At 44.7% G+C, this 72,089-nt stretch overlaps 1 protein-coding gene and 1 pseudogene across 1 annotated transcript; one reads left to right on the top strand and one right to left on the bottom strand.

Annotated features, from left to right (window-relative positions):
- Window positions 1-33,097: 33,097 nt before the first annotated feature.
- On the bottom strand, window positions 33,098-39,547 carry LOC123087831 (uncharacterized; annotated as a pseudogene).
- Window positions 39,548-40,918: 1,371 nt separating this feature from the next.
- Window positions 40,919-42,766, top strand: LOC123082826 (uncharacterized). Its single transcript, XM_044505063.1, has one exon. The coding sequence runs from the start codon at window positions 40,938-40,940 to the stop codon at window positions 42,072-42,074; it is 1,137 nt and encodes a 378-aa protein (XP_044360998.1). The 5' UTR covers window positions 40,919-40,937; the 3' UTR covers window positions 42,075-42,766.
- The last annotated feature ends 29,323 nt before the right edge of the window (window positions 42,767-72,089 follow it).

Raw genomic sequence — 72,089 nt, 5'->3', positions numbered from 1 at the left:
CACACCACCAAACAAACATTTCTAGAAAACTGAGGTCTCCCGATTAGCAAAGCAAACAAGCAGAACACATGGACGCTGAGAGTACCCTTGTTGCACCTTGACGGCCATGTGCGCTTGGCAAGCAAACCAGATCGGTGTATATATATGTAACCTATGCACCGATGGCTCCAAGAGGAGCGCGATAGACGCAAACAATGAGAAAATATGTACAGAACTGCTGAATAACCGTCACTGTACTCATGCACCCGGACCGGAAGGAATAGAATGTTACACTCATAAAGCAAAATTTTCATCCTTTTGATGCTGATGATATATGTAGGATCTCAATGCCGAGGTCGGATGCGAGAGACTGCATTGCTTGGCACCCTGAAAAGAACGGGATATTCACAGTTAGGAGTGCTTATAATTTGGCGATGGCTATCAAGAATAGTCGGCTCTGGAACCCTCTAGCTCGACGAACAACCCAGATAATCGCAGCATATGGGACCTCATTTGGAAGGCTGACGTCCCACCGAAGGTGAGAATATTTGGATGGAGGGTAGCGACAAACACTCTGGCTATGAACAGAGGCGGAATCAGAATTTCTCAAAGTCTAGGGCTAAAATTAACTGACTAATTATAATGTCTAATACTACGCACATCAATGTGCGTTATAAGTATGACACAAAATCACATTCAAGACGAAATAAAAATTCATTCTTATCACGAGAGGAAAATCCATAAAAGAAATAGTTTAACAAAGTGTATCATTGCAAACATGGTTTGGTACCAATTCTTATCACGAATGACAGACCACAGCAGAGTTCCATTTGCTATTTTAAGCTTCCCGGGCTGCTTTCCTCCAAAGCGGAATGAATAAAATCGAAAATACAACGAAGCATATTATTATTCTCACCAAAAGCAATTAAGTTCCTCCGTCTCGTTTTTTTCATGACCAGACCAAGAAGAGCGTCGTTGTTTCACTAAAATCACAGGTGAACACACCACCAAACAAACATTTCTAGAAAACTGAGATCTCCCGATTAGCAAAGCAAACAAGCAGAACACATGGACGCTGAGAGTACCCTTGTTGCACCTTGACGGCCATGTGCGCTTGGCAAGCAAACCAGATCGGTGTATATATATGTAACCTATGCACCGATGGCTCCAAGAGGAGCGCGATAGACGCAAACAATGAGAAAATATGTACAGAACTGCCGAATAACTGTCACTGTACTCATGCACCCGGACCGGAAAGAATAGAATGTTACACTCATAAAGCAAAATTTTCATCCTTTTGATGCTGATGATATATGTAGGATCTCAATGCCGAGGTCGGGTGCGAGAGACTGCATTGCTTGGCACCCTGAAAAGAACGGGATATTCACAGTTAGGAGTGCTTATAATTTGGCGATGGATATCAAGAATAGTCGGCTCTGGAACCCTCTAGCTCGACGAACAACCCAGATAATCGCAGCATATGGGACCTCATTTGGAAGGCTGACGTCCCACCGAAGGTGAGAATATTTGGATAGAGGGTAGCGACAAACACTCTGGCTATGAACAGAGGCGGAATCAGAATTTTCAAAGTGTAGGGCTAAAATTAACTGACTAATTATAATGTCTAATACTACGCATATCAATGTGCGTTATAAGTATGACACAAAATCATATTCAAGACGAAATAAAAATTCATTCTTATCACGAGAGGAAAATCCATAAAAGAAATAGTTTAACAAAGCGTATCATTGCAAACATGGTTTGGTACCAATTCTTATCACGAATGGCAGACCACAGCAGAGTTCCATTTGCTATTTTGAGCTTCCCGGGCTGCTTTCCTCCAAAGTGGAATGAATAAAATAAAAAATACAACGGAGCAAATTATTATTCTCACCAAAAGCAATTAAGTTCCTCCGTCTTGTTTTTTTCATGACCAGACCAAGAAGAGCGTTGTTGTTTCACTAAAATCACAGGTGAACACACCACCAAACAAACATTTCTAGAAAACTGAGATCTCCCGATTAGCAAAGCAAACAAGCAGAACACATGGACGCTGAGAGTACCCTTGTCGCACCTTGACGGCCATGTGCGCTTGGCAAGCAAACCAGATCGGTGTATATATATGTAATCTATGCACCGATGGCTCCAAGAGGAGCGCGATAGACGCAAACAATGAGAAAATAAGTCCGAATAACCGTCACTGTACTCATGCACCCGGACCGGAAGGAATAGAATGTTAACTCATAAAGCAAAATTTTCATCCTTTTGATGTTGATGATATATGTAGGATCTCAATGCCGAGGTCCGGTGCGAGAGACTGCATTGCTTGGCACCCTGAAAAGAACGGGATATTCACAGTTAGGAGTGCTTATAATTTGGCAATGGCTATCAAGAATAGTTGGCTCTGGAACCCTCTAGGTCGACGAACAACCCAGATAATCGCAGCATATGGGACCTCATTTGGAAGGCTGACGTCCCACCGAAGGTGAGAATATTTGGATGAAGGGTAGCGACAAACACTGTGGCTATGAACAGAGGCGGAATCAGAATTTCTCAAAGTCTAGGGCTAAAATTAACTGACTAATTATAATGTCTAATACTACGCACATCAATGTGCGTTATAAGTATGACACAAAATCACATTCAAGATGAAATAAAAATTCATTCTTATCACGAGAGGAAAATCCATAAAAGAAATAGTTTAACAAAGCGTATCATTGCAAACATGGTTTGGTACCAATTCTTATCACGAATGGCAGACCACAGCAGAGTTCCATTTGCTATTTTAAGCTTCCCGGGCTGCTTTCCTCCAAAGCGGAATGAATAAAAGAGAAAATACAACGGAGCATATTAGTATTCTCACCAAAAGCAATTAAGTTCCTCTGTCTCGTTTTTTTCATGACCAGACCAAGAAGAGCGTCGTTGTTTCACTAAAATCACAGGTGAACACACCACCAAACAAACATTTATAGAAAACTGAGGTCTCCTGATTAGCAAAGCAAACAAGGAGAACACATGGACGCTGAGAGTACCCTTGTTGCACCTTGACGGCCATGTGCGCTTGGCAAGCAAACCAGATTGCTGTATATATATGTAACCTATGCACCGATGGCTCCAAGAGGAGCGCGATAGACGCAAACAATGAGAAAATATGTACAGAACTGCCGAATAACCGTCACTGTACTCATGCACCCGGACAGGAAGGAATAGAATGTTACACTCATAAAGCAAAATTTTCATCCTTTTGATGCTGATGATATATGTAGGATCTCAATGCCGAGGTCGGGTGCGAGAGACTACATTGCTTGGCACCCTGAAAAGAACGGGATATTCACAGTTAGGAGTGCTTATAATTTGGCGATGGCTATCAAGAATAGTCGGCTCTGGAACCCTCTAGCTCGACGAACAACCCAGATAATCGCAGCATATGGGACCTCATTTGGAAGGCCGACGTCCCACCGAAGGTGAGAATATTTGGATGGAGGGTAGCGACAAACACTCTGGCTATGAACAGAGGCGGAATCAGAATTTCTCAAAGTCTAGGGCTAAAATTAACTGACTAATTATAATGTCTAATACTACGCACATCAATGTGCGTTATAAATATGACACAAAATCACATTCAAGACGAAATAAAAATTCATTCTTATCACGAGAGGAAAATACATAAAAGAAATAGTTTAACAAAGCGTATCATTGCAAACATGGTTTGGTACCAATTCTTATCACGAATGGCAGACCACAGCAGAGTTCCATTTGCTATTTTAAGCTTCCCGGGCTGCTTTCCTCCAAAGCGGAATGAATAAAATCGAAAATACAACGGAGCATATTATTATTCTCACCAAAAGCAATTAAGTTCCTCCGTCTCATTTTTTTCATGACCAGACCAAGAAGAGCGTCGTTGTTTCACTAAAATCACAGGTGAACACACCACCAAACAAACATTTCTAGAAAACTGAGGTCTCCCGATTAGCAAAGCAAACAAGCAGAACACATGGACGCTGAGAGTACCCTTGTTGCACCTTGACGGCCATGTGCGCTTGGCAAGCAAACCAGATCGGTGTAGATATATGTAATCTATGCACCGATGGCTCCAAGAGGAGCGCGATAGACGCAAACAATGAGAAAATATGTACAGAACTGCCGAATAACCGTCACTGTACTCATGCACCCGGACAGGAAGGAATAGAATGTTACACTCATAAAGCAAAATTTTCATCCTTTTGATGCTGATGATATACGTAGGATCTCAATGCCGAGGTCGGATGCGAGAGACTGCATTGCTTGGCACCCTGAAAAGAACGGGATATTCACAGTTAGGAGTGCTTATAATTTGGCGATGGCTATCAAGAATAGTTGGCTCTGGAACCCTCTAGGTCGACGAACAACCCAGATAATCGCAGCATATGGGACCTCATTTGGAAGGCTGACGTCCCACTGAAGGTGAGAATATTTGGATGGAGGGTAGCGACAAACACTCTGGCTATGAACTGAGGCGGAATCAGAATTTCTCAAAGTCTAGGGCTAAAATTAACTGACTAATTATAATGTCTAATACTACGCACATCAATGTGCGTTATAAGTATGACACAAAATCACATTCAAGACGAAATAAAAATTCATTCTTATCACGAGAGGAAAATCCATAAAAGAAATAGTTTAACAAAGCGTATCATTGCAAACATGGTTTGGTACCAATTCTTATCACGAATGGCAGACCACAGCAGAGTTCCATTTGCTATTTTAAGCTTCCCGGGCTGCTTTCCTCCAAAGCGGAATGAATAAAATCGAAAATACAACGGAGTATATTATTATTCTCACCAAAAGCAATTAAGTTCCTCCGTCTCGTTTTTTTCATGAGACCAAGAAGAGCGTCGTTGTTTCACTAAAATCACAGGTGAACACACCACCAAACAAACATTTCTAGAAAACTGAGATCTCCCGATTAGCAAAGCAAACAAGCAGAACATATGGACGCTGAGAGTACCCTTGTTGCACCTTGACGGCCATGTGCGCTTGGCAAGCAAACCAGATCGGTGTATATATAGGTAACCTATGCACCGATGGCTCCAAGAGAAGCGCGATAGACGCAAACAATGAGAAAATATGTATAGAACTGCCGAATAACCGTCACTGTACTCATGCACCCGGACCGGAAGGAATAGAATGTTACACTCATAAAGCAAAATTTTCATCCTTTTGATGCTGATGATATATGTAGGATCTCAATGCCGAGGTCGGATGCGAGAGACTGCATTGCTTGGCACCCTGAAAAGAACGGGATATTCCCAGTTAGGAGTGCTTATAATTTGGCGATGACTATCAAGAATAGTCGGCTCTGGAACCCTCTAGCTCGACGAACAATCCAGATAATCGCAGCATATTGCACCTCATTTGGAAGGCTGACGTCCCACCGAAGGTGAGAATATTTGGATGGAGGGTAGCGACAAACACTCTGGCTATGAACAGAGGCGGAATCAGAATCTCTCAAAGTCTAGGGCTAAAATTAACTGACTAATTATAATGTCTAATACTACGCACATCAATGTGCGTTATAAGTATGACACAAAATCACATTCAAGACGAAATAAAAATTCATTCTTATCACGAGAGGAAAATCCATAAAAGAAATAGTTTAACAAAGCGTATCATTGCAAACATGGTTTGGTACCAATTCTTATCACGAATGGCAGACCACAGCAGAGTTCCATTTGCTATTTTAAGCTTCCCGGGCTGCTTTCCTCCAAAGCGGAATGAATAAAATCAAAAATACAACAGAGCATATTATTATTCTCACCAAAAGCAATTAAGTTCCTCCGTCTCATTTTTTTCATGACCAGACCAAGAAGAGCGTCGTTGTTTCACTAAAATCACAGGTGAACACACCACCAAACAAACATTTCTAGAAAACTGAGATCTCCCGATTAGCAAAGCAAACAAGCAGAACATATGGACGCTGAGAGTACCCTTGTTGCACCTTGACGGCCATGTGCGCTTGGCAAGCAAACCAGATCAGTGTATATATATGTAACCTATGCACCGATGGCTCCAAGAGAAGCGCGATAGACGCAAACAATGAGAAAATATGTACAGAACTGCCGAATAACCGTCACTGTACTCATGCACCCGGACCGGAAGGAATAGAATGTTACACTCATAAAGCAAAATTTTCATCCTTTTGATGCTGATGATATATGTAGGATCTCAATGCCGAGGTCGGATGCGAGAGACTGCATTGCTTGGCACCCTGAAAAGAACGGGATATTCACAGTTAGGAGTGCTTATAATTTGGCGATGGCTATCAAGAATAGTCGGCTCTGGAACCCTCTAGCTCGACGAACAACCCAGATAATCGCAGCATATGGGACCTCATTTGGAAGGCTGACGTCCCACCGTAGGTGAGAATATTTGGATGGAGGGTAGCGACAAACACTCTGGCTATGAACAGAGGCGGAATCAGAATTTCTCAAAGTCTAGGGCTAAAATTAACTGACTAATTATGATGTCTAATACTACGCACATCAATGTGTGTTATAAATATGACACAAAATCACATTCAAGACGAAATAAAAATTCATTCTTATCACGAGAGGAAAATACATAAAAGAAATAGTTTAACAAAGCGTATCATTGCAAACATGGTTTGGTACCAATTCTTATCACGAATGGCAGACCACAGCAGAGTTCCATTTGCTATTTTAAGCTTCCCGGGCTGCTTTCCTCCAAAGCGGAATGAATAAAATCGAAAATACAACGGAGCATATTAGTATTCTCACCAAAAGCAATTAAGTTCCTCCGTCTCGTTTTTTTCATGACCAGACCAAGAAGAGCGTCGTTGTTTCACTAAAATCACAGGTGAACACACCACCAAACAAACATTTCTAGAAAACCGAGGTCTCCCGATTAGCAAAGCAAACAAGCAGAACACATGGACGCTGAGAGTACCCTTATTGCACCTTGACGGCCATGTGCGCTTGGCAAGCAAACCAGATCGGTGTATATATATGTAACCTATGCACCGATTGCTCCAAGAGGAGCGCGATAGACGCAAACAATGAGAAAATATGTACAGAACTGCCGAATAACCGTCACTGTACTCATGCACCCGGACCGGAAGGAATAGAATGTTACACTCATAAAGCAAAATTTTCATCCTTTTGATGCTGATGATATATGTAGGATCTCAATGCCGAGGTCGGATGCGAGAGACTGCATTGCTTGGCACCCTGAAAAGAATGGGATATTCACAGTTAGGAGTGCTTATAATTTGGCGATGGCTATCAAGAATAGTCGGCTCTGGAACCCTCTAGCTCGACGAACAACCCAGATAATCGCAACATATGGGACCTCATTTGAAAGGCTGACGTCCCACCGAAGGTGAGAATATTTGGATGGAGGGTAGCGACAAACACTCTGACTATGAACAGAGGCAGAATCAGAATTTCTCAAAGTCTTGGGCTAAAATTAACTGACTAATTATAATGTCTAATACTACGCACATCAATGTGCGTTATAAGTATGACACAAAATCACATTCAAGACCAAATAAAAATTCATTCTTATCACGAGAGGAAAATCCATAAAAGAAATAGTTTAACAAAGCGTATCATTGCAAACATGGTTTGGTACCAATTCTTATCACGAATGGCAGACCACAGCAGAGTTCCATTTGCTATTTTAAGCTTCCCGTGCTGCTTTACTCCAAAGCGGAATGAATAAAATCGAAAATACAACGGAGCATATTATTATTCTCACCAAAAGCAATTAAGTTCCTCCGTCTCGTTTTTTTCATGACCAGACCAAGAAGAGCGTCGTTGTTTCACTAAAATCACAGGTGAACACACCACCAAACAAACATTTCTAGAAAACTGAGATCTCCCGGTTAGCAAAGCAAACAAGCAGAACACATGGACGCTGAGAGTACCCTTGTTGCACCTTAACGGCCATGTGCGCTTGGCAAGCAAACCAGATCGGTGTATATATATATAACCTATGCACCGATGGCTCCAAGAGGAGCACGATATACGCAAACAATGAGAAAATATGTACAGAACTGCCAAATAACCATCACTGTACTCATGCACCCGGACTGGAAGGAATAGAATGTTACACTCATAAAGCAAAATTTTCATCCTTTTGATGCTGATGATATATGTAGGATCTCAATGCCGAGGTCGAATGCGAGAGACTGCATTGCTTGGCACCTTGAAAAGAACGGGATATTCACAGTTAGGAGTGCTTATAATTTGGCGATGGCTATCAAGAATAGTCGGCTCTGGAACCCTCTAGCTCGACGAACAACCCAGATAATCGCAGCATATGGGACCTCATTTGGAAGGCTGACGTCCCACCGAAGGTGAGAATATTTGGATGGAGGGTAGCGACAAACACTCTGGCTATGAACAGATGCGGAATCAGAATTTCTCAAAGTCTAGGGCTAAAATTAACTGACTAATTATAATGTCTAATACTATGCACATCAATGTGCGTTATAAGTATGACACAAAATCACATTCATGACGAAATAAAAATTCATTCTTATCACGAGAGGAAAATCCATAAAAGAAATAGTTTAACAAAGCGTATCATTGCAAACTTGGTTTGGTACCAATTCTTATCACGAATGGCAGACCACAACAGAGTTCCATTTGCTATTTTAAGCTTCCTGTGCTGCTTTACTCCAAAGCGGAATGAATAAAATCGAAAATACAACGGAGCATATTATTATTCTCACCAAAAGCAATTAAGTTCCCCCGTCTCGTTTTTTTCATGACCAGACCAAGAAGAGCGTCGTTGTTTCACTAAAATCACATGTGAACACACCACCAAACAAACATTTCTAGAAAGCTGAGATCTCCTGATTAGCAAAGCAAACAAGCAGAACACATGGACGCTGAGAGTACCCTTGTTTCACCTTGACGGCCATGTGCGCTTGGCAAGCAAACCAGATCGGTGTATATATATGTAACATATGCACCGATGGCTCCAAGAGGAGCGCGATAGACGCAAACAATGAGAAAATATGTACAGAACTGCCGAATAACCATCACTGTACTTATGCACCCGGACCGGAAGGAATAGAATGTTACACTCATAAAGCAAAATTTTCATCCTTTTGATGCTGATGATATATGTAGGATCTCAATGCCGAGGTCGGGTGCGAGAGACTGCATTGCTTGGCACCCTGAAAAGAACGGGATATTCACAGTTAGGAGTGCTTATAATTTGGCGATGGCTATCAAGAAATAGTTGGCTCTGGAACCCTCTAGCTCGACGAACAACCCAGATAATCGCAGCATATGGGACCTCATTTGGAAGGCTGACGTCCCACCGAAGGTGAGAATATTTGGATGGAGGGTAGCGACAAACACTCTGGCAATGAACAGAGGTGGAATCAGAATTTCTCAAAGTCTAGGGCTAAAATTAACTGACTAATTATAATGTCTAATACTACGCACATCAATGTGCGTTATAAGTATGACACAAAATCATATTCAAGACGAAATAAAAATTCATTCTTATCACGAGAGGAAAATCCATAAAAGAAATAGTTTAACAAAGCGTATCATTGCAAACATGGTTTGGTACCAATTCTTATCACGAATGGCAGACCACAGCAGAGTTCCATTTGCTATTTTAAGCTTCCCGGGCTGCTTTCCTCCAAAGCGGAATGAATAAAATCGAAAATACAACGGAGCATATTATTATTCTCACCAAAAGCAATTAAGTTCCTCCGTCTCGTTTTTTTCATGACCAGACCAAGAAGAGCGTCGTTGTTTCACTAAAATCACAGGTGAACACACCACCAAACAAATATTTCTTGAAAACTAAGATCTCCCGATTAGCAAAGCAAACAACCAGAACACATGGACGCTGAGAGTACCCTTGTTGCACCTTGACGGCCATGTGCGCTTGGCAAGCAAACCAGATCGGTGTATATATATGTAACATATGCACCGATGGCTCCAAGAGGAGCGCGATAGACGCAAACAATGAGAAAATATGTACAGAACTGCCGAATAACCGTCACTGTACTCATGCACCCGGACCGGAAGGAATATAATGTTACACTCATAAAGCAAAATTTTCATCCTTTTGATGCTGATGATATATGTAGGATCTCAATGCCGAGGTCGGGTGCGAGAGACTGCATTGCTTGGCACCCTGAAAAGAACGGGATATTCACAGTTAGGAGTACTTATAATTTGGCGATGGCTATCAAGAAATAGTTGGCTCTGGAACCCTCTAGCTCGACGAACAACCCAGATAATCGCAGCATATGGGACCTCATTTGGAAGGCTGACGTCCCACCGCATGTGAGAATATTTGGATGGAGGGTAGCGACAAACACTCTGGCTATGAACAGAGGCGGAATCAGAATTTCTCAAAGTCTAGGGCTAAAATTAACTGACTAATTATAATGTCTAATACTATGCACATCAATGTGCGTTATAAGTATGACACAAAATCACATTCAAGACGAAATAAAAAGTCATTCTTATCACGAGAGGAAAATCCATAAAAGAAATAGTTTAACAAAGCGTATCATTGCAAACATGGTTTGGTACCAATTCTTATCACGAATGGCAGACCACAGCAGAGTTCCATTTGCTATTTTAAGCTTCCCGGGCTGCTTTCCTGCAAAGCGGAATGAATAAAATCGAAAATACAACGGAGCATATTATTATTCTCACCAAAAGCAATTAAGTTCCTCCGTCTCATTTTTTTCATGACCAGACCAAGAAGAGCGTCGTTGTTTCACTAAAATCACAGATGAACACACCACCAAACAAACATTTCTAGAAAACTGAGATCTCCCGATTAGCAAAGCAAACAACCAGAACACATGGACGCTGAGAGTATCCTTGTTGCACCTTGACGGCCATGTGCGCTTGGCAAGCAAACCAGATCGGTGTATAGATATGTAACCTATGCACCGATGGCTCCAAGAGGAGCGCGATAGACGCAAACAATGAGAAAATATGTACAGAACTGCCGAATAACCGTCACTGTACTCATGCACCCGGACCGGAAGGAATAGAATGTTACACTCATAAAGCAAAATTTTCATCCTTTTGATGCTGATGATATATGTAGGATCTCAATGCTGAGGTCGGATGCGAGAAACTGCATTGCTTGGCACCCAGAAAAGAACGGGATATTCACAGTTAGGAGTGCTTATAATTTGGTGATGGCTATCAAGAATAGTCGGCTCTGGAACCCTCTAGCTCGACGAACAACCCAAATAATCGCAGCATATGGGACCTCATTTGGAAGGCTGACGTCCCACCGAAGGTGAGAATATTTGGATGGAGGGTAGCGACAAACACTCTGGCTATGAACAGAGGCGGAATCAGAATTTCTCAAAGTCTAGGGCTAAAATTAACTGACTAATTATAATGTCTAATACTACGCACATCAATGTGCGTTATAAGTATGACACAAAATCACATTCAAGACGAAATAAAAATTCATTCTTATCACAAGAGGAAAATCCATAAAAGAAATAGTTTAACAAAGCGTATCATTGCAAACTTGGTTTGGTACCAATTCTTATCACGAATGGCAGACCACAACAGAGTTCCATTTGCTATTTTAAGCTTCCTGTGCTGCTTTACTCCAAAGCGGAATGAATAAAATCGAAAATACAACGGAGCATATTATTATTCTCACCAAAAGCAATTAAGTTCCTCCGTCTCGTTTTTTTCATGACCAGACCAAGAAGAGCGTCGTTGTTTCACTAAAATCACATGTGAACACACCACCAAACAAACATTTCTAGAAAACTGAGATCTCCTGATTAGCAAAGCAAACAAGCAGAACACATGGACGCTGAGAGTACCCTTGTTTCACCTTGACGGCCATGTGCGCTTGGCAAGCAAACCAGATCGGTGTATATATATGTAACATATGCACCGATGGCTCCAAGAGGAGCGCGATAGACGCAAACAATGAGAAAATATGTACAGAACTGCCGAATAACCATCACTGTACTCATGCACCCGGACCGGAAGGAATAGAATGTTACACTCATAAAGCAAAATTTTCATCCTTTTGATGCTGATGATATATGTAGGATCTCAATGCCGAGGTCGGGTGCGAGAGACTGCATTGCTTGGCACCCTGAAAAGACCGGGATATTCACAGTTAGGAGTGCTTATAATTTGGCGATGGCTATCAAGAATAGTCGGCTCTGGAACCCTCTAGGTCGACGAACAACCAAGATAATCGCAGCATATGGGACCTCATTTGGAAGGCTGACGTCCCACCGAAGGTGAGAATATTTGGATGGAGGGTAGCGACAAACACTCTGGCAATGAACAGAGGCGGAATCAGAATTTCTCAAAGTCTAGGGCTAAAATTAACTGACTAATTATAATGTCTAATACTACGCACATCAATGTGCGTTATAAGTATGACACAAAATCATATTCAAGACGAAATAAAAATTCATTCTTATCACGAGAGGAAAATCCATAAAAGAAATAGTTTAACAAAGCGTATCATTGCAAACATGGTTTGGTACCAATTCTTATCACGAATCGCAGACCACAGCAGAGTTCCATTTGCTATTTTAAGCTTCCCGTGCTGCTTTACTCCAAAGCGGAATGAATAAAATCGAAAATACAACGGAGCATATTATTATTCTCACCAAAAGCAATTAAGTTCCTCCGTCTCGTTTTTTTCATGACCAGACCAAGAAGAGCGTCGTTGTTTCACTAAAATCACAGGTGAACACACCACCAAACAAACATTTCTAGAAAACTGAGATCTCCCGGTTAGCAAAGCAAACAAGCAGAACACATGGACGCTGAGAGTACCCTTGTTGCACCTTAACGGCCATGTGCGCTTGGCAAGCAAACCAGATCGGTGTATATATATATAACCTATGCACCGATGGCTCCAAGAGGAGCACGATATACGCAAACAATGAGAAAATATGTACAGAACTGCCAAATAACCATCACTGTACTCATGCACCCGGACCGGAAGGAATAGAATGTTACACTCATAAAGCAAAATATTCATCCTTTTGATGCTGATGATATATGTAGGATCTCAATGCCGAGGTCGAATGCGAGAGACTGCATTGCTTGGCACCTTGAAAAGAACGGGATATTCACAGTTAGGAGTGCTTATAATTTGGCGATGGCTATCAAGAATAGTCGGCTCTGGAACCCTCTAGCTCGACGAACAACCCAGATAATCGCAGCATATGGGACCTCATTTGGAAGGCTGACGTCCCACCGAAGGTGAGAATATTTGGATGGAGGGTAGCGACAAACACTCTGGCTATGAACAGATGCGGAATCAGAATTTCTCAAAGTCTAGGGCTAAAATTAACTGACTAATTATAATGTCTAATACTATGCACATCAATGTGCGTTATAAGTATGACACAAAATCACATTCATGACGAAATAAAAATTCATTCTTATCACGAGAGGAAAATCCATAAAAGAAATAGTTTAACAAAGCGTATCATTGCAAACTTGGTTTGGTACCAATTCTTATCACGAATGGCAGACCACAACAGAGTTCCATTTGCTATTTTAAGCTTCCTGTGCTGCTTTACTCCAAAGCGGAATGAATAAAATCGAAAATACAACGGAGCATATTATTATTCTCACCAAAAGCAATTAAGTTCCTCCGTCTCGTTTTTTTCATGACCAGACCAAGAAGAGCGTCGTTGTTTCACTAAAATCACATGTGAACACACCACCAAACAAACATTTCTAGAAAACTGAGATCTCCTGATTAGCAAAGCAAACAAGCAGAACACATGGACGCTGAGAGTACCCTTGTTTCACCTTGACGGCCATGTGCGCTTGGCAAGCAAACCAGATCGGTGTATATATATGTAACATATGCACCGATGGCTCCAAGAGGAGCGCGATAGACGCAAACAATGAGAAAATATGTACAGAACTGCCGAATAACCATCACTGTACTCATGCACCCGGACCGGAAGGAATAGAATGTTACACTCATAAAGCAAAATTTTCATCCTTTTGATGCTGATGATATATGTAGGATCTCAATGCCGAGGTCGGGTGCGAGAGACTGCATTGCTTGGCACCCTGAAAAGACCGGGATATTCACAGTTAGGAGTGCTTATAATTTGGCGATGGCTATCAAGAAATAGTTGGCTCTGGAACCCTCTAGCTCGACGAACAACCCAGATAATCGCAGCATATGGGACCTCATTTGGAAGGCTGACGTCCCACCGAAGGTGAGAATATTTGGATGGAGGGTAGCGACAAACACTCTGGCAATGAACAGAGGCGGAATCAGAATTTCTCAAAGTCTAGGGCTAAAATTAACTGACTAATTATAATGTCTAATACTACGCACATCAATGTGCGTTATAAGTATGACACAAAATCATATTCAAGACGAAATAAAAATTCATTCTTATCACGAGAGGAAAATCCATAAAAGAAATAGTTTAACAAAGCGTATCATTGCAAACATGGTTTGGTACCAATTCTTATCACGAATGGCAGACCACAGCAGAGTTCCATTTGCTATTTTAAGCTTCCCGGGCTGCTTTCCTCCAAAGCGGAATGAATAAAATCGAAAATACAACGGAGCATATTATTATTCTCACCAAAACCAATTAAGTTCCTCCGTCTCGTTTTTTTCATGACCAGACCAAGAAGAGCGTCGTTGTTTCACTAAAATCACAGGTGAACACACCACCAAACAAACATTTCTAGAAAACTAAGATCTCCCGATTAGCAAAGCAAACAACCAGAACACATGGACGCTGAGAGTACCCTTGTTGCACCTTGACGGCCATGTGCGCTTGGCAAGCAAACCAGATCGGTGTATATATATGTAACATATGCACCGATGGCTCCAAGAGGAGCGCGATAGACGCAAACAATGAGAAAATATGTACAGAACTGCCGAATAACCGTCACTGTACTCATGCACCCGGACCGGAAGGAATATAATGTTACACTCATAAAGCAAAATTTTCATCCTTTTGATGCTGATGATATATGTAGGATCTCAATGCCGAGGTCGGGTGCGAGAGACTGCATTGCTTGGCACCCTGAAAAGAACGGGATATTCACAGTTAGGAGTGCTTATAATTTGGCGATGGCTATCAAGAAATAGTTGGCTCTGGAACCCTCTAGCTCGACGAACAACCCAGATAATCGCAGCATATGGGACCTCATTTGGAAGGCTGACGTCCCACCGCATGTGAGAATATTTGGATGGAGGGTAGCGACAAACACTCTGGCTATGAACAGAGGCGGAATCAGAATTTCTCAAAGTCTAGGGCTAAAATTAACTGACTAATTATAATGTCTAATACCATGCACATCAATGTGCGTTATAAGTATGACACAAAATCACATTCAAGACGAAATAAAAAGTCATTCTTATCACGAGAGGAAAATCCATAAAAGAAATAGTTTAACAAAGCGTATCATTGCAAACATGGTTTGGTACCAATTCTTATCACGAATGGCAAACCACAGCAGAGTTCCATTTGCTATTTTAAGCTTCCCGGGCTGCTTTCCTGCAAAGCGCAATGAATAAAATCGAAAATACAACGGAGCATATTATTATTCTCACCAAAAGCAATTAAGTTCCTCCGTCTCATTTTTTTCATGACCAGACCAAGAAGAGCGTCGTTGTTTCACTAAAATCACAGATGAACACACCACCAAACAAACATTTCTAGAAAACTGAGATCTCCCGATTAGCAAAGCAAACAACCAGAACACATGGACGCTGAGAGTATCCTTGTTGCACCTTGACGGCCATGTGCGCTTGGCAAGCAAACCAGATCGGTGTATAGATATGTAACCTATGCACCGATGGCTCCAAGAGGAGCGCGATAGACGCAAACAATGAGAAAATATGTACAGAACTGCCGAATAACCGTCACTGTACTCATGCACCCGGACCGGAAGGAATAGAATGTTACACTCATAAAGCAAAATTTTCATCCTTTTGATGCTGATGATATATGTAGGATCTCAATGCTGAGGTCGGATGCGAGAAACTGCATTGCTTGGCACCCAGAAAAGAACGGGATATTCACAGTTAGGAGTGCTTATAATTTGGTGATGGCTATCAAGAATAGTCGGCTCTGGAACCCTCTAGCTCGACGAACAACCCAAATAATCGAAACATATGGGACCTCATTTGGAAGGCTGACGTCCCACCGAAGGTGAGAATATTTGGATGGAGGGTAGCGACAAACACTCTGGCTATGAACAGAGGCGGAATCAGAATTTCTCAAAGTCTAGGGCTAAAATTAACTGACTAATTATAATGTCTAATACTACGCACATCAATGTGCGTTATAAGTATGACACAAAATCACATTCAAGACGAAATAAAAATTCATTCTTATCACGAGAGGAAAATCCATAAAAGAAATAGTTTAACAAAGCGTATCATTGCAAACTTGGTTTGGTACCAATTCTTATCACGAATGGCAGACCACAACAGAGTTCCATTTGCTATTTTAAGCTTCCTGTGCTGCTTTACTCCAAAGCGGAATGAATAAAATCGAAAATACAACGGAGCATATTATTATTCTCACCAAAAGCAATTAAGTTCCTCCGTCTCGTTTTTTTCATGACCAGACCAAGAAGAGCGTCGTTGTTTCACTAAAATCACATGTGAACACACCACCAAACAAACATTTCTAGAAAACTGAGATCTCCTGATTAGCAAAGCAAACAAGCAGAACACATGGACGCTGAGAGTACCCTTGTTTCACCTTGACGGCCATGTGCGCTTGGCAAGCAAACCAGATCGGTGTATATATATGTAACATATGCACCGATGGCTCCAAGAGGAGCGCGATAGACGCAAACAATGAGAAAATATGTACAGAACTGCCGAATAACCATCACTGTACTCATGCACCCGGACCGGAAGGAATAAAATGTTACACTCATAAAGCAAAATTTTCATCCTTTTGATGCTGATGATATATGTAGGATCTCAATGCCGAGGTCGGGTGCGAGAGACTGCATTGCTTGGCACCCTGAAAAGAACGGGATATTCACAGTTAGGAGTGCTTATTATTTGGCGATGGCTATCAAGAAATAGTTGGCTCTGGAACCCTCTAGCTCGACGAACAACCCAGATAATCGCAGCATATGGGACCTCATTTGGAAGGCTGACGTCCCACCGCATGTGAGAATATTTGGATGGAGGGTAGCGACAAACACTCTGGCTATGAACAGAGGCGGAATCAGAATTTCTCAAAGTCTAGGGCTAAAATTAACTGACTAATTATAATGTCTAATACTATGCACATCAATGTGCGTTATAAGTATGACACAAAATCACATTCAAGACGAAATAAAAAGTCATTCTTATCACGAGAGGAAAATCCATAAAAGAAATAGTTTAACAAAGCGTATCATTGCAAACATGGTTTGGTACCAATTCTTATCACGAATGGCAGACCACAGCAGAGTTCCATTTGCTATTTTAAGCTTCCCGGGCTGCTTTCCTCCAAAGCGGAATGAATAAAATCGAAAATACAACGGAGCATATTATTATTCTCACCAAAAGCAATTAAGTTCCTCCGTCTCATTTTTTTCATGACCAGACCAAGAAGAGCGTCGTTGTTTCACTAAAATCACAGATGAACACACCACCAAACAAACATTTCTAGAAAACTGAGATCTCCCGATTAGCAAAGCAAACAACCAGAACACATGGACGCTGAGAGTATCCTTGTTGCACCTTGACGGCCATGTGCGCTTGGCAAGCAAACCAGATCGGTGTATAGATATGTAACCTATGCACCGATGGCTCCAAGAGGAGCGCGATAGACGCAAACAATGAGAAAATATGTACAGAACTGCCGAATAACCGTCACTGTACTCATGCACCCGGACCGGAAGGAATAGAATGTTACACTCATAAAGCAAAATTTTCATCCTTTTGATGCTGATGATATATGTAGGATCTCAATGCTGAGGTCGGATGCGAGAAACTGCATTGCTTGGCACCCAGAAAAGAACGGGATATTCACAGTTAGGAGTGCTTATAATTTGGTGATGGCTATCAAGAATAGTCGGCTCTGGAACCCTCTAGCTCGACGAACAACCCAAATAATCGCAGCATATGGGACTTCATTTGGAAGGCTGACGTCCCACCGAAGGTGAGAATATTTGGATGGAGGGTAGCGACAAACACTCTGGCTATGAACAGAGGTGGAATCAGAATTTCTCAAAGTCTAGGGCTAAAATTAACTGACTAATTATAATGTCTAATACTATGCACATCAATGTGCGTTATAAGTATGACACAAAATCACATTCAAGACGAAATAAAAATTCATTCGTATCACGAGAGGAAAATCCATAAAAGAAATAGTTTAACAAAGCGTATCATTGCAAACTTGGTTTGGTACCAATTCTTATCACGAATGACAGACCACAGCAGAGTTCCATTTGCTATTTTAAGCTTCCCGGGCTGCTTTCCTCCAAAGCGGAATGAATAAAATCGAAAATACAACGGAGCATATTATTATTCTCACCAAAAGCAATTAAGTTCCTCCGTCTCGTTTTTTTCATGACCAGACCAAGAAGAGCGTCGTTGTTTCACTAAAATCACATGTGAACACACCACCAAACAAACATTTCTAGAAAACTGAGATCTCCCGATTAGCAAAGCAAACAAGCAGAACACATGGACGCTGAGAGTACCCTTGTTGCACCTTGACGGCCATGTGCGCTTGGCAAGCAAACCAGATCGGTGTATATATATGTAACATATGCACCGATGGCTCCAAGAGGAGCGCGATAGACGCAAACAATGAGAAAATATGTACAGAACTGCCGAATAACCATCACTGTACTCATGCACCCGGACCGGAAGGAATAGAATGTTACACTCATAAAGCAAAATTTTCATCCTTTTGATGCTGATGATATATGTAGGATCTCAATGCCGAGGTCGAATGCGAGAGACTGCATTGCTTGGCACCCTGAAAAGAACGGGATATTCACAGTTAGGAGTGCTTATAATTTGGCGATGGCTATCAAGAATAGTCGGCTCTGGAACCCTCTAGCTCGACGAACAACCCAGATAATCGCAGCATATGGGACCTCATTTGGAAGGCTGACGTCCCACCGAAGGTGAGAATATTTGGATGGAGGGTAGCGACAAACACTCTGGCTATGAACAGATGCGGAATCAGAATTTCTCAAAGTCTAGGGCTAAAATTAACTGACTAATTATAATGTCTAATATTATGCACATCAATGTGCGTTATAAGTATGACACAAAATCACATTCATGACAAAATAAAAATTCATTCTTATCACGAGAGGAAAATCCATAAAAGAAATAGTTTAACAAAGCGTATCATTGCAAACTTGGTTTGGTACCAATTCTTATCACGAATGGCAGACCACAACAGAGTTCCATTTGCTATTTTAAGCTTCCTGTGCTGCTTTACTCCAAAGCGGAATGAATAAAATCGAAAATACAACGGAGCATATTATTATTCTCACCAAAAGCAATTAAGTTCCTCCGTCTCGTTTTTTTCATGACCAGACCAAGAAGAGCGTCGTTGTTTCACTAAAATCACATGTGAACACACCACCAAACAAACATTTCTAGAAAACTGAGATCTCCTGATTAGCAAAGCAAACAAGCAGAACACATGGACGCTGAGAGTACCCTTGTTTCACCTTGACGGCCATGTGCGCTTGGCAAGCAAACCAGATCGGTGTATATATATGTAACATATGCACCGATGGCTCCAAGAGGAGCGCGATAGACGCAAACAATGAGAAAATATGTACAGAACTGCCGAATAACCATCACTGTACTCATGCACCCGGACCGGAAGTTATAGAATGTTACACTCATAAAGCAATATTTTCATCCTTTTGATGCTGATGATATATGTAGGATCTCAATGCCGAGGTCGGGTGCGAGAGACTGCATTGCTTGGCACCCTGAAAAGAACGGGATATTCACAGTTAGGAGTGCTTATAATTTGGCGATGGCTATCAAGAATAGTTGGCTCTGGAACCCTCTAGGTCGACGAACAACCAAGATAATCGCAGCATATGGGACCTCATTTGGAAGGCTGACGTCCCACCGAAGGTGAGAATATTTGGATGGAGGGTAGCGACAAACACTCTGGCAATGAACAGAGGCGGAATCAGAATTTCTCAAAGTCTAGGGCTAAAATTAACTGACTAATTATAATGTCTAATACTACGCACATCAATGTGCGTTATAAGTATGAGACAAAATCATATTCAAGACGAAATAAAAATTCATTCTTATCACGAGAGGAAAATCCATAAAAGAAATAGTTTAACAAAGCGTATCATTGCAAACATGGTTTGGTACCAATTCTTATCACGAATGGCAGACCACAGCAGAGTTCCATTTGCTATTTTAAGCTTCCCGGGCTGCTTTCCTCCAAAGCGGAATGAATAAAATCGAAAATACAACGGAGCATATTATTATTCTCACCAAAAGCAATTAATTTCCTCCGTCTCGTTTTTTTCATGACCAGACCAAGAAGAGCGTCGTTGTTTCACTAAAATCACAGGTGAACACACCACCAAACAAACATTTCTAGAAAACTAAGATCTCCCGATTAGCAAAGCAAACAAGAACACCTGGACGCTGAGAGTACCCTTGTTGCACCTTGACGGCCATGTGCGCTTGGCAAGCAAACCAGATCGGTGTATATATATGTAACATATGCACCGATGGCTCCAAGAGGAGCGCGATAGACGCAAACAATGAGAAAATATGTACAGAACTGCCGAATAACCGTCACTGTACTCATGCACCCGGACCGGAAGGAATAAAATGTTACACTCATAAAGCAAAATTTTCATCCTTTTGATGCTGATGATATATGTAGGATCTCAATGCCGAGGTCGGGTGCGAGAGACTGCATTGCTTGGCACCCTGAAAAGAACGGGATATTCACAGTTAGGAGTGCTTATAATTTGGCGATGGCTATCAAGAAATAGTTGGCTCTGGAACCCTCTAGCTCGACAAACAACCTAGATAATCGCAGCATATGGGACCTCATTTGGAAGGCTGACGTCCCACCACAGGTGAGAATATTTGGATGGAGGGTAGCGACAAACACTCTGGCTTTGAACAGAGGCGGAATCAGAATTTCTCAAAGTCTAGGGCTAAAATTAACTGACTAATTATAATGTCTAATACTATGCACATCAATGTGCGTTATAAGTATGACACAAAATCACATTCAAGACGAAATAAAAAGTCATTCTTATCACGAGAGGAAAATCCATAAAAGAAATAGTTTAACAAAGCGTATCATTGCAAACATGGTTTGGTACCAATTCTTATCACGAATGGCAGACCACAGCAGAGTTCCATTTGCTATTTTAAGCTTCCCGGGCTGCTTTCCTCCAAAGCGGAATGAATAAAATCGAAAATACAACGGAGCATATTATTATTCTCACCAAAAGCAATTAAGTTCCTCCGTCTCATTTTTTTCATGACCAGACCAAGAAGAGCGTCGTTGTTTCACTAAAATCACAGGTGAACACACCACCAAACAAACATTTCTAAAAATCTGAGATCTCCCGATTAGCAAAGCAAACAACCAGAACACATGGACGCTGAGAGTATCCTTGTTGCACCTTGACGGCCATGTGCGCTTGGCAAGCAAACCAGATCGGTGTATAGATATGTAACCTGTGCACCGATGGCTCCAAGAGGAGCGCGATAGACGCAAACAATGAGAAAATATGTACAGAACTGCCGAATAACCGTCACTGTACTCATGCACCCGGACCGGAAGGAATAGAATGTTACACTCATAAAGCAAAATTTTCATCCTTTTGATGCTGATGATATATGTAGGATCTCAATGCTGAGGTCGGATGCGAGAAACTGCATTGCTTGGCACCCAGAAAAGAATGGGATATTCACAGTTAGGAGTGCTTATAATTTGGCGATGGCTATCAAGAATAGTCGGCTCTGGAACCCTCTAGCTCGACGAACAACCCAGATAATCGCAGCATATGGGACCTCATTTGGAAGGCTGACGTCCCACCGAAGGTGAGAATATTTGGATGGAGGGTAGCGACAAACACTCTGGCTATGAACAGAGGTGGAATCAAAATTTCTCAAAGTCTAGGGCTAAAATTAACTGACTAATTATAATGTCTAATACTACGCACATCAATGTGCGTTATAAGTATGACACAAAATCACATTCAAGACGAAATAAAAATTCATTCTTATCACGAGAGGAAAATCCATAAAAGAAATAGTTTAACAAAGCGTATCATTGCAAACTTGGTTTGGTACCAATTCTTATCACGAATGACAGACCACAGCAGAGTTCCATTTGCTATTTTAAGCTTCCCGGGCTGCTTTCCTCCAAAGCGGAATGAATAAAATCGAAAATACAACGGAGCATATTATTATTCTCAGCAAAAGCAATTAAGTTCCTCCGTCTCGTTTTTTTCATGACCAAACCAAGAAGAGCGTCGTTGTTTCACTAAAATCACATGTGAACACACCACCAAACAAACATTTCTAGAAAACTGAGATCTCCCGATTAGCAAAGCAAACAAGCAGAACACATGGACGCTGAGAGTACCCTTGTTGCACCTTGACGGCCATGTGCGCTTGGCAAGCAAACCAGATCGGTGTATATATATGTAACATATGCACCGATGGCTCCAAGAGGAGCGCGATAGACGCAAACAATGAGAAAATATGTACAGAACTGCCGAATAACCATCACTGTACTCATGCACCCGGACCGGAAGGAATAGAATGTTACACTCATAAAGCAAAATTTTCATCCTTTTGATGCTGATGATATATGTAGGATCTCAATGCCGAGGTCGGGTGCGAGAGACTGCATTGCTTGGCACCCTGAAAAGAACGGGATATTCACAGTTAGGAGTGCTTATAATTTGGCGATGGCTATCAAGAATAGTCGGCTCTGGAACCCTCTAGGTCGACGAACAACCAAGATAATCGCAGCATATGGGACCTCATTTGGAAGGCTGACGTCCCACCGAAGGTGAGAATATTTGGATGGAGGGTAGCGACAAACACTCTGGCAATGAACAGGGGCGGAATCAGAATTTCTCAAAGTCTAGGGCTAAAATTAACTGACTAATTATAATGTCTAATACTACGCACATCAATGTGCATTATAAGTATGACACAAAATCATATTCAAGACGAAATAAAAATTCATTCTTATCACGGGGGGAAAATCCATAAAAGAAATAGTTTAACAAAGCGTATCATTGCAAACATGGTTTGGTACCAATTCTTATCACGAATGGCAGACCACAGCAGAGTTCCATTTGCTATTTTAAGCTTCCCGGGCTGCTTTCCTCCAAAGTGGAATGAATAAAATCGAAAATACAACGGAGCATATTATTATTCTCACCAAAAGCAATTAAGTTCCTCCGTCTCGTTTTTTTCATGACCAGACCAAGAAGAGCGTCGTTGTTTCACTAAAATCACAGGTGAACACACCACCAAACAAACATTTCTACAAAACTAAGATCTCCCGATTAGCAAAGCAAACAACCAGAACACATGGACGCTGAGAGTACCCTTGTTGCACCTTGACGGCCATGTGCGCTTGGCAAGCAAACCAGATCGGTGTATATATATGTAACATATGCACCGATGGCTCCAAGAGGAGCGCGATAGACGCAAACAATGAGAAAATATGTACAGAACTGCCGAATAACCGTCACTGTACTCATGCACCCGGACCGGAAGGAATAAAATGTTACACTCATAAAGCAAAATTTTCATCCTTTTGATGCTGATGATATATGTAGGATCTCAATGCCGAGGTCAGGTGCGAGAGACTGCATTGCTTGGCACCCTGAAAAGAACGAGATATTCACAGTTAGGAGTGCTTATAATTTGGCGATGGCTATCAAGAAATAGTTGGCTCTGGAACCCTCTAGCTTGACGAACAACCCAGAAAATCGCAGCATATGGGACCTCATTTGGAAGGCTGACGTCCCACCGCGGGTGAGAATATTTGGATGGAGGGTAGCGACAAACACTCTGGCTATGAACAGAGGCGGAATCAGAATTTCTCAAAGTCTAGGGCTAAAATTAACTGACTAATTATAATGTCTAATACTAGGCACATCAATGTGCGTTATAAGTATGACACAAAATCACATTCAAGACGAAATAAAAATTAATTCTTATCACGAGAGGAAAATCCATTAAAGAAATAGTTTAACAAAGCGTATCATTGCAAACATGGTTTGGTACCAATTCTTATCACGAATGGCAGACCACAGCAGAGTTCCATTTGCTATTTTAAGCTTCCCGGGCTGCTTTCCTCCAAAGCGGAATGAATAAAATCGAAAATACAACGGAGCATATTATTATTCTCACCAAAAGCAATTAAGTTCCTCCGTCTCATTTTTTTCATGACCAGACCAAGAAGAGCGTCGTTGTTTCACTAAAATCACAGGTGAACACACCACCAAACAAACATTTCTAGAAAACTGAGATCTCCCGATTAGCAAAGCAAACAACCAGAACACATGGACGCTGAGAGTATCCTTGTTGCACCTTGACGGCCATGTGCGCTTGGCAAGCAAACCAGATCGGTGTATAGATATGTAACCTATGCACCGATGGCTCCAAGAGGAGCGCGATAGACGCAAACAATGAGAAAATATGTACAGAACTGGCGAATAACCGTCACTGTACTCATGCACCCGGACCGGAAGGAATAGAATGTTACACTCATAAAGCAAAATTTTCATCCTTTTGATGCTGATGATATATGTAGGATCTCAATGCTGAGGTCGGATGCGAGAAACTGTATTGCTTGGCACCCAGAAAAGAACGGGATATTCACAGTTAGGAGTGCTTATAATTTGGCGATGGCTATCAAGAATAGTCGGCTCTGGAACCCTCTAGCTCGACGAACAACCCAGATAATCGCAGCATATGGGACCTCATTAGGAAGGCTGACGTCCCACCGAAGGTGAGAATATTTGGATGGAGGGTAGCGACAAACACTCTGGCTATGAACAGAGGTGGAATCAGAATTTCTCAAAGTCTAGGGCTAAAATTAACTGACTAATTATAATGTCTAATACTACGCACATCAATGTGCGTTATAAGTATGACACAAAATCACATTCAAGACGAAATAAAAATTCATTCTTATCACGAGAGGAAAATCCATAAAAGAAATAGTTTAACAAAGCGTATCATTGCAAACTTGGTTTGGTACCAATTCTTATCACGAATGACAGACCACAGCAGAGTTCCATTTGCTATTTTAAGCTTCCCGGGCTGCTTTCCTCCAAAGCGGAATGAATAAAATCGAAAATACAACGGAGCATATTATTATTCTCACCAAAAGCAATTAAGTTCCTCCGTCTCGTTTTTTTCATGACCAGACCAAGAAGAGCGTCGTTGTTTCACTAAAATCACATGTGAACACACCACCAAACAAACATTTCTAGAAAACTGACATCTCCCGATTAGCAAAGCAAACAAGCAGAACACATGGACGCTGAGAGTACCCTTGTTGCACCTTGACGGCCATGTGCGCTTGGCAAGCAAACCAGATCGGTGTATATATATGTAACATATGCACCGATGGCTCCAAGAGGAGCGCGATAGACGCAAATAATGAGAAAATATGTACAGAACTGCCGAATAACCATCACTGTACTCATGCACCCGGACCGGAAGGAATAGAATGTTACACTCATAAAGCAAAATTTTCATCCTTTTGATGCTGATGATATATGTAGGATCTCAATGCCGAGGTCGGGTGCGAGAGACTGCATTGCTTGGCACCCTGAAAAGAACGGGATATTCACAGTTAGGAGTGCTTATAATTTGGCGATGGCTATCAAGAATAGTCGGCTCTGGAACCCTCTAGGTCGACGAACAACCAAGATAATCGCAGCATATGGGACCTCATTTGGAAGGCTGACGTCCCATCGAAGGTGAGAATATTTGGATGGAGGGTAGCGACAAACACTCTGGCAATGAACAGGGGCGGAATCAGAATTTCTCAAAGTCTAGGGCTAAAATTAACTGACTAATTATAATGTCTAATACTACGCACATCAATGTGCGTTATAAGTATGACACAAAATCACATTCAAGACGAAATAAAAATTCATTCTTATCACGAGAGGAAAATCCATAAAAGAAATAGTTTAACAAAGCGTATCATTGCAAACATGGTTTGGTACCAATTCTTATCACGAATGGCAGACCACAGCAGAGTTCCATTTGCTATTTTAAGCTTCCCGGGCTGCTTTCCTCCAAAGCGGAATGAATAAAATCGAAAATACAACGGAACATATTATTATTCTCACCAAAAGCAATTAAGTTCCTCCGTCTCATTTTTTTCATGACCAGACCAAGAAGAGCGTCGTTGTTTCACTAAAATCACAGGTGAACACACCACCAAACAAACATTTCTAGAAAACTGAGATCTCCCGATTAGCAAAGCAAACAACCAGAACACATGGACGCTGAGAGTATCCTTGTTGCACCTTGACGGCCATGTGCGCTTGGCAAGCAAACCAGATCGGTGTATAGATATGTAACCTATGCACCGATGGCTCCAAGAGGAGCGCGATAGACGCAAACAATGAGAAAATATGTACAGAACTGGCGAATAACCGTCACTGTACTCATGCACCCGGACCGGAAGGAATAGAATGTTACACTCATAAAGCAAAATTTTCATCCTTTTGATGCTGATGATATATGTAGGATCTCAATGCTGAGGTCGGATGCGAGAAACTGCATTGCTTGGCACCCAGAAAAGAACGGGATATTCACAGTTAGGAGTGCTTATAATTTGACGATGGCTATCAAGAATAGTCGGCTCTGGAACCCTCTAGCTCGACGAACAACCCAGATAATCGCAGCATATGGGACCTCATTTGGAAGGCTGACGTCCCACTAAAGGTGAGAATATTTGGATGGAGGGTAGCGACAAACACTCTGGCTATGAACAGAGGTGGAATCAGAATTTCTCAAAGTCTAGGGCTAAAATTAACTGACTAATTATAATGTCTAATACTACGCACATCAATGTGCGTTATAAGTATGACACAAAATCACATTCAAGACGAAATAAAAATTCATTCTTATCACGAGAGGAAAATCCATAAAAGAAATAGTTTAACAAAGCGTATCATTGCAAACTTGGTTTGGTACCAATTCTTATCACGAATGACAGACCACAGCAGAGTTCCATTTGCTATTTTAAGCTTCCCGGGCTGCTTTCCTCCAAAGCGGAATGAATAAAATCGAAAATACAACGGAGCATATTATTATTCTCACCAAAGGCAATTAAGTTCCTCCGTCTCGTTTTTTTCATGACCAGACCAAGAAGAGTGTCGTTGTTTCACTAAAATCACATGTGAACACACCACCAAACAAACATTTCTAGAAAACTGAGATCTCCCGATTAGCAAAGCAAACAAGCAGAACACATGGACGCTGAGAGTACCCTTGTTGCACCTTGACGGCCATGTGCGCTTGGCAAGCAAACCAGATCGGTGTATATATATGTAACATATGCACCGATGGCTCCAAGAGGAGCGCGATAGACGCAAATAATGAGAAAATATGTACAGAACTGCCGAATAACCATCACTATACTCAAGCACCCGGACCGGAAGGAATAGAATGTTACACTCATAAAGCAAAATTTTCATCCTTTTGATGCTGATGATATATGTAGGATCTCAATGCCGAGGTCGGGTGCGAGAGACTGCATTGCTTGGCACCCTGAAAAGAACGGGATATTCACAGTTAGGAGTGCTTATAATTTGGCGATGGCTATCAAGAATAGTCGGCTCTGGAACCCTCTAGGTCGACGAACAACCAAGATAATCGCAGCATATGGGACCTCATTTGGAAGGCTGACGTCCCACCGAAGGTGAGAATATTTGGATGGAGGGTAGCGACAAACACTCTGGCAATGAACAGAGGCGGAATCAGAATTTCTCAAAGTCTAGGGCTAAAATTAACTGACTAATTATAATGTCTAATACTACGCACATCAATGTGCGTTATAAGTATGACACAAAATCATATTCAAGACGAAATAAAAATTCATTCTTATCACGAGAGGAAAATCCATAAAAGAAATAGTTTAACAAAGCGTATCATTGCAAACATGGTTTGGTACCAATTCTTATCACGAATGGCAGACCACAGCAGAGTTCCATTTGCTATTTTAAGCTTCCCGGGCTGCTTTCCTCCAAAGCGGAATGAATAAAATCGAAAATACAACGGAGCATATTATTATTCTCACCAAAAGCAATTAAGTTCCTCCGTCTCGTTTTTTTCATGACCAGACCAAGAAGAGCGTCGTTGTTTCACTAAAATCACAGGTGAACACACCACCAAACAAACATTTCTAGAAAACTAAGATCTCCCGATTAGCAAAGCAAACAACCAGAACACATGGACGCTGAGAGTACCCTTGTTGCACCTTGACGGCCATGTGCGCTTGGCAAGCAAACCAGATCGGTGTATATATATGTAACATATGCACCGATGGCTCCAAGAGGAGCGCGATAGACGCAAACAATGAGAAAATATGTACAGAACTGCCGAATAACCGTCACTGTACTCATGCACCCGGACCGGAAGGAATAAAATGTTACACTCATAAAGCAAAATTTTCATCCTTTTGATGCTGATGATATATGTATCTCAATGCCGAGGTCGGGTGCGAGAGACTGCATTGCTTGGCACCCTGAAAAGAACGGGATATTCACAGTTAGGAGTGCTTATAATTTGGCGATGGCTATCAAGAAATAGTTGGCTCTGGAACCCTCTAGCTCGACGAACAACTCAGATAACCGCAGCATATGGGACCTCATTTGGAAGGCTGACGTCCCACCGCAGGTGAGAATATTTGGATGGAGGGTAGCGACAAACACTCTGGCTATGAACAGAGGCGGAATCAGAATTTCTCAAAGTATAGGGCTAAAATTAACTGACTAATTATAATGTCTAATACTATGCACATCAATGTGCGTTATAAGTATGACACAAAATCACATTCAAGACGAAATAAAAATTCATTCTTATCACGAGAGGAAAATCCATAAAAGAAATAGTTTAACAAAGCGTATCATTGCAAACATGGTTTGGTACCAATTCTTATCACGAATGGCAGACCACAGCAGAGTTCCATTTGCTATTTTAAGCTTCCCGGGCTGCTTTCCTCCAAAGCGGAATGAATAAAATCGAAAATACAACGGAGCATATTATTATTCTCACCAAAAGCAATTAAGTTCCTCCGTCTCATTTTTTTCATGACCAGACCAAGAAGAGCGTCGTTGTTTCACTAAAATCACATGTGAACACACCACCAAACAAACATTTCTAGAAAACTGAGATCTCCCGATTAGCAAAGCAAACAACCAGAACACATGGACGCTGAGAGTATCCTTGTTGCACCTTGACGGCCATGTGCGCTTTGCAAGCAAACCAGATCGGTGTATAGATATATAACCTATGCACCGATGGCTCCAAGAGGAGCGCGATAGACGCAAACAATGAGAAAATATGTACATAACTGCCGAATAACCGTCACTGTACTCATGCACCCGGACCGGAAGGAATAGAATGTTACACTCATAAAGCAAAATTTTCATCCTTTTGATGCTGATGATATATGTAGGATCTCAATGCTGAGGTCGGATGCGAGAAACTGCATTGCTTGGCACCCAGAAAAGAACGGGATATTCACAGTTAGGAGTGCTTATAATTTGGCGATGGCTATCAAGAATAGTCGGCTCTGGAACCCTCTAGCTCGACGAACAACCCAGATAATCGCAGCATATGGGACCTCATTTGGAAGGCTGACGTCCCACCGAAGGTGAGAATATTTGGATGGAGGGTAGCGACAAACACTCTGGCTATGAACAGAGGTGGAATCAGAATTTCTCAAAGTCTAGGGCTAAAATTAACCGACTAATTATAATGTCTAATACTACGCACATCAATGTGCGTTATAAGTATGACACAAAATCATATTCAAGACGAAATAAAAATTCATTCTTATCACGAGAGGAAAATCCATAAAAGAAATAGTTTAACAAAGCGTATCATTGCAAACTTGGTTTGGTACCAATTCTTATCACGAATGACAGACCACAGCAGAGTTCCATTTGCTATTTTAAGCTTCCCGGGCTGCTTTCCTCCAAAGCGGAATGAATAAAATCGAAAATACAACGGAGCATATTATTATTCTCACCAAAAGCAATTAAGTTCCTCCGTCTCGTTTTTTTCATGACCAGACCAAGAAGAGCGTCGTTGTTTCACTAAAATCACATGTGAACACACCACCAAACAAACATTTCTAGAAAACTGAGATCTCCCGATTAGCAAAGCAAACAAGCAGAACACATGGACGCTGAGAGTACCCTTGTTGCACCTTGACGGCCATGTGCGCTTGGCAAGCAAACCAGATCGGAGTATATATATGTAACATATGCACCGATGGCTCCAAGAGGAGCGCGATAGACGCAAACAATGAGAAAATATGTACAGAACTGCCGGATAACCATCACTGTACTCATGCACCCGGACCGGAAGGAATAGAATGTTACACTCATAAAGCAAAATTTTCATCCTTTTGATGCTGATGATATATGTAGGATCTCAATGCCGAGGTCGGGTGCGAGAGACTGCATTGCTTGGCACCCTGAAAAGAACGGGATATTCACAGTTAGGAGTGCTTATAATTTGGCGATGGCTATCAAGAATAGTCGGCTCTGGAATCCTCTAGGTCGACGAACAACCAAGATAATCGCAGCATATGGGACCTCATTTGGAAGGCTGACGTCCCACCGAAGGTGAGAATATTTGGATGGAGGGTAGCGACAAACACTCTGGCTATGAACAGAGGCGGAATCAGAATTTCTCAAAGTTTAGGGCTAAAATTGACTGACTAATTATAATGTCTAATACTACGCACATCAATGTGCGTTATAAGTATGACACAAAATCATATTCAAGACGAAATAAAAATTCATTCTTATCACGAGAGGAAAATCCATAAAAGAAATAGTTTAACAAAGCGTATCATTGCAAACATGGTTTGGTACCAATTCTTATCACGAATGGCAGACCACAGCAGAGTTCCATTTGCTATTTTAAGCTTCCCGGGCTGCTTTCCTCCAAAGCGGAATGAATAAAATCGAAAATACAACAGAGCATATTATTATTCTCACCAAAAGCAATTTAGTTCCTCCGTCTCGTTTTTTTCATGACCAGACCAAGAAGAGCGTCGTTGTTTCACTAAAATCACAGGTGAACACACCACCAAACAAACATTTTTAGAAAACTGAGATCTCCCGATTAGCAAAGCAAACAAGCAGAACACATGGACGCTGAGAGTACCCTTGTTGCACCTTGGCGGCCATGTGCGCTTGGCAAGCAAACCAGATCGGTGTATATATATGTAACCTATGCATCGATGGTTCCAAGAGGAGCGCGATAGACGCAAACAATGAGAAAATATGTACAGAACTGCCGAATAACCATCACTGTACTCATGCACCCGGACCGGAAGGAATAGAATGTTACACTCATAAAGCAAAATTTTCATCCTTTTGATGCTGATGATATATGTAGGATCTCAATGCCGAGGTCGAATGCGAGAGACTGCATTGCTTGGCACCCTGAAAAGAACGGGATATTCACAGTTAGGAGTGCTTATAATTTGGCGATGACTATCAAGAATAGTCGGCTCTGGAACCCTCTAGCTCGACGAACAACCCGGATAATCGCAGCATATGGGACCTCATTTGGAAGGCTGACGTCCCACCGAAGGTGAGAATATTTGGATGGAGGGTAGCGACAAACACTCTGGCTATGAGCCTATGAAGAAGAACAAGTGCAGGCACACGATCACACTGGATGCGACCTGTGACATATGCGGGTGTGGGGATGAGGATGAATGCCATGCAGTTGTTAGCTGTACCAACAGTAGAGCGTTGAGATACAAAATGAGGGAGGAATGGGATCTTCCAGCAGAAAAACATTTTTGGAACACTGGTGAGGATTGGCTGCAAATCCTATTTGAGCACTGTCTCTGATAATGCACGTGCAAAAATCTCGCTGCTGTTGTGGAGATGCTGGCACCTGCGAGATAACTGCGTGCATGGAGACGGCAAGGAGCCAGTCATAGCGTCAGCTGCCTTTCTGTCGAGACTGGATAATGAATGGAAGAATGCGGCAGTAGCTGAACCGGCGCTCGATGGAAAAGGATGCGGGGCTCGGACCAATCTTTGCCCACGGGATCATGCAAGTCAGAAAATACAGTGGACTGCACCGACGAGAGGAACTGCTAAACTGAACACAGATGCGTCTTTCCTTCCTGACAGCAAACAGTGTTGGGGAGGCGCAGTAGCACGGGATCAGAAAGGGCACGTCTACTTGTCGATGGGCAGGAAGCTAGCTAGGCCCTGCAAATTGTGCTCAGGAGGCTGAGGGACAGACCTTGTTGATGGGTTTGCATGCTTTGGCATCTACTCCCTCCGTTCGGAATTATTTGTCTCGGAAATGGATGTATGTGGAACTAAAATATGTCTAGATACATCCACTTCTGCGACAAGTAATTCCGAACGGAGGGAATAGTTTTAACGGGCATAGCCTGGTGGAAAGCAGACTGCAAATCATTAGCTGATGATCTCAAAGAAGGTGGCCAGAACCGGTCAGCTACCTATGGATTGATCATGGATACAAGATCGTCACTGGCAAGTTTTGCTAGTCAACAGGTGATTCACATTGCCAGAGAACGAAATTCCCTTGCGCGTGAGCTTGCAGCAGAAGCTAGGAGAACAGGGGACCATTTCCTGATTGCAAATGTACCCGATGGGTTAAGGAGCCTAATGCTCTCTGAATGTAAGCCCCCACTGGAGTAAGCCTGTTTACTCTAGTCCTCAAAAAAAAAAAGTTGTGGTGTAACTGACACATGGCATCAGGTACACGTTCACAAACAAGCTTGCTTGGAGCAAGCAAAAGTTCCCTATGCTTTGTGCAACATCATCTACGATCTGTGTTGTAAAGCTGAACAATGCACAGTACTGTAAAATATTAGGAAAACAACTCGAATTAAATGGTCCCATATCGAATGAATGATGGTGATAGTTTAAGATATATGTCCACATAGCAAACTGTTCCAAGTCCCAAACACACTTCAATCTGTGCCATGTTGATGGCAGAGGGTTCCACGACTGGTTTGAGAAATTATTCCATATACATATGCCTAGATAATAATGCAAACTTAAGAGTATTTCAACGCACAGTACTGCGGCCCTGGCATCGCCACTACAGCCCTGAGTCGCGAGTATGTAGAACACATTATTCAGAATCACCTTTCTCTGAAATTGGAGCATCATCGACATTGCTACTGCAGGTTTTCTGAGTTCCCAGCACCATCTTTGTGGATTCTATCTGAACTCTTCGCGGACTCTTCATTCCGCGCACTCTTGGGGACATCACCCAAAGGATCAGACGCCTCTTGAGCTTCACATAGCAAGCTGCATCCATATTTGTTGACCGTGCCGGTACACTTTGGAGCAACTTCCCCACAAGGTGGAACCCTGACAATAAAGGGCATTCAGTTTCTATCTATATGTCAAGGAGTATAACACAAGGCAGAAAGTTACTGTGATCTACGGTACAAAAGCACAACTAAAATAATTCTGTCAACCAATTTGACGACACAAGGTGCTAGCTTTGTTCTGTTGACTGCCTTTTCTAACAACTGGCTAGTGCTTGCACACATTATGAAGTACTATACGAATAAACTGCAGAGTGATGAGATATTTGTAACTAGCCAGTACTGGACACATATAACATTTCTCAAGTAGAGTAGCATGGTACCTGAACTTTGATATAAAAACGATGCTAATCACAACAGAACATACTAGGCTCTAACTCCCAAGTATTGCTCTCGAGTAACATCTCAAACAGCAACACACTCATAGCTCAGTAATCACATTACCATAGAACATCTGAAACCAAACTACAAAAGCCAAAGGCCTAGAGCAACAAGGGGCATGTTAGAACAATTACAGACCCAAAAGAGCACTGAACTACTTGCAATTTATTTTCCACACAAAGAATACATTGGCATGCTTCAGCACCGAACTAACCTGTTCTCTGTGGCATGGATAGCGCATTCGAGGATGTTGACAAAGTCCCCCTCCTTGTTAACATTGGACCCATTGTTAATCAACTGTTGTGCATGATCTGCTGTCTTCTCCTCCTCCCCTTCTTGGTCGGTACCATCTGCCTCCTCACTATGCTTCAACGACGGATCCTTGTGCTCAACTCGAGGCATAGGAGTGTAGAAGCTGACAACTGGAATCAAATTACGAAAGCCATGATCATCGCACACCTTTCTCACCTCATTTGATTGTAGTTTGATCATGAAGACGCCAGCAACCGTGGTCACGAAGATGACATTTGCTCCCTCGGCAAAGCCCAACACTAGCACTCTAGTCTCTGCATCCACAAAAGCAATAATTGGGAGCAAACTGCCGAGGTAGATGACTCGGCTCAGCACCCATCGTGCATCAGTGATATCACTCGCCTCCCGTGCCCACAATTTGAGGTGCAAATTCATAACTTCATTAACACCTAGTCCGCCGTCCTCCGCCAGCATGATGTTACATTGGTCGATGTAGTCTGACTCAGGTGGATCAACCACAGCCAGACCGTGCCGTGCAAGGTCATACTCTAGGATGGACCCATCATCAAACATGAAGTAGAGCAAAGACCTCCCAACAAGCACACTGGAATAAAATGTGAAGCACATGGGCCAGAAGGGGTGCAATGAGGTCAGCTCGCCCCAGGTGCCAGTTTCTGACGAGTATATGCCTGCCCACGTGACACCGTCGTCGTCAGTGTCATCGTCAGTGTCTACGTTGTTGACAGAGAAGATGAACAACACGCAGAAAGGGCCCCCCAGGCAGTCGTGGTGGTCGCACCCGTCCGCTGTGCAGAACACGGCGGCAGGTGGGTACACAATCACGTTCGCACTTATGTTGTCGTAAGCCACGGGCGCCGGTATGCGCTGTTGGGCACCCGTGATTGGCTCCCACAGGAGAAATTCCTCGGTGTTTTGGCCCTTGGAGTTAGAGAGAAAGAGGACCCGACCGTGGCGGCAGTTGAGGGCCCGCCAGCACCGGCGGTCTGGAACGGTGAGTGAGAAGGACGATATTGTGGTGGGGATGAAGTCTGAGATGCTCTTGTCGCGACGGTCGTGCAGGAAGCCAAGCACGGGGGTTGTACGATGGAGCTCGTGGAGGCGACGGCGGAGGCTGGGACAGGTGACGGTGCAACCCCAGGCCTTGCAAACAAGGGAGGCACGGAGGAGGCAGGCTGGCTCATCGGGGGGGAAGCCGGAGGAGGATCTCTTCGAAGAGCTCACCCGGGAGCGTCAACAACTCTACTGCCATGGTGGTCTCTAGATCTGGATCTGGGTGGTTGAGTGGAATGCTTCAGCCCAAGCAGTTTGTTAAAAGGGGTTAGGCATGTCTCTCCTATTTGATCTGAAAATTATTTTCTTCCCTATTTGACATCGGTTCCGAATTTCCTTCCCAACACTACCCTCCATATTTTCAGCAAACGGTATTAATTGGCACATGAAAAGACACTTGTGTCCCTCATTTCTATAATAGTTTTCTTAGAAAAACACCTCAACAAAAGTGAGCCCACATGTCAGTCGTGTATATGGTGAACAGAGCAAGTGATAAAAATATGAAAAACGTTTATTTCCAACCGACTGATCTCTCATTTTGTAAACCTTGTCCCCTGCTCGACACGTGCCCTTGTGGGCTAGTCCACCGCTTCCCCTCAGCCTTATCCCTTCACTCTCCTCCACGCGTTCTCCACGTTCGTCTCTTTCCTTTCCCCATCTCTCGTTGTTCACATCCGAGAGGGGAGGGCTTCCATGGCAACGCCGACCACCAGCCGCCACTGCTGCGAATCGGGAGGGATGACGGCAACCACCGCCTGCTGCATCCCGGCACAATTAGTTGCTGTTGGTGCCGCGAATGAGGGGCGTCGCAACCACCAGCTGTTGATCCTCACAGCCGGTGTTGCAACGCAGCACGAAGGCAGGAGGGCGACACCGCTCGCCGCCAGTGATGCACGCAGCACGCAGGAGGAGGCTGGGCTGCTCACCGCCGGTGTTGCAACGCAGTGCAAAGGCCGGAGGCGGGCGCCGATGCTGCAACGCAGCACGCAGGAGGAGGCTGAGCTGCTCGCCACCGGTGCTGCGTTGGAGCTTTTTGTCGCGTGCTAGAGTTGCAATGGAGCACCGCCCGGGGCTGCAATGGAGTGCTGCCGGAGCTGCAATGAAGCTTCACCGGAGACGTCGTCGGTGCATTGAAGTTTTCTTGCCGCGCTTGGTGTTGCCATGGAGCCGCACGCCAGTGGTCCCGGTGCTGCACGCCGGGCTCCCGGAGGACAGTCGGCGATGTAGCGGTCGCGGGCGGCTCTTGGAGCTGCGTTGCAGTGCTCGCCGAGGGCTCGGTGCCGCGAGGTCCCACGACACATGTGCCACAATGGGTGCTGTGTTTCTCTCGTGAAATGGGATCAGAGGAGGAAGACATGGAGTGGGGCTGTGTTGCCGTGATCGAACGGCCACCAGGGGCAGATCGGACGGCTGGCTAGGCGGATGATTTAGCAGCCGCCTAAAAATATCCGGTCCTTCCCGCCGGTCATCCACACTTCGGCACCGCCCGTACAAGCTATGCCGGCTCCTGCCTAGAATCTGGTCGCCCATTCTGCATCCAACTATTGACTCCCTGTCTGTGCTAGAGTTGCACTGCCCCCGTCCATGCCCGATCGCCATGAACTTTTTACAAATTCATTAACCTTTTTTCAAAACCCGTGAACTTGTTTCAAATCCATGTTTTTTTAAATTCATGTACAATTTTTCAACTCATGAACTTTTTTCAATTTTGCAGAGGATTCAAATGCGCGCACTTTTTCCAATTCATGAAAAAAATCAAACCCATGAATTTTTTTAATCCAAGACTTAAAAAAAATTCATGAACCTTTTCTGAAATCTGCAAACTTTTTCCAAATTCATGAATATTTTTGAATCACCAGTCGAGCAACACTCAAACTAATAAGGATACTAAAACTTGAGACTAAGAAGACTGAAAGGAAAACTGAATTTGACTGACATAAAGATGACACAAACTGAAAACATAAATTAAAAAAGGGGGTACCTAGCTGTCCCTTTGAAGAAGTGTTAATCAGTCCACACGGAGGGGGGCAATGAACTCCTGCAAAAAAAACATTCAAAAGAAATAAGAGGATCCGCAGGGCCCTACTCCGTTGTATATAACAAAACTAAAGCTCTTAGAGCGTTGCGAAAAACACACAAAAAGAGAGGCAGAGCAAAACGTAGCCTGCAATTGGACCGAACTGAATGCCTAAAAATTGACCTAACCTTCAAGCCCAAATAGCTCCGTCTTGAGACTCGCCCCCACAAACAGGCAGCTCCTTCTTGGCTGCTACAGTCACTGGAAGCGACGCGGATGTCAGCAGGCTTGTTGCGCAGACCTGCAAAAATGATTTTGCTGTGAGTTGTATCTCTGACGTTCAAACATGTATCTCATCATGGTAGGATTCAACAACACTGACACTTCCATTCAATGCATTTCCAGCATGTATCTAATCTGGAAAAATGAAGAAATAATAACCGGGAAAAGAAGGACTAAAAAAGAAAATCATTGTGAAGAAATAAAATGAAGACTAAAGAAGTGAAATGGGAGATTTAGATATTCAGAAAACTGTCTGAAAACTTGCTAAACTAGCTAACTAACCTACCTACGCGGTAACTGGCACAACCAAATAAAATGACACCTAACACTGAAACTTCTGACAAAACTGAAGAAAATGACACCGAACAGTGAAACTAGTGAGGAAACTGATGAAAATGACACCTAATACTGAAACTATTGACGAAACTGAAGAACCAAATCCTCATGTGAGGAACAATAATAATGATAAAGTTGTGGCGATGTTATCTAAAAAAAGGGAAAATCTGAACAATCCTAGATAGTGACAGAACGTCAAAAAACGAACACTGGAAAAACCTTTGCCCAAACCTGGCCTGATCGCATAGTCTTGATGTTCAGTGAGTACTGAAGATGACTGAGAAGGTAGGACTGAAAGACTGAAGAAAGAGTGATTTTAAAAATTGAAGGACAAAATACATAAATCTGAAACAGAAGAAAACTGAGGACATATATACTGAAGGACTGAAATAAAAAACAAGAAACCTGATAGACTGAGGAATGACTGATAAGTAGGGATTTGAAAAATGAAAATCTAAGTGAGAAGGGACTTGCTGAATAATGAATAAACATGTGCACTGAAGATCAACAAACTGAATTTGAAAGAATGAGTCTGAAGACTGAAGTACTGAAGTAATAATAAGACAATGAAATTCAGAAAATAATAAAACAACAAAAATACTGATGACTAAAGAAATAATAAAACAACGATAATAATGTGCACTGATGGTCGCACCTTCCTCCCCACCGACGACAGCGAACCCTAAACCCTAAACCCTAAACCCTAAACCTGGTTCCGCACCCACCGACCGGCACACGGTGATGCCTCGCCCGACGGGACAGCTCCGCTGCCCTACCATCCATCCCTGCAGCTCCCGCCGGGAAAACTCGCCTTCATCCTTCCCCTCGGGGGACGGGCGCGGGTCCAGACCAGGTGGAAGAAAAAACCAGAACCCAATAGCCCACATCTTGATCCCCAAAACCCCTCTCACACGTGGAACACAGACACACCGGTGCGCCAAGATTCAGACTGAATCAACGCCTCAAAATTTGACTTAAAGCCAAATCAAAATCAGTCGACTGATTTTTAGCAAAAATGTAAAATAAAAAGGGGTTACGATGTTAGACAACACAACTACAATTATTCTGTCAACCAATTTGATGACACAAGGTGCTAACTTCGCTCTGTTGGCTGCCTTTTCTAACAACTGGCTGGAGTTTGCACAGATTATGAAGTGCTATGCGAGTAAGCTGCATAGTCATGAGATATTTGCAACTAGCTAGTACTCAAATTATGGAGTACTGGAGACGCATATAATAACAGTTCTCAAATAGAATAAGATAATTGCAGCCAGCCAGGATCCGTACTCTGGTACGGCGAGGGAAAAGGACGAAGCGGTGATGGGGTTGAAGCGGGGGACGCGCTTGTTTCTCCAGTCCTGGAGGAGGAAGCCGAGCACGGGGGGGTGCCCAGTGGAGCTCGTGGAGGCGGCGGCGGAATCCGGGGCGGGAGACGACGCAACCCCAGGCCTTGCAGACGAGGGAGGCGCGGAGGAGGCAGACCGGGTCGTCGGGTGGGAGGCGGAGGAGGAGGATGATCTTGCTCGTCCGGGAGCGCCGGCGGCGCTGCTGCCGTGGTGTGGTTGCTGGATCTAGGTGTGTGCTGGGGAATGGAGGAATGGAATGGTTCGGCTCAACCAGGTTGGAGATGGAGCCCAACTTTTCCACTGTACAAACAATGCCTTTCGAAATGAACCAAAAAACTGTTTTTTGAATGAGAATTTCTTAAATTTCCTCTTCCTGCAAATTATAACATTCTCCCCACGTCCAACAAAAGGAACTCAACATGATTTATTTTGTGGGAGCTGCTACGCATCGGCCGGCGGATATTTTTAAAAGCTCTGCCGCCTCGCGAGCGGTCAGGTTTGACGGAACGAGTGGCCAAGGGTCACCTTCTACCATTGCAACACATGCTGTGTTTTAGAATTGTTTTGCAACATGGGTTATGTTGCAGAAAATTTTGCAACATAAATCAAGTTGCGGATTTTTTTTACAACAAATATCTTGTTGCAATTTTTTTTGCAATAGAGGTCTCGTTGGAATTTAATTTTTTTTATCCGAGGTCTTGTTACCATTATTTTTGCACCAAAGATCTGGTTGCAGAAACTCGTTGTAGCTAGCAGCAAGCAGCGACCACGTCGCCCGAAAGAAAGGCCGGTGATCCCTCGGGACGGCGGAGCGACGGGAAACGCAGCTCCTTGCTGTGGACGCGGACACCGGTGCTCCCTTGGGACATCGGATGCAGCTCGAGTTCAGGTGTAGCGCGACGGCCGACGTTCATTGCGGAGCGGGCGGCGGTGCAAGCAGCGCGAGGAGGCGTCGACTTAACGGGAAGCTTGGGAGGAGCACGGGCAGCCACTGCTCTGGAGGGGATGGGGATCCAGATCCCGCAACACACCAGTTGTTGCGGTGGGAGAGGTTGCAACAACTCAGTTGCAAAACCTAGTTTAGATAATACGCTGCTTCTAGTTATCTATTAAGAATTAGATCCGACAGCCATGGAGACGGCGGACGTATGCATCATTATCGGTCGGGTGATCGCAATGATTTCCCTTATTTTGTAACTACTCTTTCCGTCTCAAAATAAGAGTCTCAACTTTGTACTAAAGTTAGCACAAAGTTTCGACATTTTTTTTGAGACAAAGGGAGTATATGATTATTTTTTTAGAAGGATTTTGTAGCTATATATATTACCACCAACGGAGTTTCTTTTTAGACAAATTACCACCAACGGAGTGGCCTCCCACAATTCCCCAACCATCCCTTTATGGGTATGGGTCCTTGCCGGTCCATCTCTTGTTCGGGCCGGCAGCCGTCCTTCCATGGTCTCTTTTTTCTGGTTCTACACTTTTCCGGTAGGTGGGCCGATCGAAGAGCCCAACACTATGCCTTATGTCCCACCTGCAGTGTGATTCTTCTTGTCTAAAAAAACAAAACCTGCAGTGCGATTCGGTAGTACGAGTCCTACTAAAACTCTTGTCATGTCCTGGGCAATAAATAGGCCGATCAACCACCGCCCACCGCACCAGAAGCAAACACCGCCGGCCTGCCATGGCGCGACTGCCGGACAAGATTCCGGCGAGCCAATTCAACGCCGCCCTATCCTTCATACAACATATCAAAGCCGGCCTCGCGTCCAGCCAGACCATCCACGCAGAGCTCCTCCACCTCCTCGCGTGCTTGGGCAGGGGCGAGACCGCCGACACCCACGCCGTCCTGGCCAGGGCGGACGCCATCCTCCGGGGCCATCCCGACCTCCTCCAGCGCTTCGACGCCTTTCTCGGCCGTCCCAGCCACCACCAAGCTGCCAAACCCGTCCGTGAAGACCCTGTCGCCGCCGCGCCGCCGCCGAAGCGGCCCAAGAGGGAGCACCGCCGCACGGTCGCCGAGTGCGCCGGGCCCATGCGGTTCTTGGAGCGGGTGAAGATGGCGGACGCCGGACTCTACGACATGCTCCTGGTGCTTCTGTTCAACGTGGAGATGGAGGGGACGCTGAACGCGCATCAAATCTACGCGAAGGCCCTCGAGGTTTTCGGCTCCGCCGACAGCCCTCTCCTCCGCGGCTTCACGGAGTTCCTGCCGCTGCCGACGGCCGGGCGTGACTTTCTGACGCGGCGCCGCGCAAAGGAGGAGCCGGAGCACGGACCGAAGCGCAAGGCCGTCCCCGCCGGCAAGCCGAGCCCGAGCGCGGCAAAGAAACCCCGCGCCGACCACGACCGGAAGACGAAGAGCGGCAGTGTCTCCGCGTTTAGGGACGCGTGGGAGTTCGAGACCACCTACTCGAAGCTGGCGGTCACGCTAAGACGCACCGAGAAATCCCTGGAAGAGCTCGAGCCAAGGAAGGAGTCGCCGGAAGAAGTCGAGCCGGAGGCGGCGCCGGGACACCATGGGCGGCCGCGCACGCTGGAGCAACTCTACCCTGGCCGCGAGTGCCAGGAGGTCCTCCAGGAGATGTATGGCGGCATGTGGGGGCAGATGCGGGTGGCGCTCGAGGACGGCGCGCGCACCGAGGTGGCGCTGCGGACGATATTGCGCAGGCTGACGAAGCTGGAGCAGGTGGCCGTGAAGATGGCGATGGGGCGGCGCGATCCCGCCCGCGTCGAGGCCCGAGTGAAGCTGCTTGTCTTAGAGCGGCGGGATGGCGCCCACGCCGATGGCGGGATGAACAAGCTTAATGTAGAGTTGTAGCCTGACCGTGTGGTGGTTCTTCGAAAGGAGCGGCGGCACGTACATTGTCGCGGTGACCCGGCCGTGCGTGCCACCGGCCGGCATGTCGTGAAGTTGAAGACCAAGATTATCGTTGCTTTGAGACGTTAATTTACTTTAGCTTTTTTTCAGTTTGGTCAGTCCATTTCTTGGCCGTCGATTTTTGCTCTGAGATTTGTGCTGCATTTTTCTACCTTTATTGTTCGGATTTGCTATTTTACAGTCAACTGTTATTCAAATTCGTCAACATTCAAATCGCTGGCCATCCGCTGTTGCGTGAAGATTCGCGCTTGGCTGTCTGGTTTTCGGGCTTGTTTTTTCCGTCGGGTTCGGTTTTGTCCCAGCCCGTTACCGCTCCTCCCCCTCCCCTCTTCCAGTTTTTGTCCCCTTTCATTTGAGCAGTGGATGCGAGGAAGATAGAGGAACAAGCGCTTGGGCAATGGATGCGATTCCTTTCTGTTCATGTCAATTCCGAGATCCCCCACCAGTGGAGCTTGATTTCTCTCTCATTTCTCTTGGATTCTCGCCTCCTGATGTTGGTTGGTCTCTCAATTTCTCTCTCGAGCGCGTGATTTCTGTTCATTTCTCGGTGTGTAGCTTCCAGATCTAGGGGTCAGTTGCTGATGTGATTTAGTTAGTGTTCGTGTTAGGTGTGTGTTGTGATCCCAGGTCGTGTTGTTGTAGATTCATGGTAGGTGCTTGTAGTTTTAGTGGTTCGTTCTGCTTCACGTTGTCCGCCATCGTTCCTTGTCTGCTTCGTGGTGTCCGCCATTTTTGTTAGCTCTACTAAGCTCATGCAAGTGCTAGGATATTTGTTTTCTGTTGAATAACACTGCATGCACGATTGATGTGACGTGCCCATGCAAGTAGTTAGGCGGGAAGTGCGCTATGCACGTTCCCAGTTTCCTTTTCTTTGATGTTTTTCCTTTTACCCTCTCGGACGTCGTATGCGCCGTGCGACGCGATCGTGGGATGGCGCGATCTCAGCGGATCACAGCGCGGCGTCGGGAGGGGTTGTTGGCTAAGGCTTTGTAATCGCATAAGGATGAGGAATACAGAACAACAGAAAAGCTGCGACAGTTAGCGGCAGCGCAAAGACCCTCTCTCTCTCTCGTTCTCATATCCGATCTAGCTAGTCCGGCAACGACAATTGGCATCAGAGCCGTGGTGTTCGATCCACTCTCCGGTGGCCGGCGGTGTCCGATCCGCGGCGTACCATGTCGGATAGCGAGGAGGAGAAGACGAGCAAGTCCGGGAACAAGTCGCCGACGAAGACGCCGACGTCCAAGGCGCCGATCGCGCGTCTCACCGGCAGCAGCAGCGGCGAGCTCCGTGTGGTGGAGCGCGTCGTGCGCGAGGAGTCGGGGACGGCCATGATGCTCACCCGCACCAATTACCAGGAGTGGGCGCTTGTGATGCAGGTCAAGCTGCAAGTCGCCCGCGTCTGGACCGCGGTGGTCGAAGACGGCGCCGACGAGAATGACGATCGACGCGCGCTACAGATCATCCTCACTGGCGTCCCGCCAGAGTTGATGCGCGTTTTGGCCGCGAAGGACTCGGCAAAGAAGGCGTGGGAGACAATCAAGACGCTCCGCATGGGGAGCGAGCGGGCTCGCGAGGCCAAGGCGCAGGTGCGTCGCCGCGAGTTTGAAGATCTGCGTTTCAAAGACGGTGAGACCGTCGAGGATTTCGGTCTGCGCCTCACCGGTCTTGTCTCTGACCTGGAGCTCTATGGCGACCCCGTGACGGAGTACAAGGCTGTACAGAAATTCCTCCGCGTGGTGCCGCGGAAATATCGTCAGATGGCGATGGCAATTGAGAGCCTCGTCGATCTGAAGACGATGACCATCGAGGAGCTCGTCGGGCGGTTCTCGGCTTGTGAGGACCATTACAGCCTCGACGAAGCGGGACAGTCCGGCGGCCGGCTTCTTTTAACCCGTGAGGAGTGGCTCGCCCGTGAACGGCAGAGCTGTGGTGGAGGCCCGTCTTCAGGTGGCAGCGGCGGCGGAGGAAAGGGCAAATCGCCGTCCAAACCCAAGACACAAGGGGGCGGCAAGCCATCGCCGAGCGGTGGCGGCGCAAGCGGGTCTGGCAGCGGATCGGGAGGCAAGAAAAAGGGCAAGTGTTATTACTGTAACAGGCCAGGTCATTGGAAAAAGGACTGCCGAACTCGGATAAGGGAAGAAGAACAGCAGGGCAAGCAGGAGCAAGCCAATCTTGCCCGAGAAGGAGGTGATCATGACGAAGGACTCCTCATGGCCGTGGTCACCGGGCCGGTCACCACGCAGATCGCCGCGCCACAAGCAGTCTTTCTGAATGAAGAGAAGGTTATCCCAGTTCCATCCCCTGACGGAGTCTGGTTTTTTGACACTGGTGCGAGCAGCCATATGACTGGTGGAAGGGACATGTTTGCGGCCCTGGATGAAAGTGTACATGGCACGGTCAGATTTGGGGACGGCTCTAGTGTGGCCATCTGTGGGCGTGGATCGGTAGTATTCTGCAGCAAAAGCGGTGATCAACGTGTGCTAACAGATGTGTACTTCATTCCCAGCCTTAAGAGCAACATCATCTCGGTCGGGCAGTTGGATGAGGCAGGCTGCACCATTGGGATCGAGAAGGGTGTCATGACAGTGCAAGATCCAGGAAAGCACCTCCTAGCCCGCATAAGGAGGACAGAGAGCAGGCTGTACACGGGAGTACTTTCTATAGCTGCACCAACCTGTCTGCTTATGCGTTCTGAAGAAGAAACCTGGCGATGGCACGCCAGAATGGGCCACCTGCACTTCCGTGCCTTGAGAGCCATGTCAACCAAGCAGATGGTTCGAGGGATGCCACACATAGACCATGTCCAGGAGTACTGCGATGGTTGTGCGCTCGGAAAGCAACACAGAGCCCCTTTTCCACAGGCTACAGCATACCGCACCGAGAAAGGCCTTGACTTGGTACATACGGATCTCTGCGGGCCGATCACGCCTACCACACCCGGAGGAAACAAGTATTTCCTACTGATAGTAGACGACTACAGCCGGTACATGTGGTTGGAGCTGCTCAAGTCCAAGGATGAGGCTTTCAGTCGGTTCAAGAAGGTGCAGATTTTTGCAGAAGCAGAAGGGAGGTGCAAACTGCGTGCTTTCAGATCGGACCGCGGCGGGGAATTTAACTCCACTGAATTTAGAGAATATTGTGAGAACCTTGGAGTGAAGCACTACACGACCGCACCATACTCCCCCCAACAGAATGGCGTGGTGGAGCGCCGGAATCAGACAGTGGTGGAAATGGCGAGGTGTCTCCTGAAGAGCATGGGAGTTCCAGCATATTTCTGGGCGGAGGCAGTGAAAACTGCTGTCTACCTGTTGAACAGAGCCCCTTCCAGGAGCCTGGATGGAGTCACTCCTTATGAGGCTTGGCATGGGCGCAAGCCGAGCGTGCAACATCTGCGTACTTTCGGTTGCACTGCACATGTGAAGAAGACAGGTCCAGGTATCACCAAGCTATCAGACCGCTCCACCCCGATGATTTTTGTTGGTTATGAGGAGGGATCCAAGGCATATAGAGTGTATGATCCAGTGACAAAGAAAGTTCAGATAACACGTGATGTGATCTTTGAAGAGAGCAGGATGTGGTCGTGGCCTCACTCGACGGCAAGCGGATCAGCATCAAGCTCAGACTCAACCGTGCCCTCGACCTTCACCGTGGTCTACACCACGGACCGCGGCGTGCGCGAGGTGGACACAGGGGGGAGCACCCTACAAGCTTCACCGAGGCGAGAAGAGACGCCTGCTACGCCAGCACTGGGTACGCCCCCTTCTGAATCTACCACACCGGGATCATACTCATCATCACCTGGGATTGATGGAGCAATGCGCTGGGCCACGCCTCTCCCTGGTGACGAGGAGCGACGGGACACTGATTTTGGACCGCTCCGCTACCGCCTTCTCTCTGATGTTCTCGAAGAAACGGAGGGAGAAGCAGTGCGCGAAAAGATGGAACGATGCCTTCTCAGCGCTGAAGAACCAAGAACCATTGATGCAGCTCTGGATGATTTGGCGTGGAAGGCAGCTATGGATGAGGAGATGAAGTGCATCAGTGACAACAAGACTTGGGAGATCGCCACTCTCCCACCAGGTCACAAAGCCATTGGGCTAAAGTGGGTCTTCAAGGTTAAAAGAGATCCACTCGGCAACATTGTCAAGCATAAAGCTCGCTTAGTTGCAAAGGGGTATGCACAAAGGGAAGGAATTGATTTCGAAGAAGTGTTCGCACCCGTGGCGCGCATGGAAACAGTTCGGCTCCTCCTGGCTCTCGCTGCTCACTCTCGCTGGGAAGTACACCATATGGACGTGAAATCCGCATTCCTCAACGGAGATCTCGCAGAAGAGGTGTATGTGTCACAACCACCTGGGTATGTTGCTGCAGGCAAAGAAGGCTCAGTTCTGAAGCTAAGGAAAGCACTGTACGGGCTTCGACAGGCTCCGCGGGCATGGTATGCGAAACTTGATGAGACCTTGTCAGCTCTAGGGTTCACTCGCAGCCCCCTTGAGCATGCTGTATATCGCCGCGGTAACAAGGACTCGTATCTGTTGGTTGGAGTGTATGTAGATGATCTAATCATTACAGGCACTCACGTGGACTCGATCAAGGAGTTCAAGGCGCAGATGCAGAAACGTTTCAAGATGAGTGATCTTGGCCTCCTCAGCTACTATTTGGGTATAGAGGTGAAGCAGAAAGAGGGGGAAATCTCATTGTGCCAACAGAGCTATGCGGCGAAAATTCTCGAGGAGGCAGGCATGGACGGCTGCAACAGCTGCCACACACCTATGGAGTGTAGGCTGAAGCTGAGAAAGGAAGATGGGTCAAAGCCCTGTGATGCTACTCTTTACAGAAGCGTGATCGGGAGCCTTCGCTACCTTGTGCACACTCGACCTGACATTGCTCATGCAGTCGGGATTGTTAGTCGTTTCATGGAGAACCCAAGCAATGATCACTGGACAGCCGTGAAGCAGATATTGAGGTATGTTCAGGGCACTAAACACTATGGCTGTCACTACAAGGCGGGTACCGGTGATGCTGCACTGGTCGGGTACAGTGATAGCGATCACGCCGGCGACATTGGCGACCGCAAGAGCACTTCTGGGCAAGTTTTTTTCCTTGGCGAGAATCCTGTCAGCTGGACTTCCCAGAAGCAAAGAGTGGTTGCAATCAGCTCGTGTGAAGCAGAGTATGTCGCGGCTGGAGCTGCCACATGCCAGGGCATATGGTTGAGTCGACTCCTAGCGGAGCTGCAGGGACAGAAACCAACGAGGTTCAAGCTCTTGGTGGACAACAAATCTGCCATAGAGTTGGCCAAGAACCCAGTCCACCACGACCGCAGCAAGCATATTGATGTGAAGTTCCATTTTATACGAGACTGCGTTGAAGAAGGGATTGTTGAGATTGATCATGTTGGCACTCAAAACCAGCGAGCAGATGTCTTGACGAAGGCCCTGGGGCGAGTCCGGTTCATCGAGATGAGACAGAAGCTGGCGGTCATGGAAGGCAGCAAGTAGGCATGAGCTTAAGGGGGAGAATTGTTAGCTCTACTAAGCTCATGCAAGTGCTAGGATATTTGTTTTCTGTTGAATAACACTGCATGCACGATTGATGTGACGTGCCCATGCAAGTAGTTAGGCGGGAAGTGCGCTGTGCACGTTCCCAGTTTCCTTTCTTTGATGTTTTTCCTTTTACCCTCTTGGACGTCGTATGCGCCGTGCGACGCGATCGTGGGATGGCGCGATCTCAGCGGATCACAGCGCGGCGTCGGGAGGGGTTGTTGGCTAAGGCTTTGTAATCGCATAAGGATGAGGAATACAGAACAACAGAAAAGCTGCGACAGTTAGCGGCAGCGCAAAGACCCTCTCTCTCTCTCGTTCTCATCTCCGATCTAGCTAGTCCGGCAACGACAATTTTTGTTCCTCGTCTGCTCGTGGTAGAATCATGCGTGTTTAGTTTTGTGATTCAGGTAGATGTATGGATCAGTCATACGTGGTCTGTTCGTTCGCTGGTAGATGGGTGTTTCCTCCTCTCGGTGTGTTGGTTCTATGGTTTCTAGATGTAGTTAGGTTCCTCCTCTGCCCTCTGCCGCAGGTCCCCTTTGGCCTGTGAGTGAATAAATCCCTCTTGGTGTAGGTTTAGATGTAGTTAGGTTCCTCCTAGTTACCCAGCGCGTCAGTGCTCTATTTTTTATGTGTCATTTTGTGGTGTAGCCCTGTACTAGCCTTGGTGTGATTTTTATGTGCTTTTGCAATGTAATTCCTTTAAGCTTCTCCTTCTTTTAATGCCCTGGGAACTGTGTATCTGATGCAGGTTTGTATATTTGCTTGTGCTGAGTGTTGTTGTGTATCCCCGCTAGATCATCGATGGCGCGCGTTGCCGCGCCCGTCTTTTTTTAGTATAATGGCAGGAAATTTGATAAATATGTGATGGCATGGAATATTGATGTTAAATACGAAATAAGGTACATAGAATTTAAGGACAATGAACTTAAAATTTTGGAACGGAGCACCATAGTGTAATTTGTGTACTGTAGTTGTAAGATCAGTCTCTAAAATGTGATTCCAACCTTCTAGGAGTTTTAGCTACAACATCATATTGTATGGTAAAAACACAACTATAAAGACGTTGTACAATGAGCGTTAAATGATCTCCCTTAGCACTGAAATCGGAAATACACACATCAACTTGTCTTGTTCTTGATTTTACTGCATTAACAGTTTATCAATTGATTGATAGATAGATAGATATATGTAATCAAAGGTATCATCACATTACTTCACGATATCTGGGAAGGTCATTCTTAACCATCTTGAGAAATGTTAGATTAACCTTCACTATTTTATGATAAAAACTTCAGGGCATAATCTCAATTAGATCAGTATGGGTCTTTTTCATTATCATGTACTTTGCATAATCTGTCCAACTACTGAATTTATGTGACCTTGTAAAATTAGAAGGGATATTATTGATAATGTTATTTAACAGACATAATTAGGCTAATAACATGAATAGTGAAAAAAAGGTGACCCACCAAAAGGTATTGATTTTACTTTATAATATAACTTGAACACCACATAGGAAACTTCTGACAGAAGTTTCTAAACCACCTAAAATTAAAATGCTTGCTTTTGTAGTACTTTCATAATAATTACTTCATGTCTGCATTCATGTTTAACTTCAGGAGATCAGTGTAAAAGGAATATTATGAAATCATAATGCACTATACATCATCGCAGTAGAAGGAGGATGCCTGCAGCCCAATAACATTTATGTTATTTGCCTGGTCATTAAGGACAGTAAAATATATGTTATAAGTGAACTGTGCGCAACTTTATAGTCGAATCTGATACTTCTATAACCTATATGACCAAGCAAAAATGCAGGGTAATAATACACTTACCACTCTAAGCTCTGAATCTAGCACCATTTACACAAATTGAATACTTAAATGTCTAGAAATTATAAGCTCGAGAATTTTCTGGCTAACAATACACTGATATGATGGCATCTATTTTATCGTCAAAAGTAGCAGTTTCCCCTACCGGAGCACGTTTTTCAAGGTATAATCAGATTCTCCATCTCTTAATTCAAATGCATGTCTCATATATTCCCGAATTCAACTGTCCAAATATTAAGAAGCGAACAACTCCGGCAGCTCTTGAGCCAACACATTGTACCTAAAACATAAATGGTATGGTAAGTTGATATGAACATCCGTTTTTTTTCTTTGCGAAAACGATATGAACATCCGTTACATCAATGGACTGTAGATTAATGGCATATGCTGTACTGAGTCCATGATGTACTCCTCGGCACTTCACACATAGAGAATAAAGACCGTTGAGCACAATAGTCCCTCTTGTGCATTGCATCAAACACATGACATGTACACTGTCAAAGAAATCAAATTCTGGATAGCTTCAACAAAACACGGGGCACAAAAACTTAATTGGGTAGACAGCTTGCTTGAGCAAAGCCAGCCACCGCGCGCCGTGGCTGCCATTGCCCCGCTTGTCGGACGATCAGTGAACGCCTGAACGGAGCACCAATGAAAGCTTCACCATCCAAATATTTATGTTACAGACCTTTTTTTGCAGGAAAGTATTCCAGACCTTATTTCTGCGAAACGAATAACTAAGCATATTTTGTATCATTTGAACATTGTTTAAAGAAGTAGAGAGGGGATCGGATCGGACCACATAAGTTGATTTCAGTAGGCTTCCAACTGCTGGCCACCACTGTCGATACAAGATGTAAGATCGAGCATGACAGTACAACCTTCCCTTCCTCCTTGGCTTCACCTCCAAGCCGCTAAGAGAAGCTCAAAGCATTGCGCTTCCATAACAATGAACGGCGATGTGGCGAAAACCCCTAATCTAGGGCTTCGACTGCCTGGCCGTCAGGAAACATAGAAATTAGTCATGAAAAAAGCAAGATGGAGAATTAGGAAACCAGGTAGAGGTTGCCCTGCATCACGAAGAGGTACTTCCCTGCCCTGGCGACTGACGACTGCCCTGCCACCAGCCCACCACTAGCGATGGCAAAGACCCTGGCGCAGGGACCCATCACAAGGACCTGACTGATCCTTCATCATTGCACCGTCGTCAGCATACAGCCGCCACAACCTCCATCCGTCCCCCGTCTGCGATCTTAGCCGTGAGACGCGGCCAACGACCTCCATTATCGCCCTCGTCCCGCGCCCACCGGTTGAATGGACCGCCCCCAAATGCTAGGTTCTATAGATCGACTCGCGACCCGCATCCCACATTGGATACCCTCGATCGATTGCTGCTGGATCCTCTCGATCCAGTGGTACTGGATACCCTCGCGCCCGGCGCTTATAGCCTGGATCCACTGGTGCCTCGCCTGGATTCATACGCTGGCCACCCACATCGAAGCCGCGCCGGCTGCATCGAGCGCCGCCATCCCCTCTCTGTAGAACGATCCTTGGAGACGGAGCGGTCCTCTTTTTTTATTGAGAAAAGGAGACGGAGCGGCACTCGCTGTGAGGTCCCGTTCGTTGCGTTGGGCCCAAGCAGGAAAAACGGGCCGGCTGCAGCCCAATTAACAAGAGGGGTCAGAAAAAGCTACGGGAGCAGCCGCCCTTGCGACATTTAGCCCACTTCGCGATTAAGGTACAGCTGACTGAAGATTCAACGGTGAAGAATGCCAAGTTAATGAAATCCAACGGCCAGAAACGCCTAATTACTGAGAGGGCAGGGAAAGTGCGCAGTTTTAATGTATCTAAATAGTTTCAGTGTCATATACACTAAAATTACTCTGTATTTTGCCTCAAACTTACTGTGTAATCCCCATAGTTTCGGTGTAATATACTATGCAAATTGCACTATATTTACTGTACCCATAGTTTCAATGTTTTTTCACTCTAGAATTACTAGTATTTATTGTGTATTTTGCCTGATTTTTACTCTGTAATTCATTAGGTAGTTTCAGTATAATTTACTATAGAATTACTGTGTAATTCATCTTGTAGTTTCAGCGTAATTCACTATACTGTGTAATTCATGCCGTAGTTTTACTGTGTAATTCACTCTAGAATTATTGTGTAATTCATCCCGTAGTTTCAGTGTAATTCACTCTAGAATTACTGTAATTCATCATGTAGCTTCAGTGTAATTCACTCTATAATTACTGTGTAATTTGCCTAATAATTACTGTGTAATTCATCCTATGGTTTCAGTGTAATTTGTCCCTTCGTTCAATGTAATTTACGCGAGTTACTGTGTAATTTTAATTTTCAGCTATATAATTCCTGACATTTATATGGGCCCCAGTGTAAATTCCCCTAGAATTCCGATGGTTTATATATGTATTTGCAGTGTATTTTCTCACATTTTTGCAGTGTATTTATCTTGGTTCAGTTATGTAATTCCTGGATTTTGGCTTTTTTGTTTATTTTTGTATTGCTCTCTCATGCTATTTTTCACTATAGTCTTTCTTCCCAATTTTTACAGTGCCCCTAGTTTTACTGTGTAATCGCCTTGCTTATTATATGTATTTACAATGTAAATTTTGCCCTAATGTGTAGTGTAATATTCATGCTTTTAGCTTTGTAATTTATAGGTTTTAGTTTAATGGGTAAGCTTCGGAAAGTCTCTCACCAGAACGTTTCATTAGTATCATCTTTTGAGAGTGCAGATTCTGTTGGTGAACCATTCGTGCCTACTGACTTTGCAGAACATGGATCGTATCCGATGTCTATGGGAGTTATTTCTGTCTTATTTTTCTAGTTATTTCTTTCAGATTATGTTATCAGTTTTATTTATTTTGGTTGTGTTGTCTTTTTATTTCCAGGAACTTTCTGGTGATGAAGGATCCTTTGACAAAGCTCTTTTCAAGTTTTATGTTCATCAAGTTTGTTTCCTTTTTTTCTTTTTCTTGTGCTTGTTGATTATGTTGTTGGTTATTTTTCTCTTGTTGAGGTGACTTTTGGCTTTATGTTTTTTTCAGAAGTAAAATCATTGAAGAGGAAGTTATCTTCTGTTGGTAGAAGAAATGTGCTTCGTCCTCCTCCTTTTGCCATGATGCTCTCATTCGGTTTTAGCTTGTTCATCTTATTATTTCCGTTTTGAGTGCATTATTCGTGTGATGTGGTAGTGTTTTTATGATCTAATTTTTGTTTTCTGTTTTTTCTCACTTCTTCATCTCTGTTTCCTTTGGCTTGTTGTAGAGGCAGAAATGATCTACTGATTGCCCTACTTGTTCGACCTTCACCAGATATTCTGAGAAGTTTTTCTATGGGGTAGTTGATGGCATGTGTCCTAGGTATAAGTATGTCATCCAGACTTATTGTTCTCGTCATGCTCCCAATCTGCATTTTTGGAGAAGAAATGTCAGTAATAGTACAATTAGCAGTTGTATTTTAACAGTGTAAATACAGTAGGTTTGTTCCAGTGTAAGTTGATGCATTCTTACATTGATACATTGAAATTTCTATGGAATTTTCACTGTAATTTCTATGCAATTTGCACTGGGAATTACTATGTAATTACTAGGGGATTTGCACTGTAATTCTTGGTCTATTGCTGTGCATTTTCTTAGCAAGTTTCAGTGTAATTTATACAACTATCAATGTCACAGTGTCATTTATACAAACTATCATTTGCACTATAATTCTTGGTTGTGCTACTATTCTTTCGAGTGTCATCCAGGCACAATGTGTTCTTGCAGTGTAATTTATACAACTATCCAAGTTCTGTCTACCGCTAGTGATGAATTATTTCCAGAGTATCTAGTTTTTGTCTATTGTTTGTTTCTTAACATATATCTAGTTTCTCCGACGCATTTGTTTTGGAGATATTCCCTGTAAGAGAGGTGAAGCGGGTGAAGAATTCAAGTACTAGGCGTAGCAGTAGATTTTGTTCCTCACCTATTGATTTTCCTGGGATTTCCCCAATTGTCTGGCTGTTGTTCTTCCTTCTTGCTCGTCTCCAGGTACACCTTGCTCTCCATGTTCACCCCTCTGTCCCATGGCTGTCTACTCTTTGTTCTTCTCCCCGCCCTTCTTCCATAGTATGTCGATCTGGTTTGTTTCTTTCTTTGTGGTGTGTGTTAGGTGAGAATCTCTACTGTTATGTAGGAGGGGTTGGATATGTCCCAAGGAGCTTGCCTTTTCCGTGGGTAGCAAGTTGATGGCGAGCATTAGTTGTGGATCCAGGGAGGTTTGTGGTGGCGCCGGTTTAGTTGAAACCGGGTCAGGGTTTTGCCCAACCCGTTTTTCCCGAAATAATAAAATATATTGTGGCCCGTGGGGGGGAGGGGGGGTTGGGAACTTGGGACAAATAGGTATCATCTGTTCATTGGTAGGAAAATTTGAAAGTTGTTGAATTGGAAAACAGTCAAATATCAAATAGACAGTCCCTTATTATTTGTCGTTGTTTCTTAAATGTTTCTTATGTCGATTTGCAATTTTTTTAGTATCTCTATGTTTCTTAAATGTTTTTTTGAGGGGTTATACAGTAGGAAAGGCTCCTACTGCTTAGTATATTACCATGGGTAAAGTATGGTACAATGTGTTACATCTTACATATGCACAAAGGCCAGCAAGCACCCCCACGCAGGGGGGTAAGCAGTGCTAGTGAATTATGGTATTGAGTCAACTATGGAAGTAACTATCTGTTTTTTGTGATCGGGGACTCTATGTCTAATATCATCGAAATCCTTCTTGAATCTAATCCTCCAGGATAAAATTGATGGTGCTACTTGGCGAAAATAGTTATTGTTCCTTTCTTTCCAAAGGCTCCAAGCAGCCACAAGGAAGATGTCCATAATCATGGCTCTCTGGTGCAAGGTTTTGAGGTGCAACAGCAGGTCCAGTCTGTTTCCAAGCGCAGGCCATGAAATGTTAAGCTCATTCCAGCAAGTCGATCACACTGAAAGTGCATCTGAAGAAGAGGTGTTCCAAAGTTTCTTCAACGTGTCGACCATAAAGCAAGCAATCGTAGTTGTTGCCAATATTATAATGCCGCCTTTTGAGCATGTTCCTAGTGTTTAGATGATCAGACAATAGGAACCATCCAAAGACTTTGAGCTTGGGAATACCCCGGGCCTTCCATAGCCACTTGAAAGCATCATGCGCAATCACCTCTCTAAATAAGAAAATGTAGTACGCAAAGGTCTTGAAATCAGCTGCTCCCCATGAACAAGTCCAGGTATCTGTTGTGTCTGTCAACTCAAGGGGCCTCACATGCTGTTGCAGCGCCCTCAGTTCATCGTGTGCCTGAGTCGAGAGGGGCAGGTGAAAACCTTGATCCACGCTGGTAATGGAGAGGAACTGGTTGATCGAGGCATCTTCCAGGGTGGTATATGAAAAAGCTCGTGGGTAGATATCAGCAATAATAACCTCACCCCAGTCATCTTTCCAGAAAAGAGCTGAGGTACCAGAACCAACATTAATCTTGGCGACCCCCCTGTAAACTGGCATTAGTTTGATGAGTTTCCACCACCAGAAGGAACCACAGGCAGCAGCTGCATGGGGGACTATGGTTGAGTAGTAGGAATCCCAAAGCAGGTGCACCCAGGGGACATCAAGTTTGTTGAAGAATTTGTGGAGCATCTTAAGGAGCATCGCATCATTTTGAACCTTTAGGTTGAGCACTCCAAGACCATCGTTCTTTTTTGGTCTACAAACCATGTCCCAGGCAGCGAGGGAGTTGCATTTCTCTCCCTCATCAGTTTTCTTGATCCATAAACCGTGGCGTCTGATTTTATCAAATTGATCAATTATTTTGGGTGGAAGTCTAGAGTGCCCATCGGGTAAATGCCTAGGGATGTGACTAAGGAGTTCATAAGAGCCAACTTGCCCGCATACAACATCAACGACATGGCCGCTGTGATCCTGCCTTCAACTTTGCAAATCCAGGGAGTAAGATCAAACACATTCGGTTTAGTGGTGCCAAACGGTAGCCCAAGGTATGTGAACGGCATTTGAGTGCATGCACATCCAAAGATGGATGCGATTTCGTTGTAGGTATCCTCGGGAGTGTTGATCGGGATCAAAGTTGACTTATTGAAGTTGATGTGCAAACCCACCGAATCAGCGTAGTCTTCAAGGATGTTTTTCATGCAAGTAGCTTGCTCCCGACAGGCCGGCATCACAATGATCGTGTCATCGGCATATTGAATGACCGGAAAGTGATTATCTCGATAGGCAAGTATAGGAAGTTGCAGCAAGTTGTTATTGAGAGCCTCATTGATAGCAGTTTGAAGCAAATCCGTAGCAAGGACAAATATCAGAGGGGACAGGGGGGCCCCCTTGTCTCACTCCACATTTGCACCAGAAATTTTTAACAGGGACGCCGTTGAGCAGGACAGAAGATTTTGCAGAAGAAGAGATGCATGTGAACCAATCGATCCATTTCTCAGTAAACCCCATACTCCGCATGATCTTGATGATGGCTGAGTGCTGCACCGTGTCAAAAGCCTTAGCGAAATCCAGTTTGAGAAGGATGATCGGTCGCTTAGAGGCTTGGCATTGGTGAATGTATTCGAAAGCCCATGCAAGGCAATCATTAATAGAACGCCCTTTAAGAAAACTGTACTGGTTACGATGCACTATCTGTAAGATGATCTTTTGAAGCCGATTAGCCAAGAGTTTGGTAACTAACTTGAGATAGCAGTTGAGCAATGTAATAGGTCTAAAGTCATTGACCATCTCAGGGGCACGTTTCTTGGGGATCAAGGTAATAAACCCATAGTTGAGGCTTTCAAGGTTGAAGTTGCCTTTGTGAAACTCGTCGCACAGACAGTAGAAGTCATGCTTAATTATTGGCCAGCACGGTTTCATGAATGCACCGTTGAACCCATCCGGACCAGGTGCACGGTCAGGTGGCATCTCTTTAATCACGTCGTCAATCTCCCTCGGTGTGAAAGGAACTGTCAGACTCTCAAAATCCACCCGAGAGCGAAGCATTTGCGATAGGTTGAATTCCCTCTCTGGGGGTTTTGAGGCACCCAAGTGCTCTTTAAAGGCATCAAAGAGTATAGTTTCCATCCCTAAATGATCGTCCACCACAGAATCATGATTGGTTTTCAAGCTGGAGATAAAATTCTTATGATATTGCTCTGTTGCCACGGCATGGAAAAATTTAGAGTTTTTGTCGCCGAACTTGATCCACCTAATCGTGCACCTCTTTTTCCAGTATTCTTTCTGGTGTTGCAATAATTGTAAGAGGTGATTCTTGAGTATTTTTATAAAGTTACTCTCTGGGACCGTGAGGGTACGGCGATCTGCAATGTGATCCAGTTCAAGCAAGGCTTTGTTAGTGTTTTCTAACGCAATTTTGAGCCTAGAAATTTTTTTGCTCCAGCAGCTGAGGTCATGTATGAGGTTTTTGAGTTTCTGGCAAAGGCTAGTCGCAGCATTAACTGATTTTCCATATTTCAGAGGCCTATTCCAAGCTTGGGACATCACGTCCATAAACCCAGGGTGAGCTATCCAGTAAGTTTTGAATCTGAAAATTTTACTTTTGGGAATAGTAGTTTGAATCTCAACAGAGCAAGGGGTGTGGTCAGACACATGTCGACCAAGAGGATTGACCATGGTGCTAGGAAAAGAAGCAGTCCAATTGAGAGTTGTAAAAAACCAGTCAATTTGCTCGAGCAGAGGGTTTTGCCGCATGTTGGACCGGGCATATTTTCTACCCTTGATAGGTATCTCAGTTAAGCGTTGCTCACGTATGAAATCATTGAACATGAACATATCAAGTATGTTACCTCCTGGTTTATTTCTGTTATCTGGAGATCGGATGTAGTTAAAATCACCCAATAAGAGCCAGTCTTCAGTGGATGGGATATCGATGTCAAACAACCATTTGGTAAAACTAACATGTTGCTCTCCTTGGCATGGCCCATAGATGTTAACAAGTTTCCAAGAGTGAGAAGAAATCATGGATTTGAACGCAACACCCAACGCAAACTGTTCCTGAATGAAAACCTGTCCTGTGAATGCAGAACTGCACCAGATCGTAATGAGACCGTTAGACGCGCCAACAGAGGGAATAAAAGCAAACGTACCAAAACGCGGCGGGAAAATATACTTAAGGGTGCTTGCATTAAAGTCTTGCATCTTAGACTCTTGAAGACAAATGATCGAACAACCAGAAGTGTTGATCGCGTTTGAAAGAGCTAGAAGTTTCTTAGGAGAGTTCATGCCACGGATATTCCAGCAGAGTACATTCCACTTGCGCAAAAGGACCATAAGAAATGCAAAGAGAAAGCTTTAGGTCGACGTTGCTGGTGAGGGAGTCCTAGATTAGGGGGTCCTCGGACAGCCAGACTATATACTTTGGCCGGACTATTGGACTATGAAGATACAAGATTGAAGGCTTCGTCCCGTGTCTGGGTGGGACTCTCCTTTGCGTGGAAGGCAAGCTTGGCGATTCGGATATGTAGATCTCCTTCTCTGTAACCAACTCTGTGTAACCCTAGCCCCCTCCGGTGTCTATATAAACCGGAGGGTCTAGTCCGTAGGACAACAACAATCATAATCATAGGCTAGCTTCTAGGGTTTAGCCTCTACGATCTCGTGGTAGATCAACTCTTGTAATACTCATATCATCAAGATCAATCAAGTAGGAAGTAGGGTATTACCTCCATCGAGAGGGCCTGAACCTGGGTAAACATTGCGTCCCCCGCCTCCTGTTACCATCAGCCTTAGACGCACAGTTCGGGACCCCCTACCCGAGATCCGCCGGTTTTGACACCGACATTGGTGCTTTCATTGAGAGTTCCACTGTGCCGTCGCGATAAAGGCTTGATGGCTCCTTCGATCATCGGTAACGATGTGATCCAGGGTGAGGTGTTTCTCCCCAGACAGATCTTCGTATTCGGCGGCTTCATACTGCGGGCCAACTCGCTTGGCCATCTAGAGCAGATCGATAGTTACACCCCTGGCCATCAGGTCAGATTTGGAAGCTTGAACTACACTACCCATATCCGCGGAGAATTGATCTTCGACGGATTCGAGCTCATGTCAGGCGCGCCGCACAGTCACGACAAGCATGACTTAGCTCTGCCATCAGACGTCGTTTGGGAGATCGCACCTGCGGTTACTCTGGCCCTCAATCCGGAGCAGATCGTGCCATCCGAGGACGGATGGATGGACCCCGCCACGGAGGCCGCACACTCAGCAATGATAGAGCCGAATACTGACTTCACCTCCTATGAGACCCATGTTACCGGACCCTTGGATTCGTCCCCGGCCACAGGCTCCGAACCGCCTGCGTTCGTGCCTATCCAATCTGATTGGGCACCGATCATGGACTTTACCTCCACGGATATTTTTCCGCACTCACCCTTGGGCGATGTGCTAGATTCATTGAGGTCTCTCTCCTTGTCAGGAGACCCTCGGCCAAACTATGTCCGGCTCGAGTGGGAAGCGGACGACGAAGGAATTCGTTCCCCACCCACCACCCACTTAATAGCCACTGTCGACGACTTAACCGACATGCTTGATTTCGACTCCGAAGACATCAAGGGTATGGACGACGATGCAGGAGAGGAACAGGAACCACCGCCCATAGGGCGCTGGACAGCCACTTCATCACACGATATATACATGGTGGATAGACCCAAAGAAAACAACAACGAGGAACGGAAGGATGCAGCGAAGGATAGTCCCCTCGAGAAGCAACCAAAGCGACGACGTAGGCGCCGCTCCAAATCCGACCTCAGCAAAAACAGCGATAACAGCGCAAGAAAGAATAATATCCTGGTCGACTCCAAAGAAAACGACGACCATATGGACCCAGCGATGGAGCAGGATGAGCCAGCGGACGGCGAACATAGTACGGAGCCGCTGTCTGATCACGGCGACGCCGTGGGTAAAGCTCATCAACCTGTCTCCGGAGAGGAGAACAGTCCGGACGATGATGCACACATCATCCCGGAAAGGCACTTGGAACAAGAGAACCTCCATAGAAGGCTTATTGCTACCGCGAGGAGCCTGAAGAAGCAGAAGCAAAGGCTTATGGCTGCGCAGAATACGCTCAACAGCGGATGGAATAAAGTGCTTGACACTGAAGAAAAGTACGGCGACAGTCGCCACACAAAGAGCTATCCAAAGCGCAAGCTGCTGCCTGAATTCGACGACGAAGCTTTAGAGCCCATTCAGCCGAAAAATAAAACAACCGATCAGCCGGATCAACCACCCCGTGGCTACGACAGGGCGGCTAACAACGTCGCACACAAGTCAGCGCACGATTTACGCAAAGACATGCACAAAAAAGCCGGTATGGCCAGGTCCATCTACGGATCCAGGAAGCGCGCTCCGGCATAGAATCATGGCCGCCCAAACGACTATACTGACCGAATAACAGCTCGGTATCAAAACCAAACGCTACAACCGTCCGAAGAATGCCATGACACATCCAAATATAAGGGTGCCGCGCACCCCCTATGCTTCACCGATGAGGTGCTGGATCATGAATTTCCAGAGGGATTCAAACCCGTGAACATAGAGGCATACAACGGAACGACATACCCTGGGGTCTGGATTGAGGACTTTATCCTTCACATCCACATGGCTCGCGGAGATGATGTCCACACCATCAAATACCTGCCCCTCAAGTTGAAAGGACCAGCTTGGCAGTGGCTGAAAATCCTCCCCGAAAACTCAATTGGAAGCTGGGAAGAGCTTGAGGATGCTTTTAGGGCCAATTTTCAAGGGACCTATGTCCGACCTCCGGACGTTGACGATTTAAGTCACATAATTCAACAGCCCAGAGAGTCAGCCCGAAAGCTTTGGAACATATTTCTCACGAAGAAGAATCAAATTGTCGACTGCCCGGATGCCGAAGCCTTACGGCTTTCAAGCACAACGTCCGGGATGAATGGCTCGCCAGACACCTCGGCCAGGAAAAACCAAGGACAATGACAGCCCTAACAAGCCTTATGACCCGCTTTTGCATGGGCGAAGACAGTTGGCTGGCCCGTAGAGGCACCAGCAACCCAGGCGCATGCGAAGTCAGGGATGGCAACGGGAAACCGCGACGCAATAAAAGCAAGCGTCAAAACAATGAAGACAGCCCAGACAACACGGCGATAAACGCCGGATTCAGGGGCTCTCAACCCGGTCAACGGAAAAAAGCCATTTAAAGGCAGCAGAGATGGACTGTCCGGCCTAAACAAGATTCTAGACAGATTATGTCAGATTCATGACACCTCCGACAAACCTGCAAATCACACTAAGAGAGAATGCTGGGTCTTCAAGCAGGCCGGCAAGCTAAATGCCGAACACAAGGGGAGGGAGACACCAAGCAAAGACGAGGATGAGCCTCGCCAGCCGAACAATGGGGGACAGAAAAAAATTCCCACCAGAGGTCAAAACAGTGAACATGATTTACGCAACTCACATACCAAAGAGGAGGCGCCAGAGCGCACCCCGAGACGTATACGTCGTGGAGCCCGTCACCCCCAAGTTCAACCCTTGGTCGGCCCACCCGATCACTTTTGATCGCACGGATCACCCGACTAGTATCCGGCACGGAGGATCGGCTGCCTTGGTGCTAGAGCCAATAATTGACGGATACCATCTCACCCGAGTCCTTATGGACGGCGGCAGTACTCTTAATCTGATATATTAGGACACCGTCTGCAAAATGGGGATAGACCCGACAAGAATCAGCCAAAGCAATACTACCTTTAAAGGAGTAATACCAGGCCTAGAGGCCCGCTGCACGGGCTCTCTAGTACTAGAGGTTGTATTCGGTTCTCCCGACAACTTCCGATGTGAAGAATTAACCTTCGACATCGCTCCATTCCAAAGCGGCCATCACACACTACTCGGAAGAACGGCTTTCGCTCGTTTTAATGCAGTACCGCATTACGCATATCTTGAGCTTAAGATGCCCGGTCCACGTGGCATCATCATAGTTAGCGGAAACACAGAGGGTTCCTCACGTCCGGAGGAATATGTGGTGGCTCTAGCAGCCAATCACTGAACGGCCTCTCCAACCAGAAGAAACGACCGGTCATCAAGACCGCGGACATGGTTAGACGAGTCCGGCACACCACTAGTTGTAACAGCTCAGATAAACCTGAGATTGGGTCAATGGATATACCCCCATAGGTGGTTCTAGGGGCTTCCCGCATGTAAAAAGGGCTACAGTTCGACTTGACCCTATTTAGATTTCATTTTAATGGTTTATTAAGAATAACCAATTTTTCGCATGAAGACTTTCACCTGCGTTTTTCTCTTTTACAGATGATCATCGTGCTACACCCTTCCAGGATACAGCACAACGGAGACACAGACGCCAGAGGCGCAGACGTGCAGCAGGGCCCCGTTCAAAGGCTTCTTTTTAGATTAAGACCATGTGTAAACCTTTTTTACTGTCTCTTGTTGCTTCACTCCCTCCGGATACTCAACACAACCGAAAGGGATGCTGGCGTTATTTGGCATTTTGTCACGTCAGACTAATGCAAGTACCTGGAAAATGAGGGCTCATTATCGAGGGCATTACTCAGCGAAGTATATGTTGTAAAGTCCGAATACCTTAGGGAGTGTTCGGCGTCGCGAGTTTGGCCTTATTTGCATCAGCTCCAAATCATGTCTTTGGTCAATAGTTGGGTTTGCCCGGCTCCCGTGTTTTGCTACCTTACGTTCCGCTCTATCGGCTAAGGTGGCACCGTGAGAACTACTGCGATTGTGCCCTGGTTCATTCGAATGAGCACCTCAGTAGAGAAAGCCGAAAACGGACTGTCATGATAAAGCGCGGGACTGGTCAACCACTCGACGACTCAGTGGAATCTTTGCGATTCATCTGCATTAACGAAGGACCGGTTTCCCGGTCATGTATGTACGAGCACCGTATTCGGGTGAGCGCGGAAGTACCAGGGGCTATATAGTAGCCCCACGGTCAAACTCCTATGGCTAAGTGAAAGTGTTAAAGCTATATAGTCCGATTGCCTTGTTCGCCGCGCTATCACCTCCTTAATGGACCAAGACGTTGGGTAAAGTGTGAATATGCGCTTTTCCGAACACCCCCGCATTATGTGCGTGGGGGCTGAAGCCGACGACTGCAAACTTTCAGGTTATATACATACATAAACGGCCGCACAGGAGGCATCATAATACTTTCAGGAAAATGTATAAACACAGCCTTTATAATCCAAATAGCATTGTTTTTTACAATTGGGATACATGTCACTCGAACATGATACTCTTCGAGCACTGAGCCTCTATTAAACGGGCACCTTCTAGGACTTCTTCAAAATAGTGCTCAACCGAGACCTGGCCTACGGCCGGATCCCGGGTTGCAATAGCGGTGGCCTCCATCTCTGCCCAGTATGTCTTAACACGTGCAAGAGCCATCCACGCACCCTTTATGCACGCCGACCTCTTTACAGCGTCGATATGCGGCACGACACCAAGGAATCGTTGCACTAAACCAAAATAACTATTCGGCCTTGGTCCCTTCGGCCAAAGATGATCCACGACAGACCTCATGGCAAGTCCGGACAACCTATGGAGCTCGTCCCACTCGACCATTTGTTCATTTAACAGCAGCGGACGCGTTGGAGCACTGAACTGTGACTAGAACAATCTTTCCACTTCATGATCTTTCTGATCTTTGAAAAACTCAATCGCATCAGCAGCACTCATTGCCAAGTCCAAGTACGCATCTGTAGCACTCCATAATTGATCCAGAGGGGCATACTTTGGATCTCCGAACTTCGTCCACAACAAAAAGGGCTTCCCAGCCGTGATATCTCCGGCTTGATGGAGCTCCTCCTTCGCCGCTCTGATTTTAGAGCGGGTTTCCTTGGCTGCTTCCACGGCTTTCTTCAGGCCAGCCGCTTTCGCTTGGATTTCCTTTTCAAGAAGCATCTTTTAGCTCAACAGCCATCTTGGCTATTTTATCTTCGCTCTGGTGATGAGCAGCCTGCTCGACTCTTAAGTCTTCAGCCGCCTTTAGGGAGGCCGCATCACTTCTCCTGGTTTGTTCCTTGGCTCGGGCAAGTTCCACCCGAAGGGTCTCCACGGCGGCAGCTCCATTTGCAGTCAGAACATATTATAGATACTAGCATCATGCTCCTCTTAATATTTGTTGACCACCTGAAAATACATACCCTATGCCTCGTCAAGTCTCTTGTTCACAAGCGCAATGTTAGCATCTGCCGCGTCAAGTTGCCGCCTCAGTCCGGCAAACTCAGCAGTCCGGCCAGCCACCGGACCCTCAGCCGTCTGCACATGAAAGCAGTGTGATCATTACCTGGGACTATGATCCTCTGTTTGCCGCCTCTGGACAGCAACCAGAGTCTCAAGGGCTACTATCTGTATAGAGCACACCTGGCGTGTGCGGTACCGTCAAAATTTTTATATATTTTTGCGTACCTCAAAGCCTCTTAGCAGCCTCGTAAAAGCCTCATGCAACCCACTTTTGGCGGATGAAATCCTCTCAACCACCGTACCCATTAAAGTACGATGCGCCTCTGAGATAGCCGCTTGCTCCAAAAGACCCATCAGTGCGTCCGGTTGTGCACCGGACAATCCCAGACTCTTTATGTTGCTCTCCTTAGGAGTCGAATACTCCGGACTTCGGGTGGCCGAAGGGTTACCTTCTGGCCTTGGCGGATCAGGAGAAATCCTCCGTGATGACACCTCAGGGTCGTCCACCCCAGGAGGCGGGGAGACTGGGGGAGGCGTTTCTGTCTCCATCATCTCCAGAAGAAGATCCCCCGAAGACGAACTCTGTCGAGAAGGGCCACGAGCCGGACTGCAAGATATATGTCTCGGTTATTGTCCTTGGAGATAAAGCAGGATATATTTACCAAAAGTTCTCTTGTTCACTTACAGCTCGGTGGAAGGCTGGCCCCCTTGCGGGCGATGTGCGGTAAGGACGCCCTCCGGGGCAGGACCCCCTGGCGCAGGTTTCTTCCCTCGTTTGGAAACCTTCGTTTCCAAGTCTTCAGAGACGGTCCTTTTCCTTCCTTGGGGAGAGGGGATTCTAGATTCTTCTCCCTGATTATCCTCCTTCACAGAGGCACTAATTTCCTCGGTTTGGATGAGTAATGTGTGAAGCCCGCTTTCGGCTTCTTTATTCCTCCCTTTATCTTCCCCTAATGGCACTTGATAAGGTGCGTGCTCAAGCATCCTGGCTAGTACATGATCCGGTGAGCCTTCGGGAAGGGGCCGAACACCTGATCCTCTCCGCCTTTCTTATCCAGTCCTGGCCGAGAGCGATTTTTTCAGAATGATGTTATGACAAATAAAAAGACAGCATGTTCGGCCGCAGAATTACTTATGTGGGTATCTAAATGGTTGTAGTTGATACCCGCATCCTCGGTGGTGTCCGGACACTTTATTCGTGATCCGAAGAACAATCCATACATCTCTTCGAGTGTCACGCCGAAGAATTGCTGAATAGTTCACGGTCCTTCCGGGTTGAACTTCCACATACAGAGAGATCGACGTTGGCATGGCAGGACCCGACGAACTAGCATAACTTGCATTGCCTTGACAAGACTGACATCCCTCTTGAGGAGATCTTGGATGCAACTTTGCAATGTCAGCACGTCATTAACTGGCCCCTAGTCCAGCCCCTTGTTGACCCATGATGCCAGTTGCGGCGGGGGACCCGAGCAGAAGGCGGGGGCAGCTGCCCACTTTGTACCTCGGGGAGCTGTGATAAGTTGGACACCTCCGGGAAGGAACCCTTTGGCCATAGAGCATCGGCGCCTTTGCTTATTATGGCACCTCCGCATTCTGTGTGTCTCCCATCGATCATCTTCGGCTTCATGTTGAAGGTCTTGAGCCATAAGCCGAAGTGTGGGGTGATGCGGAGGAAGGCCTCACACACGACGATAAACGACGAGATGTGAAGGATGGAATCTGGAGCTAGATCATGGAAATCGAGCCCGTAATAGAACATAAGCCCTCTTAAAAGGGGATCAAGACTAAAGCCTAGCCCTCAGAGGAAGTGGGAAACAAATACAACACTCTCGTTGGGTTCGGGAGTGGGGATGACCTGCCCTTGAGCAGGCAGCCTGTGCGAGATTTCGGCGGTCAGATACCTGGCTTACCTTAGCTTCTTGATGTCCTTCTCTGTGACAGAGGAGGCCATCCACCGACCTTGAAGGTTGGATTAGGACATGGTTGAAGGTCCGAAGCGCTTAGCATGAGCCTTGGGTGTTGGAACTCGAGGTGGGGGAGGGGAAGGATCGAGCACGAGAATAAAAGGACAGGCCTTGGCCCCTTTATAAAGAGGGTGAATATCAAGCGTCCTCCGCGTGGCCATTTGGAACTTGCCTAAAATCGAGGAGTCATACTAACAAGCACGATTGGGTTACCCACACCCGTATTGATGATAATCCCGTGATAAGGGGAACACGATCTCTGCTTTGACAAGACGTGCCAATAAAACCGCCTCGCAACACGTGCAGTGGCAGGCTGGAAAAAACGGTTCGTAATGACCGGACCATGGCAGATGTCACATTATGAAAAGTTGTCAGCAGATTTGATTTGTGGAATATTATACTCTCTATGGTGGTATGTGGAATTTGTTTTACAGAGTCGAACACAATCCTTGTGTTCAAAATCTTCTATGGAGTATTCGGAGAAGGAACCCGCCTTGCAATGCCGAAGACAATCTGTAAGCCGGACTCATCGTCATTGAAGCCTGGTTCAGGGGCTACTGAGGGAGTCCTGGATTAGGGAGTCCTCGGACAGCCGGACTATATACTTTGGCCGGACTGTTGGACTATGAAGATACAAGATTGAAGGCTTCGTCCCGTGTCCGGGTGGGACTCTCCTTTGCATGGAAGGCAAGCTTGGCGATTCGGATATGTAGATCTCCTTCTCTGTAACCAACTCTGTGTAACCCTAGCCCCTTCCGGTGTCTATATAAACCGGAGGGTCTAGTCCGTAGGACAACAACAATCATAATCATAGGCTAGCTTCTAGGGTTTAGGATCTACGATCTTGTGGTAGATCAACTCTTGTAATACTCATATCATCAAGATCAATCAAGCAGGAAGTAGGGTATTACCTCCATCGAGAGGGCCCGAACCTGGGTAAACATTGTGTCCCCCGCCTCCTGTTACCATCAGCCTTAGACGCACAGATCGGGACCCCCTACCCGAGATCCGCCGGTTTTGACACTGACGGCTGGGTGATACGTCTCCAACGTATCTATAATTTTTGATTGTTTCATGCTATTATATTATCTGTTTTGGATGTTTATGGGCTTTATTATGCACTTTTATATTATTTTTGGGACTAACCTATTAACCCAGAGCCCAGTGCCAGTTTCTGTTTTTTCCTTGTTTTAGAGTATCGCAGAAAAGGAAAATCAAACGGAGTCCAATTGACCTGAAACTTCACGGAACTTATTTTTGGACCAGAAGAAGCCCACGGAGTATCGGAGTTGGACCAGGAGAGTCCCGGGTTGCCCACGAGGGTGGGGGGCATGCCCACCCCCTTGGGCGCGCCCCCCTGCCTCGTGGACAGCCCGAAGGTCCACCGACGTACTTCTTCCTCCCATATATACCCATATACCCTAAAAACTTCAGGGAGCAGAATAGATCGGGAGTTCCGCCGCCAGAAGCCTCCGTAGCCACCGAAAACCAATCTAGACCCGTTCCGGCACCCTGCCGGAGGGGGAACCCCTCACCAGTGGCCATCTTCATCATCCCGGTGCTCTCCATGACGAGGAGGGGGTAGTTCTCCCTCGGGGCTGAGGGTATGTACCAGTAGCTATGTGTTTGATCTCTCTCTCTCTCTCTCTCTTTCTCGTGTTCTTGAGGTGATACGATCTTGATGTATCGCGAGCTTTGCTATTATAGTTGGATCTTATGATGTTTCTCCCCCTCTACTCTCTTGTAATGGATTGAGTTCTCCCTTTGAAGTTATCTTATCGGATTTAGTCTTTAAGGATTTGAGAACACTTGATGTATGTCTTGCGTGGGATACCCGTGGTGACAATGAGGTATTCTGTTGATCCACTTGATGTATGTTTTGGTGATCAACTTGCGGGTTCCGCCCATGAACCTATGCATAGGGGTTGGCACACGTTTTCGTCTTGACTCTCCGGTAGAAACTTTGGGGTACTCTTTGAAGTACTTTGTGTTGGTTTGAATAGATGAATCTGAGATTGTGTGATGCATATCGTATAGTCATACCCACGGATACTTGAGGTGACATTAGGGTTTTGGTTGATTTGTGTCTTAAGGTGTTATTCTAGTACGAACTCTATTATAGATTCAACGGAAAGAAAAGCTTCATGTTATTTTACTACGGACTCTTGAATAGATTGATCAGAAAGAATAACTTTGAGGTGGTTTCGTACCCTATCATAATCTCTTCGTTTGTTCTCCATTATTAGTGACTTTGGAGTGACTCTTTGTTGCATGTTGAGGGATAGTTATATGATCCAATTATGTTATTATTGTTGAGAGGACTTGCACTAGTGAAAGTATGAACCCTAGGCCTTGTTTCAACGCATTGCAATACCATTTACACTCACTTTTATCATTAATTACCTTGCTGTTTTTATATTTTCAGATTACAAAAACCTTTATCTACCATCCATATACCACTTGTATCACCATATCTTCGCCGAACTAGTGCACCTATACAATTTACCATTGTATTGGGTGTGTTGGGGACACAAGAGACTCTTTGTTATTTGGTTGCAAGGTTGCTTGAGAGAGACCATCTTCATCCTACGCCTCCTACAGATTGATAAACCTTAGGTCATCCACTTGAGGGAAATTTGCTATTGTCCTACAAACCTCTGCACTTGAAGGCCCAACAACATCTACAAGAAGAAGGTTGTGTAGTAGACATCAAGCTCTTTTCTGGCGCCGTTGCCGGGGAGGTGAGTGCTTGAAGGTATATATTTAGATCTTGCAATCGAGTCTTTTAGTTTCTTGTTTTATCACCTAGTTTAGTTTATAAAAGAATATTACAAAAAAATGGAATTAAGTTTGCCTCATATGCTTCATCTTTTTAATATCTTTCGTGAGTATGATGGAAAGGAAAATTGTGCCAAAGTGTTAGAAGAAGAATGCATTAAAATGTTTGGCACTAAATCTTTGAATGATGAGCCAGATTGCAATGTTGTTAGTATAAACTCCTTGAATATCCATAGTACTAATGATGATTGCACTAGTTATGATGAAAATGTCTCCTATAAACATGTCAATTTTTGTGGAGTGCATTGGGTTTGCAAGTACACACCAAATAGGGAAGATATATATTGTAAGAGGCATAAGCATTTAGAAACTAAATTGTTGCAAGAAAGGCTAGATGTTTGTGCTGAAAGATTCAATATTCATCACCATCCTTGTGAACTTTGCAATGAACATGGTCATTTAAAGGTCCAATGCTATTTGTTTCATGATCAAGTCGTGTCCAAAAACTGTGATAACTTGATTACCCTTGAGCATCATAAAGAGCTTAGTCTTCTTTTGGGTTATGAATAAATGAAACGTATAACCGAGGGTATTCCAAAATTTAATCTTGATAAATTTCTTGATTTTGATCTAGAGGAAATTTATATGTATTGTGTGGTGAATTGCATTGAAAACCCTTATATTGCCAATTACATAAGGAAAAGAAAACAAATAGAGTATGAAGAGAATACTAGTGAAAGGGAAGAGACTTCCCAATATCCTCCTATTATTTCTTATGATGAATCAGGTAACGAGGAGGAGCCTTCTATTCAACCAATCTCATTAATAAGGAGCTCCAAAAAGAAGATTAAACCCACACATGATGTGAAGAAGAAAAAGAAAAGACGAAGAAGCAAAGGTAGAAAGGTATCTCTCCCAAATAATGTTGCTCCTATTACTCATTGTGATGATGATAATTGCTATACTACCGGTGCTATCCATACTATTGATGATGAGAGTGATTATGCTTATGATATGAAAAGGTCCAAGCTTGGGGATGCTATGTTTGATGAAGATGATGTTTTTGAGAATATATTTGCTGCAATTAATGTTTGTCCCAAGCTTGGGGATGCTACGTTTAATGAATATGATATTTTTAGTCTCCCAAGTTTTGATATGCAAATTTATTATGATGAAAGCATGCCTCCTATTTATGATGATTATATTGATGAAAGTGGATTTGGAGAGGTCATGACTTTATTTTGTGATGGATCCACTATTCCGGAAGAGGTTCCAATTAATTGTGAGAACAAAGTTGCTATCTATGATGATTATTGTGATGACTTGTATGCTATAAAGAATAATGATATCCATGAAACTTGTCATCATGATTTTAGTTTTCAATTGTATTATGCCTCACATGATAATTATTTTGTTGAGTTTGCTCCCACTATTATTCATGAGAAGAATTTTGCTTGTGTGGAGAGTAATAAATTTTCTATGCTTGTAGATCATGAAAAGAATGATTTAGGTGCTGGTTATATTGTTGAATTCATTCATGATGCTACTGAAAATTATTATGAGGGAGGAATATATGCTTGTAGGAATTGCAATAATATCAAGTTTCCTCTCTATGTGCTTAAAGTTTTGAAGTTATGCTTGTTTTACCTTCCTATGCAAGTTGATTCTTGTTCCCACAAGTTGTTTGCTCACAAAATCCCTATGCATAGGAAGAGGGTTAGACTTAAATGTGCTAGTCATATTATTCATGATTCTCTCTTTATGTTTAATTCTTATCCTTTATGTGAGCATCATTGAAATCATCATGCCTAGCTAGGGGCGTTAAACGATAGCGCTTGTTGGGAGGCAACCCGATTTTATTTTTGTTCCTTGATTTTTTTTCTCCTGTCTAGTAATAAATAATTTATCTAGCCTCTGTTATGATTGAGTTTTCATGTTTCAATTAGTGTTTGTGCCAAGTAGAACCGTTGGGAAGACTTGGGGAAAGTTTTGTTGATCTTGCTGTAAAAAACAGAAACTTTAGCGCTCACGAGAGCTGCTGCCATTTTTATTTAGAAAGTGATATTTAGTTAATTCTTTTTGCATATGATTAATAGATAAATGCTTCACGTCCAGCAATTTATTTGAGAATTTTTAGGGTTCCAGAAGTTTGCGTTAGTTATAGATTACTACAGACTGTTCTGTTTTTGACAGATTCTGTTTTTGTGTGTTGTTTGCTTATTTTAATGAATCTATGGCTAGTAAAAGAGTTTATAAACCATAGAGAAGTTGGAATACAGTAGGTTTAACACCAATATAAATAAATAATGAGTTCATTACAGTACTTTGAAGTGGTGTTTTGTTTTCTTTCGCTAACGGAGCTGACGAGTTTTCTGTTAAGTTTTGTGTTGTGAAGTTTTCAAGTTTTGGGTAAAGATTCGATGGATTATGGAATAAGGAGTGGCAAGAGCCTAAGCTTGGGTATGCCCCGGAAGGCATGCCCTATTTCATCTTCGTTCATCGGTAACTTTACTTGGAGCTATATTTTTATTCGCCACATGATATGTGTTTTGCTTGGAGCGTCATTTTATTTCATTTTGTTTTGCTTGTTGTTTGAATAAGATACCAAGATTTGAAATTATTAAATGTTAGAGAGTCTTCATATAGTTGCATAATTGTTCGAGTACTCATTGATCTTCACTTATATCTTTCGGAGTAGTTTGTCATTTGCTCTAGTGCTTCACTTATATCTTTTTAGAGCACGGTGGTGGTTTTATTTTGTAGAAATAGATGAATTCTTATGCTTCACTTATATTATTTTGAGAGTCTTTAGAACAGCATGGTAATTTGCTTTGGTTATGAAATTAGTCCTAATATGATGGGCATCCAAGAGGGATATAATAAAAACTTTCATATAAGTGCATTGAATACTAAGAGAAGTTTGATACTTGATGATTGTTTTGAGATATGGAGATAGTGATATCAAAGTTGTGCTAGTTGGGTAGTTGTAAATTTGAGGAATACTTGTGCTGAAGTTTGCAAGTCCCGTAGCATGCACGTATGGTAAACGTTGTGTAACAAATTTGAAACATGAGGTGTTATTTGATTGTCTTCCTTATGAGTGGCGGTCGGGGGCGAGCGATGGTCTTTTCCTACCAATCTACCCCCCTAGGAGCATGTGCGTAATGCTTGCTTTTTGATGACTTGTAGATTTTTGCAATAAGTATGTGAGTTCTTTATGACTAATGTTGAGTCCATGGATTATACGCACTCTTACCCTTCCATCATTGCTAGCCTCTTTGGTACCGTGCATTGCCCTTTCTCACATTGAGAGTTGATGCAAACTTCGCCGGTGCATCCAAACCCTGTGATATGATACGCTCTTTCACACACCTCCTTATATATATCTTCCTCAAAACAGCCACCATACCTACCTATTATGGCATTTCCATAGCCATTCCGAGATATATTGCCATGCAACTTTCCACTGTTCCGTTTATTATGACACGCATCATCATTGTCATATTGCTTTGCATGATCATGTAGTTGACATCGTATTTGTGGCCAAGCCACCATTCATAATTTTTCATACATGTCACTCTTGATTCA

This window comes from Triticum aestivum, chromosome 4A (assembly GCF_018294505.1).
Source record: "Triticum aestivum cultivar Chinese Spring chromosome 4A, IWGSC CS RefSeq v2.1, whole genome shotgun sequence".
Taxonomy (NCBI): domain Eukaryota; kingdom Viridiplantae; phylum Streptophyta; class Magnoliopsida; order Poales; family Poaceae; genus Triticum; species Triticum aestivum.
This window is presented reverse-complemented; position numbering and strand designations above follow the sequence as displayed.

Bases quoted from the DNA above. Each gene is read 5' to 3' on its own strand.
- LOC123082826 (XM_044505063.1), top strand. From the start codon at position 40,938: ATGGCGCGACTGCCGGACAAGATTCCGGCGAGCCAATTCAACGCCGCC.